This window comes from Lactuca virosa, chromosome 6 (assembly GCF_052849685.1).
Source record: "Lactuca virosa cultivar CGN04683 chromosome 6, Lactuca_virosa_CGN04683_v6, whole genome shotgun sequence".
Taxonomy (NCBI): Eukaryota; Viridiplantae; Streptophyta; class Magnoliopsida; order Asterales; family Asteraceae; genus Lactuca; species Lactuca virosa.
Genome location: NC_136431.1, coordinates 74156001 through 74228089, shown reverse-complemented (window position 1 = coordinate 74228089; position 72089 = coordinate 74156001). Strand labels below are relative to the sequence as shown.

General features: G+C 36.2%; 5 protein-coding genes across 6 annotated transcripts; 2 read left to right on the top strand and 3 right to left on the bottom strand.

The window, feature by feature from the left end:
• Nucleotides 1-8938: 8938 nt before the first annotated feature.
• On the top strand, nt 8939-11635 carry LOC145121231 (glucan endo-1,3-beta-glucosidase 14-like). Its single transcript, XM_079057016.1, has 4 exons — nt 8939-9090; nt 9639-10669; nt 10747-10871; nt 11438-11635. The coding sequence occupies exons 1-3, from the start codon at nt 9048-9050 to the stop codon at nt 10801-10803; spliced, it is 1131 nt and encodes a 376-aa protein (XP_078913142.1). The 5' UTR covers nt 8939-9047; the 3' UTR covers nt 10804-10871; nt 11438-11635.
• A 3179-nt stretch (nt 11636-14814) lies between these two features.
• LOC145121637 (uncharacterized) lies at nt 14815-16627 on the bottom strand. The gene is made up of 3 exons (XM_079057352.1): nt 16384-16627; nt 15390-15902; nt 14815-14990 (listed from the first exon to the last, which is right to left on the bottom strand). The coding sequence occupies exons 1-3, from the start codon at nt 16625-16627 to the stop codon at nt 14815-14817; spliced, it is 933 nt and encodes a 310-aa protein (XP_078913478.1).
• Nucleotides 16628-24559: 7932 nt separating this feature from the next.
• Nucleotides 24560-26300, bottom strand: LOC145120371 (Calcium-binding EF-hand family protein). The gene is made up of 5 exons (XM_079056198.1): nt 25703-26300; nt 25419-25465; nt 25158-25333; nt 25048-25066; nt 24560-24926 (listed from the first exon to the last, which is right to left on the bottom strand). The coding sequence occupies exons 1-5, from the start codon at nt 26097-26099 to the stop codon at nt 24819-24821; spliced, it is 747 nt and encodes a 248-aa protein (XP_078912324.1). The 5' UTR covers nt 26100-26300; the 3' UTR covers nt 24560-24818.
• A 4402-nt stretch (nt 26301-30702) lies between these two features.
• Nucleotides 30703-34564, bottom strand: LOC145120029 (sec23/sec24 transport family protein). The gene is made up of 13 exons (XM_079055816.1): nt 34114-34564; nt 33668-33733; nt 33492-33545; nt 33232-33404; nt 32950-33133; nt 32731-32876; nt 32442-32596; nt 32276-32357; nt 32085-32200; nt 31830-32025; nt 31468-31745; nt 31177-31391; nt 30703-31105 (listed from the first exon to the last, which is right to left on the bottom strand). The coding sequence occupies exons 1-13, from the start codon at nt 34439-34441 to the stop codon at nt 30894-30896; spliced, it is 2205 nt and encodes a 734-aa protein (XP_078911942.1). The 5' UTR covers nt 34442-34564; the 3' UTR covers nt 30703-30893.
• A 2679-nt stretch (nt 34565-37243) lies between these two features.
• LOC145118809 (uncharacterized protein At2g27730, mitochondrial-like) lies at nt 37244-39244 on the top strand. Of its 2 annotated transcripts, none has more exons than XM_079054471.1 (4): nt 37244-37374; nt 38235-38381; nt 38604-38642; nt 38873-39244. In XM_079054471.1, exons 2-4 carry the CDS (start codon nt 38280-38282, stop codon nt 39080-39082), a joined length of 351 nt encoding a protein of 116 aa, XP_078910597.1. In that variant the 5' UTR covers nt 37244-37374; nt 38235-38279; the 3' UTR covers nt 39083-39244. The 2 variants fall into 2 exon arrangements, with proteins under 2 accessions (XP_078910597.1, XP_078910598.1); XM_079054472.1 differs by having other exon boundaries at nt 37368-37522.
• The last annotated feature ends 32845 nt before the right edge of the window (nt 39245-72089 follow it).

Here is a 72089-nt window from a genome sequence, read left to right as displayed (position 1 = left end):
CCTGAGACCTCGGGATAGTTTGAAAGAGTTTGTAAGATAGTTGGCACCAAAAACAAGCTAGCAAACGACCATATATATATATATATATATATATATATATATATATATATATATATATATATATATATATATATATATATATATATATATATATATATATATAACAAAATTCAAAGGGCGCGCAACGTCCTACACATGTTTCATTATCTAGGCGGTTGTCATGAGAAGGAAGGGTTGAGTGTGATGGCGACACGTTTCACCCTCTGGTGGTGCCACGTGTCAACCTCCAATTGTCCAAGATTTCATTTTTTTTCTAAAATCCATAACTTTCACATACAGACTCCATTTTTGATGATTTTTATATCTACGTACAGCTATCGACGAGTACTACAATTTGCATTTTGTGACAACCCGCAAACTTCTGATCAAGTCAAAGACAAGTCAAGGTCAACGGGTCAACTAGTCAACTCAACTAGTGCTAATATGTTAGGGATTACTTTATGTTTACTAATGTATGACTCTAAATCTTAATGCAAAGTAACACTTGAAAGTTTCAAATTTTCAAATTCTAAACCCTAATCAGATTGAGGGAAGTAACAACTCTATAAAAACACTATTACGTGCCCTTCGGGGGTGTATAACACTCAAAATGGGATGTAACTAAGTCTATGGTCTTTGAACTACAAAGAAAAACATTAATAAAGGCCCCCGGCAAAGTCTCTCTCAATCTCTCCCATTGTATCTATCTCTCTCCCGAATCTCTCCAAGAATATCAAATCTCTCCCAAATCTCTCCAAGAATACGAAATCTCTCCCAAATCACTCCAAGTATGTGAAATCTCTCCAAAATCTCTCTATGTACCTTCCTCAGTCGAAAACATCCCAAAACCGAAGGAGAAAACCCAAAAGGACCCTCTTGGTCCGGAATCCTCTTGGTTCGGAACCCTCTTGGTCCTGAACCTCTTGGCCGGAACCCTCTGAGTCTGGAATGCCCTCTATGGAACCAAGAGGAGCCGCTCCTTCGGAACCCCCCCCCCCTTGCTTCAGATCTCACATGCTCCGGAAGGTTTAAGGCTTGCTTCGGAATTTCCTGGTCAATCTCGCACCTCCGGTCCGGACTGCTGGCTTCGCTCCGGACTTCGCATGGACTTCGGATCCGAGAAAAACACTCCGGACCTCGCCTGTTGACTCCGGATCTTTGAGAATGACTCCGGAATTTTGGAATTGACTTCGGACCCTCGCAGGCTCCGGACTCCACTCCGGATGTTTGTCCATTTCAGACTTTTTCTTCATTTTAAGGCATTTTGACGTCGGGAATTCCTCCAAACTCGTAATTTTCATATCTTAAACCCCTTAAACCCCTATTTTATGCCAAAATTGATTATTTTAAACATATTTATATAAAATAATACCCAAGATTTTTAAAGGGATTCTAAGTAGATAAGGGGGTTTGACTTTATGATGTGATGCAAATCCCTCATTTCCCATGCAAATCTCAGTAAAACATGTATTATCCAAAGAGAACTAAGCCTTGTACACCAGTCCTCCAAGCAAATGTCAAGTCACCCCTTATCCTTCCCATTTAGATACGTAAGTTACTCTCCCATTTCCCCACTTCTCATATTCACATTCAGAAGACTCCTAAGAATACTCTCAACTCCTTCAAGCTCCAAGTTTCATCCATTCAAAGAAAATTCCCGGATTTTTGTAAGTGTTCATCTTCTTTAACTAGTGATTCTCCACCTTATTCCTAAGACTTCATTATATTTACACATAAAATTTTCTTAGGATTTTCTAAAGTTAAAAGAACCTTCCAAGTGTTGGAACTTGGAAACTCCTTACACCTCTTCAAATCACCCAGCAAACTAAACCAAGGTGAGCTTCATACCCCACCTTTTTCTAAGTTTTTATTGTTTTTGGGGGAGAGTACAAGTCAACTCTTGTTCTAAATTCTTGAATATTGCATGTATACGTATGTTGATATGTGTGTGTAAAAAAATTATTATTTTATTTTAACTTTTTCATGAACGTGAGATTTCACAAATCTCATGAAGTTCAGAAAATATTCTCATCACCACATAAGGAATACTTTGTTTACAAAAGGAGCCTCCCAAATTTTTGAGTATGTCCAGCATACCCCCTTTATCCATGGCTTCTTGTCTAGAAGTAAAAGTTGTTGAAATATATCTTGATATGTTGACACTGTTTCTATAATTCTTTTGAAAATTGGAACTTTATGTCATATTAGTGACTTTTTGCAAACTATTAGTGATTATTTATGAATATTTGAGATAAATAATTTCACCAAGAAAATATACAAATAAAGCCTTTATGACAGAAAAATTTTCATGTCATAAAGTTGCTGTCATAACTTCACACAAGTCATAGTTTACACAAATCATAACTTGACACCTTCCGACAAATGGGGTCTCACTTAGTAAATATTAAAGGGAAGAGCCATTTTTCTGACTTTTCTAATATTGGGTCGATTAATAAATATGCAAAGCGGATTATTTTCAACAAACGAAACGCAACGAAACGAAGCGAAATGAAACGAAATATCTAGTCAACGAGTACAACTACTATTATTTAATTAGTAAATAATGGATTTCACGATTGTTCAAAAATCTGTTAGTATTCTAGTCAGACAAATCTTCACAGTACACATATTTATATATAATAGTGTACGCCTAAAGTCCTGTAAGAGTTATAACCAGAGTCTCCTGGAGGGGGAACGAGAATTTGTGTATAGATCTATACGGGGTTGACACCCCGCACCTTCGTTGTTCGCTACAGCTAGACCGGCTAGTGTAGGGTGACAAATGTCTTAAACGAAACTGACGCCTGAAGAACGTCATAACGGGCACTCCGTCATATTAGTATGGTTATAACGACTCACTAAAATATATCAGAAATGTATTTATACAGATTTCACTTTTGGTTTACAAACAACTATGTTTTTTTTTGTTCAAATGAAACTTTTCTACACAAGTGTTATGGTTTTCAAAGCTACTATTTTATACATCAGAAAATATAAGATTTTCTGGAGGAAACAATTATATACGATTTCAAAAACGACTAACTAAGACACACATGCAACTATACTCAAGTTGAAACAAGACATACAACTATTTTGATAAGAAAATATTGGATTTTCTGGATTTCTAAACTATCATCAAACTTTTATACAAAAATGCTTATGAACTCACCAACATATTTTATGTTGACGCTTTTCAAACGACTTGTATTCTCAGGAAACCAATAAGCAGGTTGTGGATCCCGGACTCAAGATTATTTTGCTTTATTTTGGATTTGCTTACTGATGTCTCTTTGGTGTAAAATTTGAGAATATAAACATGATGTAAAACAATGTAAGCTTGTTATATTGATGTATGATGTTTGGATTTGCTATGTTTCATTTATATGCAATTGTTATGATATTGCGCAATAAAGTCACCCGCCTCCAGACGTTTCCGCCGTTCTGGTTCGGGGGTGTGACACATTTAGACTTTGTCGAGTAATTCACACTTTATTTTTTATTTTACGGTTTAAGAAGACTTAGACTGTAAATAACGCTGCGAAATTCATAACTTCTTCATACGAGTTCCATTTTCGATGTTCCTTATATCGTCGGTTTCATATTGAAGAGTACTAAAACATTCATTTAGATTGTTTCGTTTAAAAATAAACCGATTTTCATTTCGATTTATGTGTCACATATTGTTGTACTGTGTCGCACTTGAAACTTTGAAAAATCATAACTTCGTCATACAAATATAGATTTTGGCGTTCTTTATATCTACGTTTTCCTATTGACGATTAATTCGAATTTCATTTATATTATTTTGGCTACAAAGTAAACTATCTCCGGATCACTTTTTATGACACACGTTGTCGTATCGGTTTGAACGCGAAACTTAGATAAATCATAAATTCTTTATACGAAGTCAGATTTGGGCATTCTTTATATCCACGAAATTCTCATTATGTCTACTAAAACTTTTGTTGAGATTATTTATCCTAAATAATCTTTTATTTTTAATATTTATTTTATCGCTTAAACGATAAATTTTATTTTAAGGTTTTCTACAAATATTATATAATCCTAATATTTTTTCCACTTACTGTGTATACGATATATAATTATTAGCTCGTAACACATATGAAGAATAATTATTCTAATCAATGATTTTAACTGTTCGGTGAAATGTATAATTATTATTATATCTAGCCCGAATTTGCGGGCGTTACATATTGACAGTGTGATGGTTCTAGATGTGCTTTTAGTCCTTTGACTACTATTCTTAAAGAATCCATAAATCTTTGTGCTAAAGGTGTTGATCTTCTTTCTTTGTGTACGAAAGGTTGGGGATGTGTCTTCTTTTTCCTTTTTGTAACATCTCAAAAATCATGACCAAAAATTTCATTTTTATATAACAGAAAACACTTAACAACCTTGTTCTGAACATTGAAAACGTTTCATTTAATATAATATCAGAGTGTAATCCCAAAGATCACATAGTGCGGAATAATATGGGTGATTGCAATACGATCGTCCCGAGCTCCTTTTCTGAAAACTGAAGGTACCTGAAACCAAAACTGTAAACCGTAAGCACGAAGCTTAGTGAGTTCCCCAAATACCACATACCATACATGTCAACTGGGCCATACATGCCATACATATTGCGAGCCATACATACCATTCATACTGTGAGCCCTACATACCAATTGTATATCAAATAAAGTGCTATGTGTCGCACATAGTCTTACTGTTATGCCACGGGCCGCCACGTGGACTTTCTTGTCAATCCTGGGGCCACTCCCGGGGTCTTACAGACAAGTGCCAAGGGACACCCCCTGGTCTTCCATGCAAGCATCACAAAGATAACTAGCAAACATACTACTCTACTAGGCTAATCAGCATACAGTGTGCCAGGAGCCACCTCCTGGTCTTTCATTCATAATAGCATACAGTGTGCCAGGATCCACCTCCTGGTCTTTCCTATTATACATAATATCATGCAGTGTGCCAGGAGCCGCCTCCTGGTCTTTCGTACATAATGCCTAGGGCTAACCCCCGGGTCTTCCTACTATACATAAACTAATTGGGCCGACATTGTGGCCGTAGACCCATACAACCAGTGAGGAGACTCACCTCGCACTGCTGAAGACTAACTGAACACTTCTGACTGTTAACCGGCAACTCCTGAACTGCTGACCCTTCGGCTTCCCGAACTATCAATACGCAAAATATCATTTAGACCACAATATTCCAAAAGTCAACCCAGGTCAAACTTGGTCAAAGTCAACGCTCCGAGTTGACTTCAACTCGCCGAGTTGGCCTACCAACTCGTCGAGTCCCACATTCCACACAAAATTCTGGACTTCGGTCCCACTCGTCGAGTTCTCCGTGAACTCGTCGAGTACACCTTCAACACATCAGTCGCTCCTTCATCTGACTCGCCGAGTTCTCCTTTGAGCTCGCCGAGTCCACCTCAACACATCGGGACCTTCCTTCATCTGACTCGCCGAGTTCTCCCTTGAACTTGTCGAGTCCACCTTCATAAATTAGGGAGATTGCCTTGGACTCACCGAGTTCCTCCTTGAACTCGTCGAGTACGATGATCTTCATGTCCACAATGGACCCAGACTGGTTGAGTCCCTTACCAACTCAACTCATACCATTAACAGATGGGTTTTGGGGCACTAAAACAGTCTGACTCGCCGAGTCCCACTAGTGACTCGCCGGGTCCCTTTATGTCCCAATCTATCCAGACGATTTCTAAGGGTCTCAAAGCATCCAGGACCCAGATATAACCTTCTAGGGTCGAAATAATACGTAAAGCCTCTGGCTTTACATCCATGCATGACCTTTTTGCTCAAAAGTCCATAACAACCTCTTAAACCTTGCATGGGGAGTTCTAATGGCATAAAGTTTGCACCTTTATGCCTTAACCACTCTTAGGGACCCCAGATCTGAAAGGATCTTTGCTTGGGACATCTTTGTCCCATAGATCAAGCTCCATGGACCAAAACTCTCATAAAGTGGACATAAATAGATCTAAGAAGCTATAAGTCAAGATGAAGACTTGATTACCAGAAAATGATGGAAATGAGATGGTGTTTCTGGATCTACAAGTTCCTCCCTGAACCTTCAATCTCCTTATTCTTCTTCTAGCCTCCAAGAACACCAAAATACTCAAGAATGGCTCATACACTCACCAAATGATCTAGGGTTTCGTGGGTTAAGTTCTGGACAATAGGGGTTGGGAATGGTACCAAGAGGAGGAGAATAAGATGCTTAAATAGGGTGCCAAGTCCTGAATTTAGGGTTTCCCAACCCAGGCCAGACTCGCCGAGTCAGTCCCGCGACTCGCCTAGTCGGCCACTTAATCCGCGACACGGAACTTGCTCCTACTCGTCGTGTTCCTCCCTGGACTCGACGAGTAGACCTCTTGACTTGGGGGTTTTCCCTTCCTTTCTTGACCTTCTAAATTCGGAGTGTTACACTTTTGGGGTGATGTGTGGTACGGGGACCGATCCTTAAAATCCCTTTTTCCTAGGGTGTATGCTTTAGATGATGACAAGAAATGCAAAGTTTTGTCTCGTCTAACCCAACTTCATTGGTTCTCGGCTTTTAGAAGACCTCCAGGAGGAAATGAGGAATTGTAGCGATACTTTAATTTGAGAAATCGTATTGATTAAGTCTTTCCTGTGTCAGAGCAATATAGTTGGCTTTGGTCTCCTAATGCATCTTATGGTTCCTTTGTTGCTTCGGCTCAGTTCATTATCGACTCTAAAATTTTGGAGGTTAGGACAGTCCCGACTAAAAGGAATCGTATGGTGCCTATTAAACTTAATGTTTTTTTTCTCAAGGTTGGCTTTGAATAAACTTTTCACCTAATCTGGACAGGAGAGGTATACATCTTGACTCCATTTTGTGCCCTATATGTGATTCGAATGTTGAGGTTATTAATCATCTTTTTTTTCTTGCGACATGGCAATAGATTTGTGGGGTCTTTTGTCTAGGTGGTGGGAGATTGATTTAAGTTTTCTCTTCTATTTATAAGTGGTTGTCTTGGCTTCATTCTGCTCGATTGATTGCTTCAGTTGTTTGAATGTTGTTGGTTTCGCGTTGTTTTGGACGATTTGGAGCTTTCGGAATAAAATAGGTATTTAGTCAGACTAAACTTGTTAAGGCGATCTCAGTCTTTCTTGTGAATAAATGCTAGAAATTTGAAGTATTGTGTTAAGTGGGTTAGTTGGATGAAAAATCGGAAAAATCCATGTCTTGACATTTTATTTATGTAATTTGTTTTTCTAGCCTTGTGCTAGTTTTTCTAATATAATATGTCCGTTCTAAAAAAATACCACTATGAATATAAAATTACATTTTATTCAGCTATAAATCACTATAAGAATCTTTAAACCATTTAGCGCATGATTGTTATTTTTTTAGTAAATATATTCTTTAAAATAAATTATATCAAAATTATAAAAGCAACATGAATTATGCGTGTTCGGTAAAACTAGCTGGTAGTATATGACGGGTAGCTGGTAGCTGACATCGTTTTGTTAAACGCTACGTGAAGTAGCTTTTGGATTTGAAGCGTTTTATTTAAATTATATGCTTGAAGTTTAACGAGGTTTTCTGTTCAAAATGGAACGTTTTGTAAAATGCTAAAAACTATAGGCTTCCAAACTTTTCGTGTCAAACACGTCTGTAAAGTTTAAATTTATATTACAAAAATCTTGAAAATTTTAGATATTGCAATAATTGAAAAAAAAATCATAATTTTGTCTTTTAATTTGTGTGTGCATAAATAAGCGACATATATGTTTGGTAACTTCCCAATGGTTTCGTTGGATATTAGAAACCACAAACGTGGTTTGAAAATTTTGTAAACTAAAAAACAAAATAACTAAAAGAAAATATCAAAAGTATCAACAAAGAGAAGTTGCACGACAAAAACAATAAAATTTCATACATCATACTAAAAGTTAAATTTGTAATTTTCTATATAATTTTCCCAAAATAAAAGTTACAACGGAAAGGAATATTCTTTTTCGATAATAACTAAATACTTAAAAAATATTATATTTTGAGGTGTATATCTAGATATAAAATAAATGTTTTCAAATGCAATTAACTAATTTACACAAAGAAAATAACCAAAAAACTATTTAATTTCTTTATTTTTATTTAATAAACTTATTTTTGTTTAATTTTAAAAGATAAACGTTTTTAAATTGTTTATTTCTAGCCTCAATTTATTTTTGTCTCAATTTTAACACTAAACTTTCCAAAATCGTCTACTTTTAGTCATTGAACTTATTACCTATAAGGCCGGAGGGAGTGGTGTCGCGTGAAACCGCAATGACACGTAGGCGTCACCTCACCCATTACCACAAAAGTGTGGTTTCATACCACACCCAAGGAGTGGTGTCACACTTGTGTATTTTTTTTATTTTTTTTAATAAATAAAATGGACCAATCAGAATGAGAGAATAAAAAGGAACCAATCACATTGCTGAAAAAAATATTGATATATTTTTAATATTTCATAAATTTTGTAAATTTCAATGTAAGTTCAAAATATATTTCAATGTAAGTTTAAAATACATTGCTGGAAAAAAATATTGATATGTTTTTAATATTTCAATGTAAGTTCAAAATATATTTTCAGAAAAAAAATATTTTTAATATTTCATAAATTTTGTCTAATTTAGCCCAAATAGTCAAATTTCCTAAAACAAAATAAATTTGATATGTTTATTAATTAAGATCGTTCATTAATAGTAGTTATTTTTGTTAATATTCTTTAATTTAATTGAAGTATTAAACGTAATTAAAATTTCACAGCAATCACATCACGAGCTCATTAAGGAATTTAGCTGTAATTTCAAAGCGTGACTGTGTATATCGCGTATATAAAACCGTCCCCATTGAATTCGAATCGCCTATTACACCTCCAATTTTCGCCGGAGACACTTCATCAGACGGAGGAGCACGGCTGAGAGCGGCGGAAGCTGCAAATCTCATTTCCAATGACCGCTATACTCTGTACACTTCTTCTCCTCATTTTCTCAAGTAATCCCTCTTCCTTTTTCTCCACAACATTTCTTTAAAACTTCTGAACTTTTTTTTTTTACATAAATCAGAAACTTATTGCATTATCTCTTGTAAAATTTGTAATTTTTTCAGTTGGGTGTTCATAAATCTTCAACTTATGTTTTTCAGAATCAGATTCAAACATCAAGATTCGTCTTTTCTTTGATTTTTCTGTCACCTTGATGCATATTCATAACATTTGAACAAAAAACCTTAAATTCGAATGCAAAAAGGTTTATAGTTTTTTTAGAAATCACTCAATCAACAATCTTTCCAAAAAGGGTTTTGAATCTGATTCCATTACAATCACTTCTGTCACTTTCAATGAATATTCATAGCATTGAAGCACAAGTTCATGTAAAAACCTTCGTTTTTCCTTAGATTCGATGAATTAAATGACATTTTTCTGGAAAATTATCAACTTTCCAAAAGGGTTTTTGAATCTAGCTTCATTATAATATAATCGAACTCCAAACTGTTTGAATTCATGAAAAATAATCGATCTTTCTTCAATTTTTTTCTCCCAGAATCATTCATCGGAACTTTCAGTCTCGGAGTCGGAATCAATTACGGACAAATCGCGAACAATCTCCCATCTCCTTCACGAGTCTCCATCCTCCTCGGATCTTTAAACATCAGCAGAGTAAAACTATACGATGCTGACCCAAATGTTCTAACAGCATTCGCGAACACAAACATCGAATTCATCATAGGTTTAGGCAACGAGTATCTTCAAAAAATGCAAGATCCACAACAAGCCCAAATCTGGATTCAACAAAAGGTACAACCCTACATTTCACAAACCAAAATCACATGTATCACAGTCGGAAACGAAGTCTTAGGAGGCTCAGATCCTCAATTACCATTCTATCTTCTCCCCGCCATGAAAGCCATGTATCAAGCTTTAGTCAACTTAGGTCTAAGCTCTCAAGTCTACGTCACCACAGCTCATTCTCTCCAAATCTTGAAAACATCATTCCCCCCTTCAAATGGCGCATTTCGCGATGAATATGTCCAATACATTCAACCGATTTTAAGCTTCCATGCACAGAGTAACTCGCCATTTTTGATCAATGCGTATCCTTACTTCGCTTACAAAAACGACCCGAAAAACGTTCCGATTGAATACTTGCTTTTTGAGCCGAATTCTGGAACTGTAGATCCGAATACGAATTTGAAATATGATAACATGTTGTATGCTCAAATCGATGCGGTTTATGCGGGGATGAAATCATTGGGTCATAGTGATGTTCAAGTAAGGATTTCTGAAACTGGGTGGCCTTCAAGAGGTGATGATGATGAACCAGGGGCAACAGTTGGAAATGCGGGAATTTATAATAGAAATTTGTTGCAAAGAATGCAAGAGGGACAAGGGACACCTGCCCACCCTTCACAAAAGATTGATATTTACGTTTTTGCCCTTTTCAATGAGAATATGAAACCCGGTCCAACTTCTGAGAGGAACTATGGATTGTATTATCCGGATGGTAGTCCGGTTTATAATCTTGGTGTTCAAGGGTATCTTCCGCGTATGGATTATTCGTCTTCGGGGGAAAATGTAAGGAAATGACGGTTTTGCCCTTGTGGTTTTCGGGTTTTTGGATTGGTTTTGATTGGATTTTGTGTTTTTTGCAGGGGTTTTGTGTCTTTAGGTTGGTTGTTTTGCACGTTGGATTGGTAGTATTTGGTTGAAAGATGGATGGTTTCACTAACTTTACATAGAAAGGTGAAAATTCCATCAAAAGGGTTGTCATATAAAGGTAATGTTTAAAACAAATATTTTTGATCTTGAGGGCATATTTGTCATTTCACTGGTTTCTTTTTAATAATTATTTAGTTCATAATTTACCATATAGTTAAAACTTTAAAATAGGTTAGTGGTTTTTTTCTTCGATTTAAACAGGTACCTTACAAATTCTCTGCAAGATACTCGTTTGAGTTGAACCAGTATCTTGCAAATTTTCTGTGAAATATTGGTTTGACATTGAGTCAAACGAGTACATTTTTTTATGACACCAACCCCAAGTGTTGATACATATTTTATTCTTAAAACCAACAAATATTGTATTCAAAGTTTTAGGCGATCTTAAATAGTTTTCAATCATATGAATTATGAACAAACACAATAAATTCTTAAAAACAAGTGAAATATCCCCAATTGCAATCATGCATTTTTAGAATCTAAATTCTTATTGTCTTCAACTATAAAAAAGTCCAATTTTGAAATAGGCTGCTTATTACGTTCTTTTTTATTTAATAGTAATAGAAATAAATTAATAATAAAAGCGTAATAATCATCTAACGATATTGGCATTGTATTTTGCAGGAGAAGCTATGATTGGATAAATTTATCACTTATGTCATCATCTAACACCGAAGACGACCAAGATCCACAATGCCAATGCTTTAGTGGTCGATGTTACAAAATAGTAATTTACCAAAATGTATTTAGCAATTTCTGTAAAATACATAGGAAATTTATCAAAAATATTTATTAACAATAAAATTTACATTTTTAAGGAAATAGGAATTCCTTCTCTCTTTTTCTTTTTCCAAATATTTGTGCTCATTAGTCATTAGGACCATATTTTGCACATTCCATTGTAATTATTTCATGAGAAATATGAATGAAAAGTTATTATAAACATTGTAATAATATATTTATATATTTAATTAAGGCCGGTATATAGAAAAACAATAATATTGTGGCTGTTTTTGCTATTCAAACACTGAGAATCATATGGTCTTATTAAAACCATCAAAGTTTGTAATTTTTTCTATGTTGACCGTTGTGACTGTTATAATAACAGGTTAAATTGCTTATAATGGAATAATTTGTTAAAATTAATCGAATTTAGTGGAGTAGAAAATGTTGTCAAATTGTTCGCTATAAATAAAAAATATTCTATATACTAAAACCATTCGACTTCAACAAAAATTTCTATTTTGATCAAAATGTTAAATCAGTTCACAGTGGCCGACATAAAAAAAAATTGTTAAATTCGGTTGGTTTTAGTTGAGCATTTTGATTCATAATTATTAAACCATAAAAATGCCAAAATATAATTATTTTTTGTAGTTTCTTTTTTATTTAATATACGAAAACATATAAATCAAATTAAATGTAAAATTATGAAATGTAATAATGTTTTGTACGACTTGTTTGATAAATTGTGACAGGGGAAGCGATATTATTTTCAATAAATGGACTCCACAAATACAATGGTGTTGCTTTCACTTCTCACCTTCATTACAATCAATTTTCATAATGGTTTTTCAAGTGCATTATGTAGTTGTATTGTATATTTACCCAATGCATGATCAATTATAATAAATCACCATTTTTAACAAATCTTTTGTTGCTTCAAGCTTCTTCAACAACTTTCATTTATTTACAATCATTTTTTCTTCTAAAAGTCAATTAAATAAAATAAGATATTTAATTACGATTTTTTACTACATAGCAATAAAAATTTACAATAAAATGACATATACTCTTAAGTGATTTATGCATAATATTTTTTTAGTTATACATAACAATAATATGTATTAAACAGTTGTACACTGTATAAATCATAAACTGTTATATATAACTAAAAAGTGTTATGTAAACACCCAAAAGTTATATCAATTATATTTCGTTTTTCAAAGGTTTTTTTTTCTAGTTATGGACTATAAAAACACGATGGTATTTTTAGGATCCATAAAATTATTTAATTTTATTATTGTTTGGAAGTATTCATATATTTGAAAGAACCCATATTTATATCTGTCAAAGCGTTGGTACTTTTTCTAGGATGTATAAAAAGGTATTTTATGCCGAATATACTAATAGTCTGTGGTTGCTTAACATCCATTTTTGTTTGCTATTTTCCCTTATTTTATTATGTGATTTAACATTTTGTTTTTATATAATAAATTAATAATCTATCATTGATACTTTTTACATTAGCATATATTGTTTGCTTATACTTTTACGTTAAAAGCTACAGAACTTTTGACAGAATTTATATATAAAAAAATTATCTTGCATAGTCATTGCTCGAAAAACTTAATAACGTGTTTGCCATGGAGCTTTTGAAAAGTTTTTGTGAGCTTTTTGTTTTCAACATTTAAGAAAAAAAAATCTATTATACAATGGTAGCTTTTATATTTTGTTTTTATATAATTTTATATCTTTAACTGCTAACAACTATTTTATGGAATACTTCTATACAAATAAAAGTTAAATTTTAAGTTTCTAGCTACCAATTATTTGTTGTCAACTAGTTTAGCAATAAACGACCAATGTATTTAGAAAGATTTATTGTTAAGATTACATTTTGTAATTTATAACCTTTTCTTCTTTGATTTAGAAAAGGAATTTTATAATTTAATTAAGGCAATAGTTAAATATTAAAAGGAATTAAATGCTTAAAACAAGTAAGTAATTATTTGGATCCCAGCATGCATGCGGGTCCCGTGGAGATCAGATCATGTCATGTGATTGTGAGGTTTGAAGTTTGAAAGAACGTGAATGGTAAGCATGTGTATGTGTCAATTACAGTTAATGAAGCTGACATACTCCTCAGTCCCCCACCCCCAACCCACACCTACAGGCCCCCACCCTCACCCCTTCCCAAATAATAGACAAAATATCAAAATTACATTATAGGTCCCTATGGTTTTTCCCAAATGAGATGCATTCAAGACAACTATTAAAGATTGAAGACATGAATTGCGAAAACACAACAAGCTCTTTGATTAATAGGAACATAACTCAAAACCTTTGTGTTTTCAATCTATTTTACCCTAACACGGCTAGATTGTTTATATAGATAAATTGAACCGACTTGTACAATTTAGATTAGGAAACTAGCAAGGACCAAACTTGCCAAATACCAGGTTGCTTACTCTCTAAGATTTTTGGAATCCACGACTTAGGATTCCAACAATCACCCCCGAATATTTAAGTTCTTCTAGAAATGTCTTTAATCCCGATCAAGTTCCGCATTTCCTTGAACTTGGTTCGGGCTAGTGGTTTAGTAAGAATATCCATCTTTTGTTCTTCACTGGGAATGTATTCCACGCCTACTTGTTCGTTTTCAACACAATTACCAATGAAGTAAAACCTCGTGTGAATGTGTTTACTCCTTCCATGAAAAAGCAGTATTCTTCGTTAGTTCGATAGCCGACTTGTTATCAACTCTTAGAACCACCTTCTCTTGCGCTTTGTTCATGATTTCTCCTAACAAATCTTGAAGCCATATTGTTTGACATGCGGTTGCGGTGGCCGCGATGAACTCCGCCTCGCAAGATGATAAAGCAACGGTATCTTACTTTTGCTAACACCATGTTATCGGAGATGACCCATAGTAGAAAATCTGACCAGTTGTACTTTTTATGTCATCCGGGTCAACATTGTGACTACTATTACTATAACCAATGAGTCGGTTTTGTCTCCTTCTCTCTTACTTGATTTTGTATCCCGTTGTTCCTCGTAAGTACCTTAGGATATGTTTGATTGCACCACCATGTGATTCTTTTGGACTTTGCATGTATCGGCTAACAACTCCAATTGTGTATGCCATATCGGGTCTTGTTTGCAAGAGATATCTAAGGCATCCTACCACTTTTCGATATTATGTCGGGTCGATTTCGGGTTCATCTTCGGCCTTCGACAATTTATTTTCCGGTTCCATTGGAATGTGGGTCGGATTGCAATCATGTAAACCGACTTCTTTTAGAATGCGTTGTGCATACGCTTCTTGGTTTATAGTAATCCCCATTTCTTCGTTTAACTTCAATGCCAAGGTAGTAAGTTAATCTTCCAAGATCCGACATCTCGAAATTCTTTGATATCCCTATCTTGAATCTTTTAATCATGCTCAAACTTGTACCTGTGACAAATAAGTCATCAACATAAATTGTTGAAATTAACAAGTTAGCTCCTTCATATTTCCGGTACACCGATGGTTCTTTCATGCACTTTTGAAATTTCATACTCTTCAAAATCCCGTCAAGCTTTGTGTTTTATGCTCGATGTGCTTGTCTTAGACCATATAGTGCTTTTGTAAGACGATACACTTTATGCTCATTTCCTTTCTTTATATAACGTTCCGGTTGTGACACGTAAACGGTTTCTTTTAGTTATCCATGTGAGAACGCCGTTTTAACATCTAAGTGATGTAGCTCTCACCCATTAGTAGCGGTTATGGCTATGAGAAAACGGATAGTTTTGATTTGAGCTACCGGTGCAAATACTTCTAGAAAATCAATATCGGGTTGTTACACGTAACCTTTAGCAACCAACCTTGCCTTGTATTTATTAATGGTGTCATCTAAGTTTTTCTTCAATTCGAACACCCATTTGAGTCTGATTGGCTTCACCCCTATAAGCTTGTTCACGAGAGTCCAAGTATTATTCTTGTTTATCGAATTGATTTCTGCATACATGGCTTTGACCCACTCCGGTTTTTTCTTCGCCTCTTCAACCGATATCGGCTCTTCATTGGTTGTTAGGAGAAGTTCTACGAGATTATCAAGATCAAGCTCATAATCTTCAAATCGTTTTGGAGGTACTCTTGTTCTCGAGGGCCTTTGGTTTGCAACTCCTTGTTGAACATTATTGTTGACCGTAATTGGTTGTTCATTATCTTGTACTTCCGTTCTGTCTTCAAACTCATGACCCGATTTAATCGGTTCAATTGGATCATTGTTTACATCGTTTCCTTGATTGTTGTTCGCCTCGTCTTCCGAGTAGTCCCATGGTACTATGAATGTGCTTGGTTCTTCATTGTCAGTTATTTCTTCTTTAACCCAATCCCACCATTTGGTTTCAGCAAAAATAACATCTCGACTCACGATTATTTTTAGTGTTTTCGGGTTAAATAGTTATAGGCTTTCGTACCCGGTTCGGAACCAAGATGTATTAGTGGTCTTGATCTTGCATCAAACTTCTTGAGATTTACCGGTTCAACTTTTGCATGTGCTAGACACCCAAAAATACGAACATTTTCTAAATTTGATTTTCTTTTATACAACTTTTCGTATGGAGTTGTATCGCCAAGGAATCGTATGTAAATGCGATTAATTAGATTTGTAGAGTGATTTACCGCTTCTCCTCATAAGTTGGAACATGCATTGCCTTCATTATGCTTCGTGTCATGTCCATAAGTGTTCGGTTTCTTCGTTCCATAAATCCGTTTTGTTGCGGTGAATATGGGGTGGTAAGGTGGCGTTTGACTCCGTTTTGATCACAAAAAGAATTAAACTTAAGAGAAGTAAACTCACTTCCTCGATCACTTCTAAATACTTTCAAAGGCTTTCCAATTTCATTCTCCGCCAAAGCTTTGAATTTTTTGAAGTGTGTAAACGCCTCACTCTTTTCTTTTATGAGATAAATCCACATAAATCGTGAAAAGTCATCAACTAGTGTGAAGACATATCGATTTTGACCCTTAGTTGCCGGTGTGATCGGACCGCATAAATCACCGTGAAGTAGTTCCAATGGTCGTTTTGCTTTGTATGTCGTCATAGTCGAGAATGACTTTCTTGTTTGCTTGCCCACCAAGCAAGATTCACATAGTTGATTCTCATGATCAAATTGGGGTAATCCTTTGACTAGACCATTTTTAGACATCTTTTTCATTGACTCGAAATTCATTTGTCCAAGTCTCGCATGCCATCGCCATGTATCTTCACTTAGTTTCGAATGAAGGAAAATAAGTACTCATGTTTGTAATTTTATTTTATAAAGTCGGTTTGGAGTTCTTTTCACCTTCATGAGTAAACAGTTGTCAACATTGTGCATGGTGAGGTAGTTTTCTTTCATCCGGATATCACACCCGACTTCTGTTTCCTGACCGAGACTAATAATGTTGTACTTGAGATTTGATATGTAGTAAATCTCCGTTATCAGCCTTTATTGAACCTTCTTCCCTTGGAAAAGTATAACACCTTTTCCTTTGATTTTTACACACAAATTATCTCTATATTTAACCCTCCCGGTTATACCTTCATCAAGTTCGGAGAAAAATGATTGGTTTGACGTCATATGATTACTTGCCTCGTTATCTAAATACCACACATCGCTATCTTGTGATTCGTATCGAGACGGTATCACTTTTTCTTCATTTAAAAACATGGTTTCGTGTAAAAATACGGTCTCATCATTGTCGTCGCTTTCGGTAAAATTACTTTCTTGCAATTTTTGGATTCGGTCCGGACATTGAGATGCGAAGTGGCCCGGTTGATCGCACCGATAACAAATAACTTTGGATTGATCCTTCTTTGTTTTATTCTTATTTGGGTTATAATTTGTCACACCCCCGAACCAGACGACGGAAACGTCCGGGGGTTGGGTGGCTTCATCTTGTAATATCATCACAGTGAATATAAATGAAACATGACAAACACCATCATCATACATACCAAATACAACCATCATTGTTTACATTAAGTATTGTATTAAATATTACATGCCCAAATAGTTAATGTATGATGATACAAAATATGACAATTTCCACATGTTCCTGTCGACCTTTCAGCTTAACGATTTCCTGAGAATACAAGTTAATTTGAAAACGTCAACACATATAATGTTGGTGAGTTCATAAGCATGTTTGAGTAAAATGTTTTGTATTACTTTGTAAACACCAGAAAATCCGATATTTTCTGAAAAACGATTTGAAATGCTTGTGTCCGATCTTGTATTAATGCATGTGTGTTAATATTTGAAAATGTATAAAGTGAATGGTCCCAGACAATCCGTTATTGTCTGTCTATAAAACGTTGTGATCTTAACACCCTAAGATTGAGTACCAATGTGTATATGTTACCGTGTTATCAACAGAAATTGTATTCCGTAAATTTTATAATGGAGTTAATTCCTCTAAGTGAGTTGTTATAACCATACTTGATAATGACTAATCCGCATGTCTTGACGCTTTTCAGACACCAACTTGTTAAGGTAAGGTTTGTCACCCTAGACTGGCCTAGTCTAACTGTAGCGAACAGCTCAGGTGTGGGGTGTCAACCCCGTATAGATCTATACACAAACTCCCGCTCTCCCTTTAGGAGACTCTGGTTATAACTACAGGTTACGGTTGTACACTCGATAGGTGTCAAACGAAGTGTCTCACAAGATCCTTAACTGAATTTACACGAATATGAAATTGCACAATATATATTGTTTCCATGAATGTATTTAGTTTTCAAGGCCCAACGAGTATGAAGATGGATATTTCAGGCCCAACAAGCATGTAAATGGACTACTAAGGCCCAATAAACATGTAATGAATATTCCAGGCCCAACAAGCATGTAAATGGACCACTAAGGCCCATAAACATGTAATGAATATTCCAGGTCCAACAAGCATGTACATGGACCACTGAGGCCCAATTAAACATGTAATGAATATTCCAGGCCTAACAAGCATGTAAATGGACCACTAAGGCCCAATAAACATGTAATATATATTCTAGGCCCAATTAAAGTGTAAATGACGTAATTAATCCGTTTGTTGTTACGTTGGTTGGTTAAGCTTAATTGTTCACCAAAATAACATAAAAGGCTCACTTTTTGTAAAAAGACATTTTTGGTCCTTAAAACCAAAAATTTACAATTTATGCACATTTTTGGTAAAAATGACACTTTAGGTCCTTTAAAACCAAAAGTTTACATTTAAGGGCTTGATTTGAGTAAAATAACATTTTTAACCCCACTTTTTGTCAAAAAATCATTTTCTGCCCAAAAGCATAGAAATAATTCCTTTTTGGCCTAAGTTTGATAAAATTATCATTTTCAGCCCTTATAACCGAAAGATAACATTTTTGGCTCAACTTTGTTTGAAATGACACTTAAGCCCACAAAAGTCCAAAAATTTACAAATTTAGCCCAAAAACCGTGAAAGCCCAATATGAGGCCCATTTGTGAGAATTTACACTTTTAGCCCTTTTAAAATCATAAATACCATAAAGATCCATATTTATTCAAATAAATCCTTTTTGGTCCCTTCAAAACCGTGAGTTATATAATAACTTCACTTTTTTTTGTCATTTTTGGCCCTCTTATGCGATTTTTCTTAGTTTAAACAACCTTGAAATGTTTGAAAACTTTTCTTTGCACAATAAGTTGTATCAAGTGTTATGTTCTACAAAAATCATCATATTTTAGTATATTTTAGAGTTTATGAAGCCTATAACACATAATCACAACATATAACATTTTGAACACACATAATCATGCATATACACATAGATCTACACAAAACAACTTGTATTCTCCCCCAAAACATAGTAAAAACCAAAAATAGGGGGTATGAACTCACATTGGTTTGATGGATTCGGTTTTTGGATGAAGGATGAGGGAGATTTCGGCCTTAGCAAGCTCCTTTGATGTGATTTTCGAACTTAAGGAGTTCTAAGAAGCATGATCATGAAATAGAGTGTTAAGGAGTGAAAGATTATCATAAAATGAAGTTAATCATCATACTTAGAGAGTAGCTTACCTAAGAGTGATGATCTTTGATGAAAACTTTGGTAAAACACACTCTAGTTCATGAATTTTAGAAGAAAAAAGGTAGAATATTTCTTGGTGTTATAGAGAGATATGAGAGGAATTGTTAGTGATTGTGAAGTGGAAAATGGGGGTGTTGTGGGTGCTCTCGGCCGAGACTAGAAGAAGAGGAAGGGAATGATTTTATGTGTGGTTATTACATGAAGGATTACTCCTAGAGATATGTGGGTTAATTGCTTGGAAATCCATTAAACAATAATTAGGTGGCAACACCCTAATTATCCTCTTATTTATCCTTTTTTTACAAAACCGAGAAGGAGAGAGGAGGGAAAGAAATAAAAAGTATGTTGGGCTAATGTTGTATATTCTTGAAATTACAAGGCCCAATGTAGAAGTTTTCGGCCCATTGGGCCCATATGAGGGATTACGGCCCAAAAATGATAAAGAAGTGGGTTTACGGCCCAAAAGGGTGAACATAATGGGTTTTCGGCCCATTTAAGTTCAAGAAGGTTGTTCATGGCCCATTAAGGCCCATGAAAATGAAGTGAGACATTTTAGGCCCAACATGGCCCAAAAGGTTATAGTTTAATGAAAGTGGGTCCATTTAGAGCCCAAATGGAGTTCCTTGGCCCAAAATAGCTAAATTGAAAGTTTACTGGCCCAATAGGCCCAATAAAAGGATCCTGGTCCATTCTGAGTTTGAACCGGGATATTAGGGTTTCAAACCCACAGTTGAGTATATGAGATGTATTGAATTAGGTTTTGAACTTCACGAGTGAGTTTTTGGTTCAAATAGTTGATTTTGAATGAGCATAATGCATAATATCAACGTAAAGTTACAAATTATACAAGAGTTGATTACAGGTAAACATAATTTCCTAGCCGAAAATGCTAGTTGTGACATAATTCGAATTGGATTGGTCAACTTTGGGCTTTTGCGAATTGGACTTACCACCATGTAAGGTCTGATTCGTTTGTTTGGACTCACTTGCCCCATTAAACCCTTTTATTGTCCCTTTTCCTTTCGTTCCACCCTGAGAACCAGACAACTTTTTCACCAACAACACCTTCGATTTATCATTCTCATCGGCGTCTTACTCCTTGATTCGCTCCTCATACGCCTTGTGCCTTCCAACCACATCCTCGAAGCCCACAGTTTTTAGGTCTAAAACATGTTCCAACGAAGCCACTATGTGAATAAACTTCGCTCTGGGTAATGATTTGAGAAACTTCTTCACAATCTTAGTATCATCAATTACTTCTCCTAGGGCTGGCGATTTTGAGGCTAATCCAGAAAATATTCCACAAAATTGTCAATTGATTCCGATTCAGACATCTTCAATCGGTCGAATTATGCCATCAGGGTTTGTAACCTAGCCTCCTCCATGCAGTCAGCACCCACGTGTCTGGCTATGATTGCGTCTCACGGCGCCTTTGAGGACTCCACATCTCCGATTTACATGATCAAAGTCTCCATAATCGCCTGATACAACAGCCCCATTTCCAGGTAATCCTTTTCTTCATTCTCCTCTGTTCCTGGATCAATCACAGCCCAGACTTTGTGGATTTAGAGAACCACTTTCATCCTCATAGCCTACACAGTGTAATTGGTGGGTGTAAGCATCGGACATTGCATGGAAGTCGTTCATACTTCCTTGATTCTCACCAGAGCAGCTCCTCCTCCTCTTTCTCCTTCCGACATGTTGACTGCCTTGTCAACAGGTTAGTAATTCAATCTCAAATCCCTATGTTCTTGGCTCTAATACCAATATATTTTACCCTAACAGGGCTAGATTGTTTATATAGATAAATTGAATCGAATTGTACAATTTAAATTAGGAAACTAGCAAGGATCAACTTGCCAAATACTAGGTTGCTTGTTCTCCAAGATTTTTGGTATCCACGACTTAGGATTCCAACAACTATTAAACCTTATATACCTTTGGTCTTTTTGGTTTCAATAACTTGTATGTCTAATTTTTTTTGCCAACGTCTTCCAAATGAAGTTAGAGTATCACACATGGCCTCCTTGGCTTACGTGGCTTTCCTCATCACATCAAACTAAACATGTGCCCAAATATTATGTATATGGTCTCTATGGTTCCCTAAAATTTGCCTACTGGTTCTGCGAATTTTTAAGTATTTTTTTAGTTTTTTTTTCTTGTAAGTATTTGCAATTGATTAATTTTTATGAATATTTGTACAAATTTATATGTATTAATTTTTCAAAAAAAAAATCACGACGTTTAATGCGAACTACAATTACAACGAAAGTACATTACCATTTCAAGTAAACTACAATTACAATGAAAATACATTACCATTTCATGCAAATTATCAACAACCATTTCATGCAAATTATCAACAACAACAAAAGTATATTACCATTTTATGCAAACTACAATTACAAAAACAACAATCATTTCATGCAAACTACAATTACAAACCATTTCATGCAAACTTCAACTACCATTATCAAACCAACAAAAAAACATTACAATTTCATTCAAACAACAAATACCAATTAATCCATAACATTTAGAGTAAAATTTAACAAAATACCAACACAACCAATATTAAACACAAACAAAAACAACACAACCCAGAGAATACATAACCTCAACAATATAGGACTCGCGATCTGTTTTTTTTCATACATTGAGAAGAGAAAATCAATAACCATTTTTATTTTTATTGTCACTCTTGTTTTCTTTGTGAAGATAACCCAATCCTCTTGTCATTTCTGTACTTGAAGGAATCCGTTGCAAATTCTGAATCATTTTGGTTTTTTTTTTTTTTCATATAAAGTACGACACAATTTTTCAACATGGGGGTTGACTTTCTTTCTTATCCTTTTTGAATCTCGTCCCCATGCAACGCAAGCTGTGTGTTGTACTCTTCGGCAATCATGTTTGGGTTACTGTTGTTGAAGGTCTCTAAAGGATTAATAAAAGTTGTATCTATTCTAAAAATTAATAAAAGTTATATGAAATATATATTGCCTCTAACCATGACTATTTGCCTCTAATCACGACCCTTTTCCCCTACCTTAGCTATGTCTAACTTATCTTTCTAACCAAGAAGGCACCAAAGAGTCTAATCACCACCAAATGTCATATCGTTATTAATGTAATAAATAACCAAGGTGGTATTAACTAATCTATATAATCAATCAAACAAGTTTAATTTCACTAGAAGTTCCAAAAATAATTAACCCATTGCTATCATCATCAACTACAACAAATGGAAAACATGTTGCTCTTCAGTGACGGTCTTATGTTAGCATTCAAACATGATATGTGGTGGAAGGTCAAATTGAAAAATAATAACATATTTGGATATGACGATAAAAATCTTAGTAGGGTGTCGAATAAGCATGCAATTAGCGAGGGATCAATTAATTGGCTTCTATCTCGTGGATCATAGCACAAGGGTATCTCAGTCAATTCATCGATAATGATCTATAGATCGTTGTTGAGTCGGTGAATCTGGTGGAGGTTATTGATGAACGATTGGAGAGAAGGAAGGAGATGCAACGTAGCTTAGAAGAATGATGAAATTTTGGGGTTCGTAATAGTTTTTCTAGTGGAGTTTTGTAGATAAATAGTTAATTGATATTCTTTTATTAATATGTTTCCCTTCTCAAGTATGCTTTGTCACACTATGTCTACATTGTAGAATTTGTACCCAAAATTTTGATGTTTGCGATGGTGCTAGGTTTGATTTCGATTAAAGATTTTGTCATCGTGATATTGTCACCGGTTGAGAGGAGTAGGGTCTTCAGAGGGAAGAGGAAGAAAGGGAAGTGTGGGTGGCGAGTGGTTGTTGTTTGAAATTCGAGATAATAATAGCCTTGGGAATTCTGAGAATTGTGTATACACTTTCAGATTAAAGTATTTGGGTGGTACTCCCAACCTTTAATCGGATAAGACTCAGAAATGAGAACAAGAACAGAAAATATGGTTGTTATGAATTTCGTGATTGTTGTTATACCAGGAAAAATGATGACCAAAAAGATTAAGTAGTTCATTTGTCTGAAAACTGTCAAGGCAGTTTTCTTTGTCCAAAAACTACTCTAACTGTCAAAACCAATAACAGTCACCAAAATCGGATTCTTAATAAAGGTCAAAATGAAGTCAAAAACCGGGTTCATTTACAGAAAATTCAGTTCAACCCCAGCCAGGGGATCTGCCCCTTGGACCCCGCCAGGGGCTGCCGCCCGTTGGACCCCGCTCCCAGGGGCGCTGCCCCCGGACCCCCGTTCGTTTAGGGGCATCGCCTCTAAATGACAGTCTACTTTGAATCTTGAATAAATTTAAACAAATGTGCACTCCGCACATTTCTTACTTGTTTAATATTCATCAAGATTGAATTTTGGTCAACAAATCAATCCATTACACTTAAATACACATTGATGATACAAAATCACCAACAGTTATGAGACCCATTTGATTATAACAATAACATAGATAACTACACAAATAATAACAAGGTCTCGTGTCAAAAATAGTCACTTATTTATTGAAAGTGTACTTATTTCATCGCTTAGCTCTTAAGGTTATACTTCATCTTGGTTATGTGGCAGCTGACATTGGATATATGTGATGACATCATTTGTTGTTGATTAAAAAAAAAAAACTGTTGGAACACTTTGTTTTTCTCAGAACCTTCAACGAGAAAAATGTGTGCTTTGTTAAACGAGCGTATATGAATAAAAATGGTATATTTCACTTGATGACGACGTTTGCCTCAATAAATAACCTAATTAAACACATGTAATAAAATATCGAGAACGTATTTGAAAATATAAATAACATTAAATAAGTAGATATAAAACCAAACAACTCCAACATGTTAGACAATCAAAACATAACTTCAAAAGATATAGATTGTGAAATATTAGGATTTCGCAATACAAAATATGAGTAAAAATGGTAATTAAAATAGTAATTTGGTTAAATAGATATACAATGATGTATTTGTATAAACAATTTTTCACATATAACACAAGAAATTTTTTTGTTAAATCTTGAGCTTTAAAGACATACACTTTTAACAACCCATGAATTGCTTCAAGATCTACAATCATCTCATTCCCATGTTTACATCTTAGATTTACTCAAACAAAAAGATTTACTCAAACAAATCCACAAAAAAGAAAACCAAAATGAACCTAAAAGTCACAAACTTTTACTTTTTACATATTTGCTTATTCAGCTGCAAGAAATGGAATCACCATAGTCATAAAAGTCTCATATGAAAGAGTGGCTGAACCCGTGTATCGTGTATCCTTCTCCTTAAACTTCTCTGTCAAACCCTGCAAAAAAGAAAAACATTTATTAAATATGACCATTTTGCCCTTTGTGATATTGGTCTAATTCCAAAAAGTAACTAATTCCTGATTATTATAATAAGGAAAACAAGAACAAGATGCTCACCTTCACAATCATTCCACACCTGAAAATTGATAAATGAGTAGATAATAAGTAAAAGTTGGGAGCTTTGAATGTTGAAAATGGAAAAGGTGAATTTACGGAAATAGCCTTACTCGACAAAACTGTCAAAGGAAAGATCGGGTCTCCTCCCACTTTGGTCATCATATTTTGCGATCAAGAGTTGAAGAACAGTCGGTGGAATTGCATATCCAAGACTGTAAAGGGCATCTCTTAATTCAGCTGCATCAATCTTTCCACTTCTGTCCCTATCAAATCTTTCAAAGATAGCCTAATGTGTACAAAAGAAACAAGAAATTAGGGAGAAGGAATGGAATTGGCAAATCTACAATGAGGGAATGGAATTGATGACTCACCCGCCATTGTCCAAGACAATTCCATAACTCAGAAAACTCTTTGGGACCTGAGAAACAAGAAACGGAACATGCATAATGAGAGAATGAACATAAAGGCAAACAATGATCGAATCCAAAACATGGACATTAGAATATATAAACAAATTGAGTTCGTGTTCATTGAATCATTGGTTAGGAATTGGGGAAAAAATTGACCTAATCAGCTCCCAACAGTTTCCTAAACGCTTGAATTTGAAATACGATCGATAGATTTAATCAAATCAAGAGCAAAACAGAAAACAAACCAATTCGGTGAGGATCAGCGGGATTCCCAAATTGGAATATGAGCAAGCGGATAGTCCGAAGGCTAAACTGCTGATATCCAGAAGATAAAGCCCGCTGCAATTCTTTGGCATCTATAAACCCGCTCCGATCTGAATCCACCATCTGAAAGTTCCGGATAATTTCCGGGTGAGTACCTGGTGGAAACGATGGCGTCGGTGGCGCGTATCCATATTGCGAACCATACCCACCAGCACTAGTCGGGTTCTGAGGCTGCCCGTAATTGTAATTGTAATTAGATTGTTGAGATTGTGGTGGACGTTGGTAGGGGTAACCGACGCCGGGTTGAGATTGGTTTTCCGGCACCGGCGGTGCAGAAGGGGAGGTGGTGTTGCCTGTAGAGTAATGGGAGTAGGACATGTTTCTGAATTTTTAGATTGGGGATTCTGGGGTTTGTAAATTGTATGTATATAAGATCGATTGAAGAAATTGATAGCGGTTTTTGAAGAAATTGGGAGGATGGTGGGGAAAAGTTACGCGTAACAGCACTCGCTATGGATCCTTCTGCGACACATCGCCTTGCTTAACGCTATACATTTACAGGTCCAGATAAATTCGAGCATCATCGGAGAACCGATATTTACCTTCAAAATTGCAAAGGTCAACTTGACCAATATTCAAAGTTCAAAAGTCAAAACATTCTTTTTTTTTTTTTTTTTTAAATCTTCTCATACAAAATAATTTTTTGATTATATAATAAAATTTAGATAAATTTATAAAAACAATTTCTTAATGACTTAGAAAACAATAGCCAAAAATTAGGGTTTATCCAAAAATCCAAAAATAGCTAATGGAACCATAGATAAGACAAACACGCATGTGGTTTCGCCTACAGAATGATTCTCAATCTAGATCTACACATCGACTGGACCCAAGATCCTATTTTATTTAGGGTGGAATATGTGAATAGAGAAGAAGGGTATGATGTTTTCGCTTACTTAGCATGTGTGTGTGTGTTTTCTGACGAGACTATATTGGAATGGATCCAGTAGCAATGGTTTGGAACATATTGATGGTGAGGGTTGAGTAGATCTGGAAAATGTGTTTTGTCATGTTGGATTCGTGTCGTGTCGAAACAGTAAACGGATTGAAAGAGTTTGACCCTAACCCGACCCATTTATTTTCATGTCAAGTTCATGTCGGGTTTCGAGTTAAGGGTATACCTTAAAATGTGTCATGTCAGGTGAGTTTGAAGAATGAAAAATTAGGAGTTTGGTAGGTGGAAAAGAAAAAATACTAGTTGGGAGGTGGAATGAATAAATGCATAGTAAGTTTAGAGGGCAAAATGAAAAGAATAAGAGTTTGTGAGGCAGAGGGCAAGATCATGAGGAGGATGGAATGGTTAAGGGGATTGTAGTTTGGGAGACCACAAAAAACTGAAAACAAAGTCCTTGACATAAACGGCTAAGTCATTTCCACATTACAAAGTGACTAAACCCAAATGTTTTATTTTACTTATGGGTCTTACTAATTTATTTTAAGAACTAAAAAAACTAGCATATAAATAAACGGATCATTTTCGAGTTGAAATTCCCAACTCTAACATTACTCGTTTAATTTTTGTAGCGTGTCATGCCAACTCGTTTAAATAACGGGTTGAAATATCTTACCAAAACTCGTTTATTTTATGTTGTATTTGTAACATCTCGTTTTTCCTGAATAGATCAATTAAGATTTAACGAAATCAAAGATGAGGTTTTTTAAAGAAAACCTAGGCCACGACGTGGTGCATGGATGCCCACGACGTGGTAAGGTTAATATGGAATGTGCATATATGGTGGGCTCCACAACATGGTAAGAGGATGGCCACGACGTGGCAGCCGTTGCAGCCCAAACCCGGGATTTTTAGGGTTTCTCCCATATATAAACACCTTAACTCCCATTCTAGGTCACCTTCTTCAGCCTCCATCTCCCCATCTCGAAGCTTTAGCCTTATTTCCTTAAGTTTGAGCTTGGTGGCTTGTTTTTGGGGTTGTTCCCTTGATTTGGCGAAGTTTGTGAAGGAATGAAGTCCATCTTGGTGCAAGGGATCGAGGAGGGAACTTGGATCTACTATCTTCTCCAGATTTCTGAGTGTTTAAATGTATAAAGCTCTCATCTTGACTTATGTTCTTCTTGATACAAATTTAGGTCCTTTTTGTATGATTTTGGTCATTTCCTTGGAAGCTCTTGGACTTTGAAGAACTCAATGGCTTGGGATGGAGTTTCTAGGTCATTAGACTTTTGTGGAATAAGAAAAAGGACAATGTTTGGTGTATCTTGTGTTCTAGCTCAAGTTATAGCCTTATTAAGGACTTAATGTACTTAGAATGTTAGATCTAGCCTTGGTATAGAGTCCTAATGGATAAATTTGGAAACTTTATCCATTAAGTCAGTGTTAGAGAGTAGATATGGGAATTTGGACCTTGATTTGTATGGATTAAGTTCTTTATGAGAGAAATGACATTCTGCTAGTAACCACGACGTGGTGAAGTTTGGAACCCCGACTGTTTTGTCTTTAGCTGGCCACATCGTGACCAATAGCATGTCACGTCGTGGGGAATCGTTGACATGGTGACCGTTGATCGTTGACTTTTTGACCAATTTGACTTTGGGTCAAACTTGGAAGAATTAGGTTATTGATTAAGGTTCTATCGTGTTTTAGTGCTAGTCGGTTCCAGGGAACAATCAGTGCAGAGAGTGAACGTGTCGCGGTGTTTCTTGGGTCTCCAATTCAGGTGAGTTTCCTCACTATACTACGTGTATGGGAGTAATGGTATGTTGGTTAGAGTACCAGTAGGTTGGTTATCGTCAAGTGGAGTGCCCTAAGGGTTGTATGTGGTCATGTAGGATAGCCTGAGAACTGTTGATCTAGGCTTTCTTACATGTTCCTTGTTTGGTTGTGGCTCTCGATTGGGATCACATGTTCGGATGTCTATCTCACCTCTGGTTACATATAGTTATGTATTCCTTATAGATTTTCCAGTAGTGGCGTAGTGTGCTGGGAGAGGCCTATTATGCGGTAGTGAGTTGTTAGACAGGTGGATTCGTGTAGATAGTTGCATGTACTTATATGTTTTCTTGATTGCTTGTTTGATTATATCTGTCGACATATGGGGATGAGTCAGGTTGAGGCGGACCTGCTTCGTGCGGTAGGCCAAGATACCATGTGCGGGTTGGCTCTAAGCCGTAGGCATGAGAGAGGAACCAATCATAGACTGGAGGCTCAAGTGGGCGGTTGGGTTGAGGCGGTAGGCCAACCTACCCAGTGGCAATCCAGTCTTTGTGGTTGTGGGCCCGAGGGCAATCCAGTCTTTGTGATTGTGGGTCTGGTGTTCATGCATTGTATGTATGTTGTGGTGTATGGTATTTTAGGGGAATTCACTAAGCTTTGGCTTATAGTTGTGGATTAAATGTTTTTCATGTACCAGTGATGATCGTGGGAAGGCGAAGACGTAACTGTAAACATTCATCAGCAGCAATGGAGATTCCAAGTTTACTATATTACTCTTATTTTTAAACATTGTACTTTGGAACAAATGATTTTCTTAACTCGAATTCTATAAATGTGAAGTTTTATTTTAATTAAAAATGAAAAATTTTGCTGTAAATATGAGATGTTACAGTGTTTGTATTGGATTGACGTACCCTATTAATATAATGACACGTAGATTGCACAAACCGGGGGACAAGGATAATCCTTATAATTAACTCTAAAATTAATTATTCGATATAATAAACTAACAACTTTATTTTATATTAAGCTTTTTATCAGTTTCTTTTATCTTTATGTGAAATAGTGGTATAATTTGTTATATTAGACTGTAAAAATATGTTATATGTATGGTTATAGATAATGCTACTTAAATTAATAACAATGCATTTGTTATTGTAGGAATTAAAATACTATTTTACGGTTGTTAACAAATCTATATTTTTAGACGCAATCATAATTATAAATTGTAAGGAATAATTAGTGTTGACAAAATATATATTTGTATTGCGACTCTTTATAATATAAAAAACAAATTATTATGTCTTTCAAACAAAATAAGGATCAAGATTTGACTATCAATTATTCAAAGATCATTTATATAATGATATTCTACATAACTTAAAGGCTTGAAGATGAATATTTATATATAAAAAAATTGGAACTTAAATCAATAAATAAACAATATTTTTTAAAAAAAGACCAAGATATAGAAAAATATTATGGATAGATTTTGGGATTTATGAAAGAAGAAGAGAATCATTGAACTCCTCCTTAATACCCCAAGTTAACATCTTTAGGGTTTGAGATAAAACAAAGGAATACGGATAAGAGTTTGATAGTTACAGTGCGATATTTCTTATCGGTCGGTTCATTACAACTAACTTATAAATTATCTCATTTTTCAAGTTTTTATTTTTTATGTTTTCATGTTTCCCAAACACAAGAAGTATATATATATATATATATATATATATATATATATATATATATATATATATATATATATACACCCAGACTGAAGTTTCAACAAGCTTATTGATTTTTTTTTCTTAAATTCTTTCAAATATATCATTTACTAATTATAAAAATAAAATTTAATCTTATACATATTATTTTATATATTTCACATAGTTTATCAATTTCGGTTGTCAACTAGTTTTATAACTAATCCATCATAGCTTAATAATGAATGGTTGTATCATAGCTTAATAATGAATGGTTGTGTCTAGTTATGATGTAGGGATAAAGATACATCATGGGACCTACATCGACATCATCCAAGTCAAAAGACATTTCTGACCTTATCCTCATGAGTCGTGACATTGTCAAAGTAGTACAAAAATAGAAAATCCCTACGCAACATTTCTCCACATAACTAAAATAAGCAGTAGTTCAGCCTCCATTCATTTCCCCACATTTTTAATAATAACAATATACTTCGAAAATCATCATAAACTTAGCATACGCAATTACTAATCTTCAATCAAATTCAAACAATAATCTAAAACCCTCTTTTTCCTAACTTTTTCCAAATTTGCAATATTAAAATAAACCAAATCCATGTGTATAATTCTGATTCTGATCAATGATCTCTAACCACTAAACAAAATACACCCTTATTACACAAAACAAACGTCCCTCCAAAAATGAATTTCAAATATCTACATTTCTTTTTGTATCTATTTGATATATTCAAGAACACTCTGACTAATCTCTTCAAGAAACGAAACAAATCCCATAACACTAGAAAACCCACTTCCATCAACATCCTGTTCTTCGATCAAATAATTCTCAAACACACTCGCATCCTCTTGTCCCCCTCTTATAAACACCAACCTAGGCGTCATACTTCTCTCTTGCTTCACTTTATTTATCTCCCTCCTCAACAAACCTAAAAAAAAAAAATGAATTTTTTATATTTATTTATTTTAAAAGAGAAAAAAAAAAAAAAAACAGACTTACAGTCGTGGGGTGGAGGATAAGGTAAGGTGGGGTCAGCTGTAGAGGAGTAAAAAACAATAAGAGTAGTGAAAGCATCAAGAAAGAAAATCGGGCTTTCACTTGTTAGCAAAGCGGCTCGGCTCAATGAGTGGCGTGGGTAAGCTAATTTATCGGGAGTCGCGTATGACGTCAGCAATGGATATATTGCTCGGTGTAAACTACTCGCTTCTAGCCCACTACATCAAATTTACATAAATATTAGGTTTGACTACTTGACTATTTGAATTTGACTTTGACTTTGACTTCACATACCTAAACAAGCATTGAAGATAAATGCGATAATCGGGATGAATCCCTTCTTCATGAAACCTCAAAAGAGGGTTTCTCAACAAAGCAAAAACCAATCGAGGCAAAGCTTGTAATTGTGGACATTGTGAAAAAGTAACATCGATGAGGGACCCACTTGAGCTTCCATATTCAGTAACACCAGTTTTAATCACTTCGTTATATTGAGCTGTAAGGATCACAAGCCAATCATGTAACAGCATTCGCCCTTCTCTAACTCCTTCACTTGATGACGCCAGTATGACCTGGCATGACACATGACACGCCACGTCAGCACGAATCAAAATGTGGTAATCGGTTTATTTTTATTTGATTAATTGATTAATTACCTTGTGAACAAGAATAGAAAGAACGACTTCCGGGTCAACGCTATCGTATAATTCATTGAAGTTATGAGCGACTCCAAATTGCATGGTTCGGATTCTGAGGCGTCTTTTGAGGGTATATTTGGAATTTGTTTCTGTAGGGGGGACGATTACTGTGTATTGAAAAGCTAATTGTAGCATAGGAAGCTCTGCAGTGTGTCTGCAAGATAATAAGATTAGGGAAATTGCGAAATTGGAATATGAATTTTTTTTTTTTACCTTGAAAACCCGTAGTTATTTGCAAAGTCAAAGTCGTATGCATATGTGGCATAAGAATCACAGCAAATAACATGTTGAACATTTTCATATTGTGGATCAGGGAAGAAATGTCCATACTGGAAGAAAATAACAACAATTCAATGGTTTTCTTGAAATTAATCCAAAGAATAATAATAATGATAATAACTCACAGAATTCCCATGTTTGAATTCAGTTGATGTTCTTAATCGCATGATACAATTGAATGCATATGGGCGAGTTAACATTCGATACCTTCAAAAAGAAAAAAGATTATTAAAAAATTTAATAACCTTAAACTTTTAAAAGATTATTTAAAGCTTATTTTTTGTTGCTTACATGTCTTGAGGAAGTGTTGAGTCATCAGTATTTGGGTATAAAAACAATGAGCCTCCACTATCAATGCTAAGAAATTTTAAAGATGCTAAATCTGTATACTCATTTGTGACAGCAAGTATGTCTATGCATACACCTGCTTGAACAGCAACAGCAGCCTGTAAAGTATAAAATTCATAAGGGTAAAATCGTAAACTGCAGGAAAAAGCAACATACTTTACTCTTATTTTACCAATATAGGTAATGTAAGTTTGTAATAAACTAATAAATAATAGTAAAATAAGATTAGTACCAAATCTTTGTAAAATGGTGTTTGTTCAGGGAGTAATGCCAGCTCAGCATCCTCTCCTTTACTAGCATATTGTTCACCATATCTTCTTGTGTCAAGTTGACCAGGTCCATAATCAGGAGGTCCAGATAAAAAAGCAAATATTCTAGCTGAAAATACAATTTTAGAATTAAGAAACTCAAAATCATTAAATGAAAAATAAGAAGGATTAAAGCAATAAACCTAATGCAAAAGTGTTGCCATGTTCAGATCCAAGGTATGAGATGAGTGTTTCCATTGCTAAACCAAAGCCTCTTCCTCCAAGCAAGATTCTATCCAATCCTTGTCCGCCACCTGTACTATCCCATGATGATGTTGGCCTTAAAGTTTCGAGTGCAGATGCAATTCTATCTTTACAAGTTTCCACCTGTAGAAAAGATGAAAGGGTATTCAAGATTTTTCATTTCTTGACATGATTTGATATGAGATTATGAGGGTGAGGGTTAAATTTGTCATTGAACTTACTGGAGCCAAGAATGAAAACAATGGCATGGCATCTTCAAGCTCAATTGGTAGGGTTCCATCAGAGTCTGCGGGTAAAAAGACATTTTTGACCACAGGGATAGGGCCTTGTACGTCGTATAAACCTAATTTGTGGCTGAATGTAGCAAGCCCAAAAAGTGAACCAGGGGCAAGAGCTGTAATTTGAAGTAGATTTTACGATCAATAACTTATTGGAGAAGGTATGGATTAAGAGTCTGGATGATTGTGATGGGAATACCAACCTTCTAAAGCTGCTAACAATGCACTTTTTGTAAGTTCTAAGAACTCATCTGATGCTGAAAAAAGTAAGTGAATGTTGATTAAGTTCATGTAAAAGTGTCATGTCGAAAAGAAAGATGATGCATATTGTTTCAGCAACCATAATCTGTAGAACAAGTAATAAACAGAACAATCTTACAAGCCAAATCAATAGCAGCAACATAAACAGGCCGTGCTTGCATATCCTCCTCCTCTGAAGCTTCCACTGCAGCATAGAAAGAGATGAGTATAAGCTTATGAATATCAAAATCTACAATTAGAAGAATTGAGAACTTCAAAACCTGTAAATCAAATCATTTCCAGTTTAAGAAATATCAAATTTTGTACTAGGCTACATTTGCATTGACAACGAAGAAAAACTGAATAAAACCTACAACAATGCCAATTCTCCATTTCTATAAGATTGGATTTTCGAGCATGCATTTTGAGGTCTGGAATCTTGACTGGAGCTCAATCAAGAAACTTTTAACAGGATTTCTCAATACCTAGTCCCCAACTCATAACTAAATTGAACAATGCATAAGGTAATTGGACATATATTAATATATTTAATGTTTGTAGAGAGAGAGAGAATGTGGAGATTACGAGGCATTTCGAGGTCGATGAAGGAAGACATGTTCTCGGGGGCAGATTCGGGGCGAGAGTAACGAGAAATTGTTTCAGATGAGAGGCCATTTAGGGTTCCACATAGGGAGCAAGTCCACGCCCACTGATCTTGGTCACAGTAGGTGTTGTAGTACGCCCAACAATTCTCGCATCTAGGGATCAAATCTCCGCCCGATCCATACACAGGCGAGTTACCGTTCTCGTCCTTGGAGGCGAACGGCGTCACCGTCACTCCCCACGGCACAGCCGACGAATCCTGCGCATCCGGGTCCGACGGAAACCGTATCACCGTCGCACGCACCGCCATTATTAGTAAAAATCTTTTTGGGAGTTTTTGTATTTTTCCGATCAGGGCGGAGAATATGGCGGGTGCGTATGATTGCGGATGGGTGTCTGTATCTCCGGCGCTTGTTAGCAGTTTCCTGTGTTTGACATTCCACGTACCATCAGCAAATCATTTTGTGCCACGTAAGATTTCCATTGACTACTCTGTGTAGCATGGGTCGGGTAGGCAGAAACGGTTTTCCCATTTTGACATATTTAAAAAATAGAGTAATTTACATGAATGGTCCCTGTGGTTTGTAATTTATGCATTTGGTCCCTAATTTATTTTATTAATTTGGACCCTCCCTACTATATATTTTTGTTGCATCTTTAGTCTCTTCCATACATAAAAATACCATTTTACCCTTATTTATTTATTTATTGGCTATATATTATTTTTCTTTTTTAGTTTATTGTTATTTATTTATAATTAATCTAGTTTAAAAACATCGATCCCCTTAATCCTTTAACAGTTTTGCACCCGTTATGTTCCACTATTTCTGGAGAGTATTGCCACCATAGTATATGTCATCGGAGTAAATCACCACCAGCTTTGTCAGCAGAGTAAATCACCACCAACTCAGCTACCGGGGTAAATCATCATTACCCTTGCCACCGGAAAAACACTCTACTTGAACCCATTTAAACCAGAAATGCATTCAAATGAAAAATGAAATCCAAAAATCCTAACCACTTATCAAACACAAAATCCGTATGAGAAGAAAAAGAGAGTGATTAAGTTCGTGGATGTGGATGCGACAACGACGAATGTGACAAAGATGGATGATGCGAAGGTAGAAATCCGGTGATGTTTTTTTTCCGCAGATCAGTCGATATAAAAGCGGTGATGTTGCAGATTGAAGACGATGGTACAGATCGATGACGATGCATATCAGAGACGCAACAAAAATATATAATAATAATAATAATAATAATAATTTGATTTAAAAAGAAAATATATGAGGGTAAAATGACCTTTTTATGTTTGGTAGGGATCAGAGACACAACAAAAATATATGGTAGAGACAGTCCGAGTTAAAAAAAAACAAATTATGGACAAAACGTGCAAATTACCCAAACCACATGGACCATTCATGCCATTTACTAAAAAAATCTTAAATACATAACCAAAATATATTTAACAGCTCTATTAGAAAGTTATATTACATTATCAAAAAAAAAAAAAAAAAACTCATATTTGCTTACGATAAAAAAAATAATCAGAAGACAGAAAGTTACCTTATAATTTTTCAACACTTCAAGAGAATCTAAAATTAGAAACTTCTAAATATCAAAAAGTTAGATTAGCAGTCAAGAGGTTGTTGCTTCAATGCTTATGAAACCGAGAAAATAAGAATAATGAAAAAAATGATTTACTTGGAAACATACTAGAAAAAAAAAAAAATAGAAAGAAATAAATAAGAAGAAAAATATACAATGTCTTCTGATTTTCGACACTTCAAGAGAATCTGAAATCATAAACTCCCTTCTAAACCTCATAAAATTGGATTGACATTTAAGATATTGTCGCTTCAATGCTTCTAAACTCAAAACATTTGGGTATGAACGTTGACGAAGACAAACACAGACTACAAATTCTAATAAAGTTTAAGTTGGCGTTTTGAGTTTTTTTTTAATGTCAATTTTAGATTTTTACTTATGTATCTTTTAAGAAGTCAAATTTAACATTACATATTGTTTCTACTTGAAGGTTGAAGAATTGACAAAAGATTTTGTTTTTAGGAGAAAAAAAAAAAGAAAATTATAGCTATTAGAACTTGAATTTATCTGTTTAGTTTGGATATGTTTGCATGAATGTTTTGAATTTTCTTTTGGATGTTTAAGTTTGCTGAAATTCAAATATGTTTGCACATTTTTTTTTTGAATTTATCCATGTTTAATTATCAACTTTATTTATGGAATTTGACCTACAAACCCACGAACTCGAATATAACCCGCGATCCACAACCAATCTGACATGCAACCCACTAACCGCATTATAAGTAAACAGGTTGGTGGGTCGTGCCGTGTTCAAGTTGATTTTCCCAACTCATCAACCCATCATCTACATAATTATATGACCCATGATCTACATAATTATATGGGCCGTGTTCGGGTTGATATATTATGACATGTCAACTCGTCAACTTGCGACCGCCAACCTGAATACAACACGATTATCACCCCTAAATATCATTAAATGAGTATATGTTATATTGATAAACTCACTAAACTTTATACTTACTCGTTTAACTTAAATATTTCAGTTTGTTTTGATAACAAAAAGAATAATTTTGACTCATTGTATCACATCCATGAATATGTTTTGTAGAGACTTCATTTGATTTTATTTTACTATCTATGTTACTACTTTGGTTTTGATCACAATTTAACATGTTTGAACAAATGGTTATTTTTATTATACTTATGGAAATAATATTTGAATGCTTATTTCTGTAAAAAATGAAAATTTAAGTTTGAAATTCGGAACGTTACACATAATTACATATTCCCTAACTTGTTACCTTATTTCTTTTGTTAAGTTTTAGTGTACTGTTTTTAGTAAATCCTAATATATCATTTAATCTTAATTACATATTTTTTTAACGGAAAAACTCAAAATCAAAACCTATAAACCAAAAAAATACTGAAACCAAACAAAAAAAAACTATAAAGTTATTTGAAAAATACACACAAATACCAAACTTTTCTAAGAGTCCAAAAAAATAGACGAAACTATTTTAGAACCGATCTTAAAAGATTAAAGGGTTTCGATAGTATCCTCAATAAAACAAATATTCGGGCCAAAAGCCCAATCCGTTGAGTTTTTGTCCGTTCTCTTTCAAGCAGGACTGCAGGAGTCGTCAAATCGAAATAAACCCAAAACCTCTCTTTCTCAGCTTGGATCTATCTCTGGTAAGCGTCTTATGATCCTCTTCTTCTCTGAGCAACAAATTTGTGCAGATTCTTGTTTATGATCTTTGTTTTTTGTGGCTACCTGGAAAGTTGCAGATTTGTTGCGTAGATTGACAAATTTGTTAGATGACATTTAGGTTTTCTACATGTAATTTCCACATTTCGATTACAAATCATAACACTATTATATTCATATTGAGCTGCGATTGACTTACCTATGTGTTCACTGTTCATGTCAATATACACACATAACTACACACATGTGATTATTCACGCCCTTGATTCTCTTTATGTGTTATTTCTCTTTGCTCGAATTTACACTAAGCTTCTAACATGAGCTCATTTCAGAATTAATTTTAATCGAATGCTGATTACAAGCCAGTTGATGTCTTGTATTAAGGTAGTCAGCGCATTAACAATTGTATATGTCCACTCTGAGAAACATAAATTTGATTTCATATGAATGAGGCAAAATGGCAGATAGGGTTCTAGTGCTTCTTCTTAGTCCACACATACTCATACTCAGTGTGGAGTTATCATGGAAATTGCTCGAGTTATCATGGCCTCTGTTACAGCTTATCGACCATTTTGTTGCCTTGACATGAAATTGTTCTCTTTTATTTAGCATTTGAGAACATATAGTTAAGATACAAACAATTGGAGTCACTTTTTCAAGGTTAATGTTACCATAATATATTGTGTCCAATTTTAGCATAAAGTTAGATTAATTCACTCTACAAACTTCAAGATTTCTTGAATAAGCATATGATTAATGAAATAACTCTACTTGTCATAATATTATCAATCCTGTTTGAGAAAAGATTTGTCATTCATATTCAAAACTTATGATGGATATGCAGATTCTTTCACAGTTTTGAAGTTATAACAATTAAAGACACCTCATCATGGCAACAAGACAGATGGTTAGATATGTATCTCGCAGGTTCTCAAGTGGTGGCAAAGTACTTGGTGAGGAGGAGAAGGCTGCAGAGAATGTCTACATCAAGGTAATTCAGTAATTGTTAATTCAGATTTGATTCATGAAATCATAAAGAGACATGTGCATTTTGTGAAAAATATGTGTTTATATTCATTGTTGTTTTACAAAAATACTACCTAAAAGTTTAACATCTTTTTGATATATTATATCCCTTAGCATCGAAAGTAAATGTTTTTCTCAGTTTATATATATTTTTGGTCCTTATCTAAATTCCATTTTTCTCCTCCAGAAAACCGAGCGAGAGAAATTGGAGAAGCTTGCACAAAAGGTCTCTCTCTCTCTCTCTCTCTCTCTCTCTCTCTCTCTCTCTCACACACACACACACACATGAAAAATTACAGAATATATTCTTTTGGGCAACTTTGAAAGTGTAAAAAGGAAAAAAGCCGTATTAGAAAGAATTGGGAGATGTTGAGTTGAACACACAAGATTCTTCTGTTTGTGGACTGTAAAGGGTATTTTAGTCATTTGGTTGATAGTGAAACGATTGTGTTTCAGGGACCTAAACCTGAAGAGACACCAGCATCAGCAAGTGGAGTAGCAGGTGATGCAAAAGCAAGTGAGTCCACATCAGCAAAAGTTGTAGGAGTATCAACAGATATGCACAAGAACTATGCAGTTGTAGCTGGTGTTGTAACTGGTCTTAGTGCTCTTGGATGGTATCTTTTGTCAAAAGACAAAAAGACCCCTGAAGACCTTCATGATTGAAGACTCACTCAATAAGGTGTTTCCTTTTTTAAGTCCCTTTTCATTCAAGACTTGAAAACAATAAAAATTTACATGATTTTATCACCAATCTTGGTGCTTTTGCTTTGTTTTGTAATCCATATATGATTGTTTTCATATTAAAACATACTCTTCAGACCCGAATTCATTCATGTTTTTTTTTTCTTTTCATTTCAAGGCTCCAACTAAAAAGAAAAAAGAAATCATCATTTTTGACCTAACTGTATGTTATATTGAATTTGACCGAGTTGGTCCGAGTCTGAGAATTTATGAACTAGTACTCGACCGAGTTGACTGACTTTTACAACACTGATTTCTTTAAACAACGTTTTGATATTAGCTACTATGAAGTCATGGTAGCTAAATTATCTTAAAATAGTAAAATTACTAATATCTACATTTATATAATTTAAATGTTACTAAAAAAAATTTAAAAATAAAAATAAAATAAGAATTATTTGGAAATTTGATGGATCCAACCATATACATTTTTTTAAGGACATGTTTACCCAAGGTCGAAGCTTGTGAATGGATACATTAGATAACCACTCGTCGGGACTAGCTTTGGAAAAGCTAAGTTTAATACAAATCAAATAACCAAGTTTCAACTATAAAATCAAGTAATTCCGACTTAATATGAATGGTTATTATGCACATTTTAAAAAACGGGAAAGATTCTAAAGAAAAAATGTTGAAATAGATTATATGCAACATTGATATGCTGTCTTTCTGGGCTTGTAACTGATTCAATATCTAATCAAAATAACATGTTGGAAAAAAATCAAGTAATTTGACTTCATATGAGTGACTTATGCATATTTTTAAAAACTGGATGAATTAAAAAAAATTAATAATAAATAAGTGCTGAAACAAAAAAATAAAAAAAAATAATACCTTTGATGACAAATTCTACAAACGCATCTCATAAATCATAACACACTTCAATTAGGAATAGATTAGGATAATGAGATAATATTTTCAAAAATATTTGCATGAATTTCCTGACTATTAAAATTTCAGTCAAGTTTCGATTTTTTAACTGGGTTTTGTAGAACCGAACTGAATCGATAATCAAGCCTTGTTACTAAATCCAGCCCGGTTCCGGTTTCAGTGGTTCTAAAGCTCTCCCCTAAGAACTAGTAAATATTTAATAAATAAAACGGATTTGGCTTTAGTTCTCAATTGAATCAGTTCGTTTGACTATACTCACTTGAACTGGATTAATCGGAAATATGTCATGTCCGATGTGATGGTGAATTGTTTCACTAAGTGTATTTAAGTGTAATGGATTGACTTGTTGACCAAAATTAATCTTGATAAATATTAAACAAGTAAGGAAAGTGTGGAGTACACACATGTTTAAGTTTATACAAGATTTAAAGTAAGGGCAAATTGATTTCAGAATTGAATTGAAATCAGAACGAAGGTGATTTCGTAATTGAACTGATATTGGAACCGAAATTGATCTTGAAATGTAACTGACATCAGACCGAAAATGACTTCGGAATTGAATTGATCTCGGAGTGAAATTGGTCTCGGTCCGAAATTGATCTCAAACATGATTGTGATGCGAATGCGATTTAGTAATTGGAACTGATTGCAATGCGAATGCACTTTCGTAACGAAAGTGGTTACTATTCAATTGCGATCGTTCACAGCTCGTTGGAACACACCATATCGGAAAATCGCAACAAACTTGCATCGGAATACATGCTGTTCGGTGTTATATCCAAAGGTTAAAAAGGCTGTTTTGTGTCAGGTTTGACTGTTGTTGGACATCCGTCGGTTAAACTAATTATCCAGTGGTTAAAAGTCCGTTTTGTGTCAGTTTTTTAACGTTGCAACTATCTTGTGACGGTTTTCAACTAAGTGACATATTTAAGCAAATTTTGGTCAAACATTTGATATAAGAATAAAAAAGAAAGGGAATATGACTTATCAAAGTAATTAACTTTTCGGTATGTTCACATCTGGGTAACTATCTTTTTTTTGTACACATCTAGGTAACAAACATGTTGGAAGTGTTCACATATGACCATTATGACCTGCTATAGCAGGTTAAATCCTAGATGTGAACGCTTTCAACAAGTTCGTTACCTAGATGTGTACAAAAAAATAGTTACCCAAATATGAACAAAACGAAAAGTAAAAATTAAATTACACGAATGGTCCCTGTGGTTTGGGGGAATTTGTGTTTTTGGTTCCTAACTTATTTTTTTAACTTGGATGGTCCATACTGTTTATTTTTGTTGCGCGTTTGGTCCCTGTTTTACCTAAAAAGACTATTGTGCCCTTATTAATTTATTTTTTAAGTAATTTTCTTATTTATGTATTTATTTTTTACATATTTAAAAAAATTAATTTTCCTCGGATGATCCGTACTATTTATTTTTTAATTAATTTATTTTTTTAACTCGGATAGTCCCTACTGTTTAATTTTGTTACGAGCTTGGTCTCTATCTTACCTAAAAAGACTATTGTGTCCTTATTAATTTATTTTTTTAATTAATTTTCTTGTTTATGTACTTATGCTTTATATATTTAAGAAAATTTAGTAGACCCCACATATCTGTATCTCCTCACCATCCCATCTCTCATCCTTCTCAACTTCTATTTATTTTCCATCTTTAGTGATATCGACGTCTTCATCATCCCTTCTTTTTTCGGTCCTTCAACTCCGTCGAATCAACACCACAACCCACTAAAGATGAAGAGAGTAGGTTATGGTGTTGGTTCGCCAGAGTTGAAGTACATAAACAGTAGGATCATCCGAGGAATTTTTTTTTTTTAAATATGTAAAAAATAAATACATAAATAAGAAAATTAATTAAAAAATAAATTAATAAGGGCACAATAGTTTTTTAGGAAAGACAGGGACCAAATGCGCAACAAAAATAAACAGTAGGGACCATCCAAGTTAAAAAAACTAAGTTAGGGATCAAAAACACAAATTCCCCCAAACCACAGGGACCATTCGTGTAATTTAATTTTTACTTTTCGTTTTGTTCATATTTGAGTAACTATTTTTTTTGTACACATCTAGGTAACGAACTTGTTGAAAGCGTTCACATCTAGGATTTAATCTGCTATAGCAGGTCATAATTGTCATATGTGAACACTTCCAACATGTTTGTTACCTAGATGTGTACAAAAAAAGATACTTACCCAGATGTAAACATACCAAAAAGTTAATTACCTTAATAAGTCATATTCCCAAAAAAGAAATATAGAATGGTACAACACGTTGAAGAACACAAATGACAAAAACATACTTCTCATTCTCTTTTCTTGTTCTCAAACTTCTGAATATTATCCAATTGAAGATTTGAAAGTACCACCAAAATACTTCGATTTAAAAGTGTTAAACACGATCTCAGAATTTCCAAATGTCTTTAATTTCAAATCACCAACAGAAATACAAACATATTTCTAACCGGACGGATAATTGGATCAGATCCCTTCCATTCAAAAACATTAGATGTGAACAAATGAAAATCTTTTTTTCCAACTTTAGGATCAGTGTTACATTAGTTTATTATTATATTGTGAATTGTGATTCGAGTTGTAATTTGTGTATTATTAAGAGTTTAACCTTACTTAGGAATAGACAATAAATCGTTTTCATAAATATAATTAATTACATGTCCTTTAAGCTAAAAGAAGTTGTTGATCTAGAAGCTCCCATTTATTTGGAAAGTAGTACAAGTTGGGGTCCTAATGACTTGTCATACACATGTGGCAATCAATCTTCATTTTAATATCACATGTCATGGATCACATTCCTATTCGTTGTCATAACGGATCAAACAAACATAGCAAGATGATGCTATTCGTAGTGCAAATTATGGTTGTACATTGTGCTGTATCAGTTATACCATCGTTTTTTATTGTTTAAACTTTAAAGGCATATCTCAAATATGCTCTGCTCATCACATGTTTTTTGGACTATTTGGTTTCTTAAATTTTACCATGTCATCTTATGTCAAAAAAATCTCTGTTGTAAGAACTTCCACATTGCCTCTTTCAAAGCCATTGCAATCAAAAGTTTGCAAGCCATATCATCTTTGGCTTTTCAATTCTTGAAAACTTTTCAACTTTAACAAAGTAATCTCACCATAGTATTCAATTGAATTTAATAAATAAGAATAAATTAACAATTATTAACATTATTAGTAGGTTAAATTTACCGTTAAAAAAATTATATTTGTTAGTGATTCATAATTGAGTAAACTTTAGATATGGTTATAGGAAAAAGTTAAGGTGGATATATTTTTTTGAAAAAAAAGAAACAAAAATAATGCTCAAACTTTTAATCAAAACATAAACAAAACTAATTGTATGATTATGCTAATAATTTTGAATATATTACTGACTACTTATTAATTACAAAATAATTATTATATTCGTTAAAATATAAAGTAGTTGATTTGCAAGTGGAACCATTTTTGAGAAATGTGTTGATATTGTATTGATGTAGTACAGTTGAAATATGAGGTGGAAGACCTAAAACTTTGAACTTATACAAACAATATACTTGTTACTTACAAAGATGACTGTATTTAAGGTATTGTATAAATTTTAAACGTCAGTTGCTAGATAAATTAGTTATTTAATGAGAACTAAGTACAGAAAAACATGGAAGACAAAAACGACATTACGAGTATTATGGCGACTAATTGTACAATGATTTTCATAATATTTTATTTTGAGTTATTCATAAAAATGAACATATATGGTGTCACCTATCACTACTAAGAAACTTTATTTATTTATTATTATTACTAGGTTTAAACCTGTGGAAACCACGGTTGAAAAAAAAACATTATTCATAATTTAAAATCATGATGACTAATCAAATATTTGTAAAAATTTTATTAATTTACAAACATAGAAGACACACATTGTTAAAAAAAAAAGGAGTAACATATAGTACAATTAAACTTAAAAAGCTTTTTTGAAAAAAAAAACAATTTCCTGGAAAAAATTAAAAAAAGTCCAAAATGCCCCTTAAAGTTTTTATTGCACCCGAACTTTCAAATCATCTCACTAACTTCTTTTCCCCTACCTTCCATAATCAAGAATGTTCATTATGGTTTAAAAAAATCTAGCACAAAAAAAAAACCATAATGCCCTTTGTTTGAGTAATCACACCAAAATTTCTAAGCATCACAACATACTCTTCTTTCTCTTCTGAGAACCGAAAAACTTAAAATTTTAAAAACAGGCTTTGAATCACCTGTTATATTTGTCAGTAACCATAAAAGGACCATATTGCCCTTTATTCTTATATACAAAAAAACATAATGCCATCTGGAATTACTATTTTGGCTGGTCTTTAAACCATCTTCATAAAAGGACCAAAACACCCTTTAAAAATTTTATTGCACAAATACTCTATCATTTCAAACACAGTCCTGAATTTATTACATTCTAAAAATGTAGAACTTGTACCGAGAAGTAGCTTTGTAAATGAAGATTCAACAATTATAATCCCTTCTCATATTCCATTGTCCATAACCACCTACATTGAAAGTAACATTGCATGTTTCATGGGTTTCATTAAGAACACTTGTAAATAGTATATAAAATAGCAATTTATGGAGATCCACAATTACATTATAGAGGTGGAGAAAGTTTTGAAATAGTAGCTTGGTGTTTGCACTCATGTCAATATAACGGTGTTTATTTATGTACATTCATCAAATGTTTATTCAAAATCTTAAAAAAAAACAAAAAAAAAAATCAAAAACTTGCATCAGACTTGGCTTAACATGACTGGATATATTGGTAATAAAAGACATCAAAAAGTAAACCAAAAAAAACTTCTTTTTTTCCAAAGTACACTGCTTTTAAACTGTTATTTCAGAAACGTTTATAAAAAAAATGTATAAAGGTTGGACTTTGACCTGGTAATAAAAAGTGTAAAAAAAAAGAACTCTTTTTCAAAAAATGTACATTTCTATTAAAACCTCCATTTCATAGTAAAAAAATAAAATAATACACATAAAAGATAAAAAAAAATAAAAAATATTTTTTTGAAAATACATTGATATCAAAACCACTATTTCAGAAGCATTTTTCTTGACGAACTTGCAGACTCAAGCATCATGGTTCCTTGAAGCCCAATCTTCCTCCGCTTCTTTTTCTCTATCAGTTATCCATTCCAAGATTTCAGCCTCTTCTTCTTCTGGTGCAAAAGCCATGAAAATGGTTAATTTTTGAAGTGACTCGCCATATTCTATGTTGTTCAAAAAAATTACTTGATAAAAGCCTCATGTTAAAATAAAACGTATACAAAGTATATAAAAAAAATAAAGGAGTATCTAAAGCTACATAAAACCTGAAATATTTCTGGATTTTCCAATGGCACAACAACCTTCATCTGCACAGATAGGTGCTACCACATACGATAAAGGGCAAAACAATATTATAGTTTTAAAGGTTTATAAAGAGAGTTAATTTGTAATTTCTCCTAATGTCTCCAATAATGAAAGCATCAAGCTCCACTGTTATTACACTGATTCGATTTTGAGTTTTATATCTCTCATAAATGGATTCCTTGTGAATAAATAATGATGCTTCTCATTATTCTATCAGCCATAGAGCTTAAACTTGTGTCCATTTTGTTAATTCACATTCTTTGAAACATAAAGTTGTCGTGAAAATATACATTGATCATGTTACAACATAAATCATTTACAATATTGTTCGGTTTCTATATGCTCTATCTAATCTTATCTTATTCCATTTTATATAACAAAATTACTATTTTGCCTTCATTCCTCAACCTCGACCATGAAAAAGAGACCAAAATATAAGATGATACATATTTCCCGCTTCCCATTTTCATGGCTATCACTTCCATGAACCACATTTTTGTTCAAAAAAATATCATTGATTCATTATACAATTTACTTCACATAAAAAGAAGCCAAATTCCTAAAATTTATAGAAATCAACAGAAAAAAAGACCAAAATTTAACCATCCGGTTTGAAGAGCAAGATCCCCTGTAATTGTATCCCGTTCAACGTGAAGTGGATTTGTTGCTCCAATTTACTTACCTATTGATGCAATTAACTACGTTCTTTTTTGCTTCCAAAACCGCACCAATGTAAGAAAAATTCGAGTCCAGTTGATGACAGAAACATGGGGAATAAGATCAGTACTACTCCTTTAGATACAAAAACAAAACATTATCATTTAAGTAATATCACTTTTTAATGGCTTCGTCGTATATTTTAAGGTATGCGGAATCAAGGGCTTGTCAATGGTCGCTTAGTGTGGATAAGGTGACGTGCGATTAAATACAATAAATGACAGAAAAATAACCTGGATTGTTAGTGTTATGGATCCAGTGAAGGAATAGCATTCCGTAAAGATGCAATTTTCCTAATTTTAACATTCTTTGAAACCAAATTACCAGAAAACTTCATGTACAAAATCCTTAGCAAAGTTTTTCCAATAAACCTCTAGCTGTTACGTGAAGCATTCAATAGGAAGAGAAAGGGTTGAAGAACATGTCACATAAAAACATAAAATAAACATCAATGGGAAAATAGAATGCAGATGATCAATAAAATCTCTGAAGATGATGAAAGCGATGACAAAGAAGCATATACCTTCTGCTGCGTGAGATGTAGCCGACGACCATTAGGATTCGAGAGAAGGAGAGACGGTATATGAATGAAAATCAATTTGGATTTCCTTCAAGATAAATGAATGTGTGAAAATTCAGAACCAGGTTCTGAGATGGTGAATCAAGAACCCGCTTCTAGGGTTTTATGAGTTTTTTAAAGATTGTGGAGAGAATAGGTTGGCGGTCATGATTCTCGGTGATGAGTAGCTGATTTATCGGCTTCAAATTGGAAACTCTTATCAAGGATTTCAAAATTGGGTTTATGTTAACAAAAATGTTGGCTAATTTTTAGGGATTTCAAAATGGATGACAAAACTTTGACCTGAAAAAATGCAATGTAAAAGGGAATAGAAAAAAGATGACAGGTGGCATATATATGATATTTATTAAGAGTTTGACACATGGCAGTAGGAGAATCAACCTATTTATTTATTAGAAAGGGAGATTTTTTGAAAATATGAGCTAATAACCATTAAGCTCGCGAAAAACAAATGCGAGCTAGCAAAGATTTACCTTTTTCAAACAGTACGCTCACGTAACACTTGTGGTATTTGCTAGTACTACTTGTGCAATTATCTTATCAACTATCGTATATGTATTCTCGTGAAAGACCTACAAAATGAATTTGTAATCGTGAAATATAGCCATATATCTTGATTCATACGCTAAACAAACTTCCTATCACTTTGCTATCTCTCTAATATGAAGAAAAATGTTTGTTAGGCCATTCAAGAAGTCCAAAAAATAGAAATTATTTGAAAGATCCTTGTATACCAACGAAGGTAATTTTTATTATGTAGATGAAGAGTGACATTGTTCCCTACTTAACCGATTTTCTGATGTTGGTCCAGATCACCCATACGCCCATACCATTATTGTGATGGACCACTTCCATGAATGATGTGCCCTAATACATTTGAAGCTATGTAGAATCGTAAAGAAGTCCAAGAAAGAGACTCGAAAAGGTATTTAGAAATTATGGCACATAGAGATGTTCTCGTAGTAGAGATTAAAAAAAAGGTTGTTGGTATCAAGAAATAAATAGAACTTGTGGAAAAGTCGATATCGGATGGACAGTTTTGAACTTCTCCAAAAGTTGAACAATATTAAAAAAAAAGATATTAAATATGCAAGGATTTATTGATGGAGAAAAAAAAACATTTTATCCATTACAACGTTCAGAATTATGTAAATAAAATTAGTTACAATGTAGTTATCTGTTAATTAATGCATCATATGTTGCAATATGTAACAAACTTTATGTTTTATACAAAATAAAGATGCAAAACGTCTATACATCAACACAAGTCACATGTGTCGATATAATCTGTCTCATACGCCTATGATACTCCAACACAAAGGTTTTGATATTGGCTTCTTTAATTTTCAACATTTCCACTACTCAAATTCTCTAACCAGATGCAAACAAAGATCCCATAATCTCTACCGTTTTCTTGCTAGGGGATACATGTGGCAAGTTGAATATTTAAGTTCACTTTGGTGAACTCTCTCCGAAAGCTTGTAAATCAAGTTGTCATGGACAACTAAAGTCAACGTCCTCGAATCCAAAGTTGCAGTCTCAACCAATGAGTATTTCTAATGTTAATGGTGAGAAATACATGTTCAAATATGTATGGTATGCCGTATCTTGGGAAACTCACTAAACTTTGTGCTTATGGTTTTTAGTTTATGTTTCAGGTACTTCCGGTTCGAAGGGGAAGAGCCCGAGATGATTGCATCGCACACACACCATGGTTTTCTGCTTTATTGACTCTGATGTATTTTGGATGATTATTGATACACTATGACTTTCTTATTGGTTTGATTATCGTGTTGGTTGATGTTTATTTAATATAAAAACAAAAAATTTTGGTTCTGAGTTTTTGGGACGTTACAAAATACCTGGATCAAGGTGTTATAATTACCCCTACTTGAAACAGACTTCGTCCTTGAAGTCCGATGCTGTTAATAAATCAGGTTAGTGCTCTCTTATCTCTGACTCGAGTTTCCAAGTTTATTCAGAAACCTTCCGATGCTGCCACTGGACCTTGGCCAATGGAACCACCTTGTTGCGCAAGGCCTTCGTCTTCCTATCCAAAATTACCACCGACCTCTCAACATAGTTCAGGCGATCATCAACCTGAATATCATCTAAAGGAATCACTGCTGAATCGTTAGCTACACACTTCCGTAGTTGACAGACGTGAAAGGTGTTGTGAATCTGATTGAGCTCCTCAGGTAGATCCAGTCGATAGGCTACCCAACTAACCCTGGAAATCACTCGAAACGATCCAATATACCAGGGCCCCAATTTTCCCCTCTTCCTGAATCATATTACACTCTTCTAGGGTGATACATTCAGTCAAACCATATCACCGACCTGGAACTCCAACTCAGATCGACGTCTGTCAGCATAACTCTTCTGCCGACTATGAGCTGTCTGCAACCTCTGTCTGATCTGTTGAATAAGCTATGTTGTCTGAAGGACTACCTCGGTACTTCCCATAACCCTGTGACTGACCTCTCCCCAACAGACCGGGGTATAACACATCCTCCCACAAAGTAGCTCAAAAGGTGGTGCATCGATACTGGAGTGATAGCTTTTGTTGTAAGAAAACTCAGCAAGGGGAAGGTAGGAGTCCCAACTCCCATCGAAATCTATGACACAAGCTCTCAATATATCCTCAAGTGTCTGAATGGTCCGCTCGTTCTGGCCGTTAGTCTGCGGATGATAAGCAGTGGTAAAGTGCAACCTCGTACCCAGTTCCTCATGGAACCTCTACAAAAATCGAGAAGTGAACCGAACATCTCGATCCAATACAATAGAAACAGGAACACCATGTCGGGCGACGATATCGCTCACATAAACATCGGCCAATTTCTCGGCCGAGGAGCTCTCCTGAATAGCTAAAAAATGGGCACTCTTGGTCAGAGATCCACTATAACCCAAATCGCATCAAACCCCTTAGCCGTCCAAGGTAACTTGGCGATTAAAAACCATGGTGATATGTTCCCATTTCCACATGGGAACCTCCAAAGGCTGAAGCTTGCCATGCGACCTATGGTGCTCAACCTTGACCATCCGACAGGTCAAGCACCTGTCAACATACCAGACTATCTCCCTATTCATACATGGCCACCAGTAACTAAGTTTCAAATCCCGATACATTTTGGTAGCTCCAGGGTGTATCGAAAATCTGGACTTATGTGCCTCCTCCAACAAGTCAGCCTGATCCTGCCAAATTTTAACACCCAAACCCGACCGTACCGGGTCAACAACCCACGACCATCGGTAGAAAATCTGTCAATCTCACCGCTGATTCGCTCCTGCTTCCAATTCTCGTTCTTGATACCCTCGGCCCGAGCCTTCCTAATCAAATCCAAAAGTGGTGAACTAGTCGAAATCCTCATACATAAGCTCCCAACTGAAGAACTAGTCGAATTGTGGCTCAAGGCATCAACGACCACATTCGCTTTTCCTGGATGACACAAAATCTCACAGTCATAATCCTTGAACACGTTAAGCCACCTACACTGTCTCATATCTAGATTTGACTAATCCATAAGATATCTCAAACTCTTATGATCTGTGCAGATGGTACACCGGACCCCATACAGATAATGCCGCCAAATATTGAGGGAAAACACCACCGCCCCAATTCCATATCATGCGTTTGATACTGAACCTCATGCGGCTTCAACTGCCTGGAAGCATAAGCAATCACCCTCCCTTTCTTCATGAGTACTACCCCCAACCCGGTGATGGATCCATCAAAATACATAACAAAATCCTCAAAATCCCCAAGGAGAGTCAACATTGGGGCCTCACATAACTTCTTTCTCAATGTCTCGAATGCAGCCTGCTGCTCAATCCCCCAAAAAAATGCACGCCCTTCCTCATCAGACGAGCGAGGGGTACAACAACCTTGGAGAAATCCTGAATAAATCTACGATAATACCCTGCTAATCCCAAAAAAACTCATGATCTCCGAAGGAGACTTCGGGATCTCCCACTACATAATGACCTCAATCTTGGCCGGGTCGAACAAAATCCCGTTCTAGTTAATGAGGTGTCCCAAGAACTAGACCTCCCGTAACCAGAACTCACACTTCGAGAACTTGGCATACAACCGTTCCCACCTCAAAACTCCCAACAACTCTCGAAGGTGCTCCTCATGATGCTCCCTGGTCTTGGATAAAACCAATATATCATCAATGAAAACAATAACTGATAGATCGAGCATCGGCCTACACACTCGATTCAATAAATCCATAAATGTTGGTGTGTTGGTGAGCCCAAACAACATCACCACGAACTCGTAATGACCACAACTTGTCTGAAACGCTGTCTTCTCCACGTCCTCCTATTTGAACCTCATATGGTGATACCATGATGAAAGAACCCCTTTCTAAACTTTCGTATTTCTGAAAGACCCAAACTTTCATACTTGACAATTGTTACTCCAAAACATACTACATGCATATTTATAAAACAATATCTTACATTGATAAAGTGATTGCAAAAGATTGGATACAAACCGACTATGTTTTAATATTTTACATAACTACCCAGGATATTGTAATTTTATACAAACATAAACCGAAATACAAAAGTAATAGAAAAAACTATTCTACATCTTCCGACAGTATATAACCACACTGGTTACTTATCTCCTGCAATTGTTAAACACTGAGAGGGGTAAGCGGTGACGCTTAGTGAGTTCAATAATAGATACAATATAACGTTATGCCATATATATACTTCAATATGGCAGAAGCAAAGAGGAACAAGGAACAACAAAGGCATATGTGAATCATGTGACAAACTTTCCATATCAATCAATGATTTGATTCAAAGATATACGATCAATGAGACATGACAATTTCTATACTTGATATACACCAATAAAGCTTTGGCCCAAATGGCACGGAAGACATACACTTTCTGATTTAAACATTTCGGTAGATTTCAGGCTTATAGTGTCACACCCCCAAACCAAGGATGGCGGAAACGTTCAGGGGTGGAGGACTTCATGTATAGTATCACAACAATGAGTATAATAGTGCGCATAGTAAATACAACCATCATAAATATAATTGAAAAAGTTACACAATAGTATGAGTTTACATGTTTCAAAACCAATTACATTATGATGACAAAAATGTTTAATTTGACGTCTGGCGTTCCATCCTCAAAAGCAGTTGATTACCTGTTTCACGGGTTTCCTGAGAATACAAGTAGTTTTGAAAGAGTGTCAACAATTAAGTTGGTGAGTTCATAAGCTTTTGGGTGAAGTGTTGGAAAAATCTTTATTTGTAAAATGGAATGTGTACACAAGAAAAATCCAATATTTTCCTTATCAAATATTATGTAGTCTTAAATCCCAAGACCGAATGCATGAGTGTGTGTTCGTAATTTAAACGAAGAATACAGTTTTAAATAGATAAAACTCCTTTCTGTTTTCCTTTTTAAAGTAGTATCTCCTGTAAACTTTAAGTGATGTTAACTCCCTATGTGAGTCGCTATAACCATACTACAACCGGATGACCTGTTACAACGTTTTTCAGACGTTAAAATTTGTTATGACTTTTGTCACCCGTAGACCTGCAGGTCCCGCTGTAGCTAGCAGCAAGGTGTGGGGTGTCAATCCCAATATAGATCTATACACAATTATCACGCTCTCCCTACAAGAGACTCTGGTTATAACTTGCAGGAATTTTAACCCGTACTCTAAGAGTACATTTAGAGAATTGTCTCACAACTTACGTTAACGAGTTTACGTGTATCATGCTTAGAATGCATAACTATGTTTCTTATGTTTTATCTTGTATGTTTGTAATGTGAAAGGACTCTTACAATTTAGGAAGTAAATTTCTGTTATTTAACCATAACTTAACAGAAAACATGTGTAAATTATAAAGTCATCAAAGACAAACACTTTGCTCAACATGTTACAAAGTGTTATGAAAATTGTAAGCTGTGAACTAGTTTTTAACCTTTCTGTACTGCTTTAGAAAAATCATAGAAAAATCATACGAAGTCGAAAACTGAATCTGTAAACTTTGAGAGTTTAGAAAATGTGTCTAGTTTATCCATAATTTTTAGTATGATTTTTAGAAGTGTCTAACTTATGTGAAAATGTTCATATTCACAGACTGGTCCGAATTCGTTTCGGAAATGATAGGCAGTTTTATAAAATTCACCATAAATTGTAGAAAAATCGTATGGAGGTGTGCAAGTAGTCATTAGAAAGGTATAAACCTGAAATACTTGCATATGAAACAGTTTTGAAATATATTAAGTTTAAGTTGGTCAAAACAGTCCGTGAATAGGACTCAACTTTTCTGTGAAAAGCTGAAGTATGAGTTTGAGTTATATTAAGGTGTTTTAACTTGTATTCCCCCCCCCTAAAACTTGAAGAAAACATGAAAATGTAGGGGTATGAACTCACTTTGAGTGATTTCCTTAGATGTATGCTGAAGAGAAAGGGTTTCTAAGTCAAGAACACTTGATAGAAGCTTGGAGAGTTGAAGATGTAAGAACAATTATGGTGACATTGGTTATGAGAGATTCATAAGTTGAGTGAAGGAGTGAAGAATGTTCAATGTAGGATGAGAATACTTACTGAATGAAGGTGAGAAGTTCAAAGGCAGCCTTGGAGTCTCGAGTTCTTAGAGAGGGAAATGAGAGAGAAGTGTTTGTTTCTTGGTGAGAGTGTGAGTAAAGTGGAAGGAGAGATGGGAGTTTCCAACTTTTGATCAAGTTACCAGCTGGAGGAGAGATGTGAGAGGACAAATAGCTGACTAGGTAGGGGTGAATAGTGACTGGGGGTTGTCCTAAATGGGTATGGGGGATAGCTTGTGTCACACTCTAAGGGAAATCAACACTCTAACACAATATCTAACCCAATAGATATTGTCATTGGTTTACGATCATTTCCCAAAATATGGTTTAAAATATGATAATATAGGGTCTTATATATAAAAATATAAGTTTGGAGTGTTTAAAGTTATAAAAATAAAAGTATGAGGAAATTTCCGGAGCAAAAATCACTTAAAAACACTAAAAAGTCCGAAATTGGTAAAAATCCGGAGTGAAGGGGTGAAATCCGGAGTCACAGCAGAATTTCCGGAGCTCCTTTAAGCATTCCGGAGCTAATACCAAATTTCCGGAGGAGAGGATTAGGCTGCGAGGGTCCGAAGCGGGTAAACAGGGAATTCCGGAGGCGCTGGGCGAGGTCCGAAGCTTTCTTCTCGGATCCGAGGTCAGGAGTGAATTTTGTCCGGTTCAGCTTGGAGGTCCGATCCGCCCCACATGTTCCGGAGTCAGTAGGAGGTTCCGAAGCAGGAGGATAGTCCGGACTAAGGGGGTTCCGGACTAAGAGGGTTCTGGACCAAGAGGGTTCCAGACCAAGAGGGTTCCGGACGAAGAGGGTTCCGGACCAAGAGGGTCCTTTTGGGCTATTTTCGACTGAGGAAGGTACATAGAGAGATTTGGGAGAGATTTCACATACTTGGAGAGATTTGGGAGAGATTTCACATACTTAGAGAGATTTGGGAGAGATTTCACATACTTGGAGAGATTTCTCACACTTAGAGAGATTTGGGAGAGATTTCACATACTTGGAGAGATTTGGGAGAGATTTCACATACTTGGAGAGATTTGAGAGAGATTTCACATACTTGGAGAGATTTCTCATACTTAGAGAGATTTGGGAGAGGTTTCACATACTTGGAGAGATTTGGGAGAGATTTCACATACTTGGAGAGATTTGAGAGAGATTTCACATACTTGGAGAGATTTCTCATACTTAGAGAGATTTGGGAGAGATTTCCATGGTGAGACCTTTAGTAGCACCCGATCTCCAACCTGGAATTCCAAGGGTTTGCGTCGCTTATCAGCGTAGCTCTTTTGTCGATCTCGAGATGCTTTCAGTCTTTCTCGAATTTGAACGATCTTTTCCGTAGTTTCCCTTATGATTTCAGGGCCCGTGAGGGTGCTGTTAGGGACTTGCCCTTTTGCTAACTGTGTGTCTGTAACATACACGTTTTGAAATCGTGTTATGTAATTTGAAAAGTTAATAATATTATGAAATATTATGTGAAATTGAGTGTTGAGTTCTAACAGATAGTTTTTACTAGAAATGAAGTAAAACTATGTTTAGAATCACTCATAAAATGTTGGAAGTCTTATGAAATTCCAATTAAAAGCCAAATTGTGAAATTTAGCGAAAATATAAAATTTGAAATAAGTAAAATTTTATTATTGAAAATTTTAGAAAATCTCGTTAGAAACACGTAGGCGAAAACCTCGTCGAAATCCGAGTTATAACGAAGAAGTTATGACCAATCGAAGATCCGCGATAAAACCGGCACGGTGCCGAATGACGTAAAAAGTGAGTTTTTGATAAACTACTTTTTAGCCTTAGTGATCTAAATGAAAGTCGTAGTATTCGTTAAACCGAGAATTTTGATAAAAAGAACGCCAAAATCTGACTTCGTATGAGGAAGTTATGCTTTTTACAAGTTTCAGGTTAGCAGTAGACAACTAAAAACTCGAATTTTAGATCGAGTGATTTTTAGCCAACACAACCTAAACGAGAATCGAAGGTCTCACCATTAGTAGTACAACGGTAAAAAGTCTGACGAAAACGGACGTCGGATGAAGAAGTTATGAATTTTTAACGGATTTACCAGTCCCGGTCTGTTAAAAATAATAATATAAAAATAAAATCAAAATTTTCCGACGAAGTCTAAACGAAAGTTGTAGAGCATAATTTTCTCTACGCGTGCATATAAAGAACGTGAAAAACGAAGCCCGTATGCAAAAGTTACGGATTTTAGAAGGTCGGGACACAATTTCCGAGAAATCTCGCAAGGATAAGGTTGATTTCGGTGAGTCATCGTGCCACGTGTCCGAGCCGAAGACCCAGCTGCTGACGCGTCGCCTTCTGATTCGTCCGAGCAGCGGCTCAATCCCCGTGTCCGATCCATGACTCATCCTCGCATGAACAGTACCCGCGTGTCGCTTCCGGATTCGACCAACTTCACGACCAGTAGCCTTCCGACGCGCCTCGCACACCCGTCCGAAGCGAGGCCTCGCAGCTTGCCACCTGCTTCGCTCTGCTGCTGCCGCGTGTCGCTGCTGCTGACTCCTCCCTTCTGATCGGCCGACCCTCTCCCTATAAATACAAGGCATGCGAGCCTTGCCGAGGAAAATGGAGAAATTGCCAATTTTTCACCCTTTCTCAATATTTTTGGTATTTTGGCTTTCCCCGAAGCCCCGGGATTAATTCCAAAGCCCGAAACGCGCCCCGAGATTCCCGAGAAGCCCAAAAAATTTATCTTTTCGGTTTCGAAGCTCTACCTTCGCAGGGCCCGGTTTTCAAGAAAACTCCCGGTTTTCAACGACGAAAGTCATATTTAGAGCCGAAGTGCTGCCCAAATTATTATTTTGACCCCCGGTTAATTCACGGTGAGTTTAATACATAGGAACAATTGTATGTTATGTGTTATATGTGGTATGTACTTTTCCATGTTATCATCTCGAGTTGTTGTATCCGGTATTTTTATAGCAAGGCTGTACCTCTGACTTGAAGTGTATGACATAGGCATCACTTGGGTATTGGTATGAACCGTTGACCATGAAGTGTATGACATAGGCATCACTTTGGCTTCGGTAGAATGATATTCCTGAGTATTTTCCCCGTGTTATTTTTATTTCTGCTATTTATGATAGCAAAGCTATACCTTTGACCATGTGATCAGTTTAAGAACTCAGATTCACAGTGGTACTGGTATGTAGCCTCTGGCCATGTAGAGCATGTCCCCCAGTAAGTGAATGACTCTATTCTATGACATTGGCAGATGGTTAGACAGGGCGTGAAAACCTGAAATCTACCAAAAGGTTAATCCGAAGTTATATGTCTTCTGTGCCATTTGGGCCAAAGCGTTATTGATGTATATCAAGTATGGAAATTGTTATGTCTCGATGATTGTATATCTTTGAATCAAATCACTGATTGTTAGGGAAAGCTTATCACATTATGCCTTTGTTGTTCCTTGCTCCTATTTGCTTATGCCATATTGGTATATATATGGCATAACGTTATATTGTATCTATTATTGAACTCACTAAGCTTTATCGCTTACCCCTCCCAATGTTTTAACATAATGCAGGCAATAAGCACCCGGTATAGTTGGAAGACTTAGAATAGTTTGTAATAGTACTTTGTACTTTAGTTTATGTTTGTATAAAATTACAATATCCTGGGTAGTTATGTAAAATCTTAAAACACAGTCGGTTTGTATCCAAACTTTTGTAATGACTTTAGCAATGTAAAAATATTGTTTTATGAATATGCATGTAGCATGTTTTGGAGTAACTATATTGTCAAGTATGAAAGTTTGGGTCTTTCAGAAATATGAAAGTATAGAAAGGGGTCCTTTCAGTGTCTCCCACTTCAGCCTAGCACAGTGGTGATCTGCACTTGCGGCCATAAAGAGCTTCAAATGGCGCGACCTTGATGCTAGTATGATAGTTGTTGCTGTATGAGAATTCAACAAGCGGTAAGTGGGTATCCCATGCTTTACCGAAGTCAATAACACAAGATCTTAACATATCTTCCAAGGTTTGAATAGTTCTTTCGCTCTGCCCGTCGGTTTGTGGATGGTAGGCCGTACTCATGTCTAGCCGGGTCCCTAGAGCTTTCTGTAAGGACTGCCAGAACCGTGAAGTGAATCTACTATCTCTGTCAGAGATAATGGATATCGGCACACCATGCAGTCGTACAATCTCTTTGATGTACGTCCTAGTCAACTTTTCCATCTTGTCGGTCTCTTTTATTGGCAGGAAGTGCGCGGATTTGGTCAATCTATCGACGATTACCCAAATGGTATCAAGACCACTTGTCGTCTTAGGCAGTTTGGTTATGAAATCCATGGTTATTCGTTCCCACTTCCATTCGGGTATTTCAGGTTGCTGTAGTAGACCCGAAGGCTTTTGGTACTCTACCTTAACTTTGGCGCAAGTTAGACACTTGCTCACGTAGGTAGCGATTTCGGCTTTCATGTTCGGCCACCAGTAGAGTTTCTTCAGGTCCAGGTACATCTTGTCCGAACCGGGATGTACGGAGTATCGAGTTTTGTGTGCTTCGTTCAGAACGACGTCCCTGAAGCTGCCGAATTTCGGTGTCCAAATTCGGTTTATGAGATAACGAGCTCCGTTGCCCTTGACTTCTAGATTCTTATCCATTCCTATTAAAGCCTCACCTGCCACATTCTCAGGCTTCAAAGCTTCCAGCTGAGCCTCTTTGATTTGCATGGACAGGTGCGAATGGATTGTCATGGTTAATGACTTTACTCGGCGACCCGAGTATTCTTTTCGACTTAAGGCGTCAACTACCACGTTGGCCTTACCTAGGTGATAACGAATCTCACACACGTAACCATTCAGTAATTCTACCCATCGTCTCTGCCTCATGTTGAGCTCTTTTTGATTGAGGATGTGCTGAAGGCTTTTGTGATCGGTAAAGATAGTGCACTTTGTTCCGTAAAGGTAGTGCCCCCAGATTTTTAGGGTGAATACTACTGCTCCCAATTCGAGGTCATGCGTGGCGTAATTGACCTCGTGCGTTTTTAATTGCCTTGATGCGTAGGCAATGACCTTTCCTCGTTGCATCAACACACATCCAAGGCCCTGGTTTGATACGACGCAGTAGACCACAAAGTCTTCGGTTCCCTCGGGCAGGGATAAAATCGGGGCGCTGCATAGGGCCTGTTTTAAGGTTTGGAAGACGGTTTCTTGTTTCTCTCCCCAGCTGAAAGTTACACTCTTTTGGGTTAGGGTGGTAAGTGGTTTGGCAATCTTGGAGAAGTTTTGGATGAACCTTCGGTAGTAGCCAGCGAGGCCTAAGAATTGGCGGATTTCTGTGGGCGTCCTTGGTGCTGACCAATTCTCGATTGCCTTGATTTTGGAGGGATCCACGTGTATCCCTTTCTCGCTAACCACATGACCGAGGAAGTCCACTTCTCGGATCTAAAATTCACACTTTGAAAATTTTGCATATAATTTCTCTGCCCTTAGTGTCTCCAATACTTGTCGTAGATGTTGTCGATGCTCTTCCTTACTCCTTGAATAGACTAGGATGTCATCTATAAAGACAATCACGAACTTGTCTAGGTAAGGCCGACACACCCGGTTCATTAGATCCATGAACACTGCGGGTGCGTTTGTCAACCCAAAGGGCATTACTACAAACTCGTAGTGACCGTACCGAGTTCTGAACGCCGTTTTGGGAACATCCTCCCCCTGAACCCGTAGTTGATGGTATCCCGATCTCAGATCGATATTTGAGAAGTAAGATGCTCCTTGGAGTTGATCAAATAGGTCGTCGATTCGAGGTAAAGGGTATCGGTTTTTGACGGTAAGCTTATTTAGCTCGCGGTAGTCGATGCACATGCGAAACGATCCATCCTTCTTTTTCACAAAGAGAACTGGTGCTCCCCAAGGCGAGAAGCTGGGTCTAATGAACCCCTTGCTCAGTAGTTCGTTTAGTTGGGTGGATAGTTCCTGCATCTCGGCTGGCGCTAGACGGTAGGGCGCTTTGGCTACTGGGGTAGCTCCGGGGATCAGGTCGATTCGGAATTCGACTTGTCGTGCGGGAGGGACTCCGGGAAGGTCTTCCGGGAATACGTCAGAGAAGTTATAGACCTCCGGAATGTCCTTGATGTTTTCCACCTCTTGTTTCCTATCCACAACGTGGGCTAAGAAGACGTGGTATTCCTTGCGGAGATACTTTTGGGCTTTGACGCAAGAGATGATTTGTAGATTTGCACTGGGTTTGTCGCCGTAGATGACAAGAGTTTCGCCACTCGGCAGATGAAGGCGTACGGCCCTTTCGTAACACAGAATGTCAGCACGATTTGAACTTAACCAATCCATGCCAATGATGACGTCAAAACTTTTTATTGAGACTGGCAATAGATCGATTTTGGATGAGTAGTTGTCTAGTGTGAGGGTACACCCTGAGTATATGTCATTAGTGCTTTCTGTTTTTCCATTAGCCATTTCTACCACGTATGTATCTTTTAGTGATTGAGGATTTTGTTTTAATAATTGTTTGAATTTGTGGCTAACGAAACTCCTCTCCGCTCCACTATCGAATAATATGTATGCATATGAGGTATTGAGGAGAAACGTATCGGTAACCACCGCGGGATCCTCCCTTGCTTCTCCTTGTCCTATGGCCAAAATCCTTCCGACACCGCCGGCGTTTGCATTTCCAGCCTTTGGGCAATCCCTCTTGTAGTGCCCAGTCTCCCCGCAACCGTAACAGGCTCGGCTTGCTCCGGCATTGGCGGCTGGTTTGGCTTGTTGGGCAGACGCCCTGCAGAAACGGGTGGTATGCCCCTTTTTGTTACAGCTTTTGCAGTGCATTTCTCGACAAGGACCGTTGTGGTGAAAGTTGCATTTGTTGCACTTGGGAAGGGTTCCAACATATTGTCTCAGTGGTGCTGGAGTGGAAGGAGTAGTGGCAGCATGGATGGCAACAGTTTGCTGCTTCTTTGTGGGGCCCTGCGCCGGTTGCTTCTTTTTATTATCCCAGAATTTCCTCTTGTTGTTTCCTCGTCGTGCTTGATCGGAGGTGGTTGTCACTGTGGTATGGCTGGACCGATGATCAATGAGTTGTTGTGCCAACTCCTTGGCACTCTCGAAAGCAGTTGGTCATGAGGCCAACACACTATCTTGAATCTCAGAAGATAATCCCCAGAGATATCGCTCCACCTTCTTGCTTTCCGGAATGACCATCGCCGGACAGAGGAGTGTTAGATCATTGAATCGGGCGGTGTAAGCTATGAGGTCAGAGCCCGTCATCTTGAGACTCCAAAGTTCCTGTTCTAATTTCTGCACTTCACCCCTTGGGCAATACTCCTTCAGCATCATGGTTTTCAAATCTTCCCAGCTTATTGAATTCGCCACAGCGAGAGTTAGGGATTTTACGTGGCCATTCCACCAAGTAAGGGCCCTGCCGGTGAAAGTGCGAGCTGCGAATTTGACTTTGTTTGCCTCGGGTCACGCACAGATTTCGAAGACAGATTCGGTCCTCTCGAACCATTGCATTAAATCGATGACTCCCCCGATTCCATTGAACGAATCGGGTTTGCCATTAGTAAAGTCCTTGAAGGAACACTCTCTCGAACGCACTTGGCTATCTCCTTGAGTGGAGTTATTAGTACTGCTCCCGGTCCTTCTGGCACCGTCGGTGCTGATTTGGGACATAGCAGCTGCCACCGCAGCTGTGACTGCGGCTTGGAACATTACAGGGTCATAGCGGGGAGGCGGCGGTGGTGGATTTGTTTGCGTCTCGCCGGTACGTCTAGCAAATCTACGAGGCGGCATTTTTATGTTATAGAATTTCAAAGACAAAATGAGTATAAGTCTTTTAGAAATGGTTATTAGTCGGGAGACGCAAAACTAGGTTATTAGTTTTCCCGATATTTCGAATGTTGCAAACAATTCATAGCAGAAGTCTATATAAATAAACTTATGAATTTAGTAGTAATGATTCAAATGAAATCTTGTAATATTTGTTCCATGCCTGGCCCACTCATAAGACCACCTAATGTATACTAGTTGTGTATAACTAAGATCCAACAGACCGTCGAACTTAATGAGTCTGCCCTGAGCCCACAACCAAACAAGGAACAGGATTCAAGGCGGACTCGCCATTTCTAAGTCAATCGCCTCTTGATTACACATAACCTCGGGGTATATATTAAATAATCTCAGAGTTACCAAGCAAATCGTTGGCTAATGCCATGTTATGCAATTTGAGATGAAATCCCAATAAAATAAAACGCATGCCAATTTTCATTGATATAATTTAGTACATGATTTTAGGAAAATTTGACCTTATAGAAGGTCTACATTATATCAACGTAACAGAGAATTTTGATAGCACATAGACCCTTTGACTAGTGTAATCACTTAGACGCAGGGTCAAACCTACTTACAGGAAAGAGTAGTCCCAACACCTACTCGTAAACCTAGTTTATAACAAAATGTGAGTAGTGCAAGCACTACTCGCGGCGGGTGGTATCAGCTGGTCCATCGTGGCCTTGAGACGAGGTCGAGGCTCCCTGAAGTTCCACAATCCGGCGTTCGGCCGCGATCACTCTCTCTTCGAGAGCCGCGTGCCTTATCTGGTACTCCCTTACTTCCGCCCGAGCGGTGGTAAGGTCCTCGATGAGTTGGTCCATGGGGTAGAAGTCTCTTTCCAAGTCCCGTGTACGAGCATCAGATGCATCCACCACAGCGTTGAGGTTCCGAACTTGATTCACCATCTCCCTATTCTGGTCCCCAAGGTTTGTGATCTGCTGGATCACGACTGGGAGGGCTCTGTCAGCCGGTCCCCCATGACTGAGGTCGTAGTAACCCCGTTGCGCGCCAAATGGTGATCGTTGTCGTTGTTGACGGCTCCATCTCTCGATCACTGTTGCCCAACGGGGCTTGGGCCCGTTGTAGCCAAAACGGTTCGCAGGCACCCTGGCGATGTAAGGAGGGTTGATGATTTCTTCCTCCGGCTCCTCTTCTTCTTCTTCGTCCTCCAATTCCTCTTCTTCTTTGTCCTCTTCGGGGTCTTCTTCGGGTTCCTCCTCGAATACTTCCTCGGGATCCTCTTCTGGTTCTGCTTCCAACCAACCACCATTCCCCTGGTTCGGAAAGTAGGGGTCTCCGGGCAAATGAAATCCTGCCATGTTGTCTGTACGAGAAAAAGGGGGGGGGGGGGGGAGGTGTAAGAGGCACATAATGGATCTAGAAATATTGTGCTTAGTTAACAAAAATACTCATATAGTATTTTAACGGTTGTGTTTGATTCTTAATGTGTTTCTTGTATGGGTGTTGGTAAGTTGATAGACTTGTTGTCCACTATGAGTATCCCCTGGCCTATACTAGTCACTTCTCGGACGAATACAGTTGATCAGGCAATATTCCTCCCAGACTTGATTGCATATTCCAAGGCATATTCACATTGCACAACCCCTCTATTTTTAACTTTTGCATTTTCCTTAGACGTGATTCTATATTGGTAAGCATGTATGCACTTATACTTTCTCATAAAAATAACGCTTTTATTATTTTAGAAGTATACTTGTAGGGGAAAACTTTTAAATCGGAGAGTCTTAGTCCCTTTGTGTTTATAGTTTGTATATCTTATATGGTTTGATATACTATGTTCACTACAAACAATGCTCTGATACCAATCTGTCACACCCCCAAACCAAGGATGGCGGAAACGTTCAGGGGTGGAGGACTTCATGTATAGTATCACAACAACGAGTATAATAGTGCGCATAGTAAATACAACCATCATAAATATAATTGAAAAAGTTACACCATAGTATGAGTTTACATGTTTCAAAATAAATTACATTATGATGACAAAAATGTTTAATTTGACATCTGGCGTCCCATCCTCAAAAGCAGTTGATTACCTGTTTCACGGGTTTCCTGGGAATACAAGTAGTTTTGAAAGAGTGTCAACAATTAAGTTGGTGAGTTCATAAGCTTTTGGGTGAAGTGTTGGAAAAACCTTTATTTGTAAAATGGAATGTGTACACAAGAAAAATCCAATATTTTCCTTATCAAATATTATGTAGTCTTAAATCCCAAGACCGAATGCATGAGTGTCTGTTCGTAATTTAAACGAAGAATACAGTTTTAAATAGATAAAACCCCTTTCTGTTTTCCTTTTTAAAGTAGTATCTCCTGTAAACTTTAAGTGATGTTAACTCCCTATGTGAGTCGCTATAACCATACTACAACCGGATGACCTGTTACAACGTTTTTCAGACGTTAAAATTTGTTATGACTTTTGTCACCCGTAGACCTGCAGGTCCTGCTGTAGCTAGCAGCAAGGTGTGGGGTGTCAATCCCAATATAGATCTATACACAATTATCACGCTCTCCCTACAAGAGACTCTGGTTATAACTTGCAGGAATTTTAACCCGTACTCTAAGAGTACATTTAGAGAATTGTCTCACAACTTACGTTAACGAGTTTACGTGTAGCATGCTTAGAATGCATAACTATGCTTCTTTTGTTTTATCTTGTATGTTTGTAATGTGAAAGGATTCTTACAATTTAGGAAGTAAATTTCTATTATTTAACCATAACTTAACAGAAAACATGTGTAAATTATAAAGTCATCAAAGACAAACACTTTGCTCAACATGTTACAAAGTGTTATGAAAATTGTAAGCTGTGAACTAGTTTTTAACCTTTATGTACTGCTTTAGAAAAATCATAGAAAAATCATAGAAAAATCATACGAAGTCGAAAACTGAATCCGTAAACTTTGAGAGTTTAGAAAATGTGTCTAGTTTATCCATAATTTTTAGTATGAGTTTTAGAAGTGTCTAACTTATGTGAAAATGTTCATATTCACAGACTGGTCCGAATTCGTTTCGGAAATGATAGGCAGTTTTATAAAATTCACCATAAATTGTAGAAAAATCGTATGGAGGTGTGCAAGTAGTCATTAGAAAGGTATAAACCTGAAATACTTTCATATGAAACGGTTTTGAAATATATTAAGTTTAAGTTGGTCAAAATAGTCAGTGAATAGGACTCAACGTTTCTGTGAAAAGCTGAAGTATGAGTTAGAGTTATATTAAGGTGTTTTAACTTGTATCCCCCCCCCCCCCTAAAACTTGAAGAAAACATGAAACTGTAGGGGTATGAACTCACTTTGAGTGATTTCCTTAGATGTATGCTGAAGAGAAAGGGTTTCTAAGTCAAGAACACTTGATAGAAGCTTGGAGAGTTGAAGATGTAAGAACAATTATGGTGACATTGGTTATGAGAGATTCATAAGTTGAGTGAAGGAGTGAAGAATGTTCAATGTAGGATGAGAATACTTACTGAATGAGGGTGAGAAGTTCAAAGGCAGCCTTGGAGTCTTGAGTTCTTAGAGAGGGATATGAGAGAGAAGTGTTTGTTTCTTGGTGAGAGTGTGAGTAAAGTGGTAGGAGAGATGGGAGTTTCCAAATTTTGATCAAGTTACCAGCTGGAGGAGAGATGTGAGAGGACAAATAGCTGACTAGGTAGGGGTGAATAGTGACTGGGGGTTGTCCTAAGTGGGTATGGGGGATAGCTTGTGTCACACTCTAAGGGAAATCATTCCGGAGCTAATACCAAATTTCCGGAGCTCCTTTAAGCATTCCGGAGCTAATACCAAATTTCCGGAGGAGAGGATAAGGCTGCGAGGGTCCGAAGCGGGTAAACAGGGAATTCCGGAGGCGCTGGGCGAGGTCCGAAGCTTTCTTCTCGGATCCGAGGTCAGGAGCGAAATTCGTCCGGTTCAGCTTGGAGGTCCGATCCGCCCCACATGTTCCGGAGTCAGTAGGAGGTTCCGAAGCAGGAGGATAGTCCAGACTAAGGGGGTTCCGGACTAAAAGGGTTCCGGACCAAGAGGGTTCCGGACCAAGAGGGTCCTTTTGGGCTATTTTCGACTGAGGAAGGTACATAGAGAGATTTGGGAGAGATTTCACATACTTGGAGAGATTTGGGAGAGATTTCACATACTTAGAGAGATTTGGGAGAGATTTCACATACTTGGAGAGATTTCTCATACTTAGAGAGATTTGGGAGAGATTTCACATACTTGGAGAGATTTGGGAGAGATTTCACATACTTGGAGAGATTTGAGAGAGATTTCACATACTTGGAGAGATTTCTCATACTTAGAGAGATTTCGGAGAGATTTCACATACTTGGAGAGATTTGGGAGAGATTTCACATACTTGGAGAGATTTGGGAGAGATTTCACATACTTGGAGAGATTTCTCATACTTAGAGAGATTTGGGAGAGATTTCACATACTTGGAGAGATTTGGGAGAGATTTCACATACTTGGAGAGATTTGAGAGAGATTTCACATACTTGGAGAGATTTGGGAGAGATTTGGATATAATGGGTTAGATTTAGAGAGACTTTGTCGGGGGCCTTTATTAATGTTTTTCTTCGCCGAACAAAGGTCGTAGGCTTAGTTACAACCCATTTTGAGTGTTATACGCCCCCGAAGGGTACGTAATAGTGTTTTATAGAGTTGTTACTTCCCTCAAACTGATTAGGGTTTAGGATTTTGAACATTTGAAACTTTCAAGTGTTACTTTGCATTAAAATTTGGAGTTACACATTAGTAAACATAAGGTAATCCCTAACATATTGGCACTAGTTGAGTTGACCAGTTTGACTTGTTGACTTTCTTGACTTTGACTTGACTAGAAAGTGACGGTTGTCACATATAGCCCTGTCTAACCATCTGCCAATGCCATAGAATAGAAGTTATTCTCTTACGGAGACATGCTCTACATGGCCAGAGGCTACGTACCAGTACCACCGTGAATCTAAGTCCTTTCACTGATCACATGGTCAAAGGTATAGTGTTAGGCGTGTCAAACCCAACAAATAATAGGGGTATGATATACTCTAAAATAACACTATTATATTGCACCAAAAGGTAGTACAAGGCAAATAGGGGTATGATATACTCCAACAAATAATAGGGGTATGATATACTCCAAAATAACACTCCAAAATAACACGGGACAATCGGTCTAATACCTCTTTGCGCAAGGTACTTGTTCACAAAAGATTAAAGAGGGGGGTTTTGAATACAATGATTAAACAAACAAATTAAAAACACAAGTAATCAGCTAAATGAGTGAAGTAAATTCAAATTGTGCAAAGACTCCAACTTCATGTATGACAGCTTAGCAATGTGATTCAAAGATGACACAATATTTGTTCAATTCTATCTAAGCTGGTACTTGAAAGTGTTAACAAGCTCTAACACTTCCCATTCACCACATTAATTAACCAAAACAAGCTCTTTGATTAACCCTAACCTTACTAACCTAATCAAAACAAGCTCTTAGAATTAGATTAAAAGATTGCATGAAGCTTTATGTGAATGTTCCCAACAACACCCAATGCTCCTCACAAGCTCGGGAGTGTAAGAGTGTATGAATAAGATTTACACTAGATTTATTCAAAAGAATTCAATTTAGTGCTTGTTACTTGTTCAATTTCACAAAACAATTACGGATTTTGCAAAATGGATAACTTGAATGACCTAACCCTAATTCAAATGGCCAATAAGAATCACAATTAGAATCAAACATTCGATTGAAGCAAAATCAAATTCATTAGATAGAAATTGAAAACAAGCATCATGTCATATGATTGAAATCACTACCAAGAAGTCAAAACATGAAATTGGAGAAACTAGGGTTCTAGCCACTCATGGCTAGAACAAGATCACAAGTTTGAAAGATGGAAATAATGTGCAATTACAACTTACAAATACTAGAAATAATGTTTCCAAATGATTAATAATCAAACCCTTGCAAAAACCTTTAAAATCCCCTCTCCAAATGTGCTCTGATATGTTGTGTATCCCCCAAAATGACCCAATTCCCGTAATATGAAAAATAGGAAAAACTGCCAAAAGTTAGTTTTTTGGGTCGAACACGGCCCGTGTTCAGCATAAGGCAATAACGACACGGCCTGTGTTCAGCTTGGTCAACAGCTTTCCTTTTGGTCAACACGGCCCGTGTTGATTTTGCACTGTAAATCCAATACGACCCGTGTACCCTTCTGACTCCGACTCCAAACTTGATTTTTCCAGCTTTTTCGTTCTTCGCCCGATCATCCCGATCTTCACCAATGCTTCCCGACACCTCCCAAAGCGCGTCCCAACCTCCAGTTTACCTGAAAAAGACATGAAAGTGTGCAAATAAGGTTGTTCTAGAGACTAAAATGAATATGATGATATGCAATAAAAATGAAGAATAACTATGCTAAATAGATGCATAAAAGGGGACTAAAAGGTGTGCAAAAAGGTGCACAAATTGCACCTAACATATAGCTTTGCTATCATAAATAGCGGAAATAAAAATAACACGGGAAAATAACCTGGAATAATAACACTGAAAAGCACATAGCACATATAACACATAACATACAATTGTTCCTATATATTAAACTCACCGTGAAATAACCGAGGGTTAAAATAGTAATTTGGGCAGCACTTCGTTACTATAATTGACTTTCTTCAATGAAAACCGAGAGTTTTCTTGAAAACCGGGCCCTGCGAGGGTTGGGCTTCAAAACCGAAAAGATAAAATTTCCGGGCTTCTCGGGAACTTCGGGGCGTGTTTCGGGCGTTGGAAATAATCTTGGGGCTTCGGGGGAAGTTGAAATAGCTTAAAAATGGGTTTAGGAGTGAAAAAGTGTGAATTTTATAACATTAGTCGGGAGGGTTCGCACCCTCCTATTTATAGGCTGAACTTCGGACCGAGGAGGGGGGAGAAGACATGCGTCGCATGCGAGGTGGAGCCAGGCGTCGGAGCTCGGACGCAACACGCGTCGGTGCGAAGGCTAGTCATCAGCGAGGGTCTCCGGACGCGCCACGACTTCGGACACGCAACAGGCTTCAATTGGACCTCCCTTCGGTCGTATCACAATTCGACACGCGGCATGCATGCGAGGTTCGTACGTGCCCAATTCCGAGCCATGCATTCGAAATTCCTCGGATTTTGTGCTTTTCTCGATTTTTGAGTCAAAAACTTCTAAAATCCATAACTTTCGCATACGGGCTTCGTTTTTGACGTTCTTTATATGCACATGTAGGTAAAATTATGCTCTACAACTTTAGTTTAGACTTCGTCGGCTAAATTTGACTTTATTTTTAATATTATTATTTTTAACAGACCGGGACAGAAAAATCCGTTAAAAATTCATAAGTTCTTCATCCGATGTCCGTTTTTTTTACCGTTGTACTACTATTGACGAGACCTTCGATTCTCGTTTAGGTTGTGTCGGCTAAAAATCACTCGATTTAAAATTGGAGTTTTTAGCTGTCTACTGCTAAGCTGAAACTTAGAAAAATCATAACTTCCTCATACGAAGTCAGATTTGGGGGTTCTTTTTATCAAAATTCTCGGTTTAACAAATACTACGACTTTCGTTTAGATTACTAAAGCTAAAAAGTAGTTTATCGAAAAGTCACTTTTTACGTCATTCGGCGCCATGCCGGTTTTGTTGCGGATCTGCGATTGGTCATAAATTCTTCGTTATAACTCGGATTTCGATGAGGTTTTCGCCTAAATGTTTCTAACGATATTCTTTACAACTGTCCATAATAAAATTTTACTTATTTCAAATTTTATATTTTCGTTAAATTTCGATATTTGCCTAATGTTCGGAATCTCATAAGACTTCCAAAACATTCTGGATGATTCTAAACATATTTTTACTTCATTTCTAGTAAAAACTATCTGTTAGAACTCAATACTCATAATTATATAATATTTCATAATATTATTCACTTTTAAAATTACATAACACGATAACTGAACGTGTATGTTACAAATACCTCCTCTTTTTGAGGATTTCGTCCCCAAAATCATAACGATAAAAATGACTGGTAATATTTTGCTCTTATCTCATTCTTATTTTCCTAATTATAATTTGGGCCTCGATGGTGTTTCCACTTGACGTGCACCAACTCCAAGACATATGCACAAAGCATATCTTCTACCGTTTGAATTGTTCTCTCCGTCTGACCATCTCCTTCTTCAATTCTCTGACTGAAATTTCGTCATTACACGAGACATGGTTCTCTGAACCAATCACCTCACTTCGTAGATCTATTTTAGTCGGACTCGATTCTTTACGACCATTAAGGTCTGAACGAAAATCATCTTATTAGTCATCACCGAAACGAAGGTAATGACATACTCGAACAAAAACGGAATCGATTACTAGCTTCTTGGTAACCTTGTGACTTTCCCTGATCCAAGTGTGAGTCATGTGCTTCCAGTAGTATAGGCCTCTACTACTATTCACACCTACTCATACTCGTCCCAAGTATTGTCTCGCAGTTTCCAAGTCACCATTCAAAATCACAAAGCAACTTATCACACATGAATGTGTTCAAACAAGTACTTATGACAATTTCTCCTAGACACAATTAGGGATTTCACATTTCTATCAAACATATCTTAGATTTCCTATACTCGCCTTCTAAGATTCTTTTCATGTATATGCTCGATTTAGTATATCCTAATACTTTTTCATAGGTCGATAGAAATTTTACTTCCAATTCTTCATATAAATTCTTTCTCGGGTAGTGTCTACTTTGCAAGACACACTATGCCAGAATTTACTCTAGTATCGTGGACATAAACGGTCTTTAACTATCTGCATCATCTTCTAATTCATGCAAGTCACCATGCATATTTGTTCATTTCTGTATATGAGTAAGTCTTCTTCTCATGAGTGTATCTTTTAAGTCTACTTCATAGGAATCTATCCTAGGAAATCCGCATTATAGCTGCATCTCAGCATGTTCTACTAGCTTCAACTTGATTCTCTGTCATTCCTAACTACAACATCTCTTCTCATATAATAATATGAGTGTATATCTTCTTCAACTAAGTACTCTACCTTACTCTAACAAGTAAGCCACTCAGCCTTTTCACAACCAAATAACCTATTTCACCATCCTAATCATGTATGTTAAAGTCGGCTTAACACATAATGGAATTTCCATAAGGATGTGATAGAAGTCGCTCAGTATTATTAAATACTAAGTCTAAACATCCTGTATAGGATTACTACTTGAACTACACACTATATCAAAATGTTTAGGCAAAGCCTTGGCCTATTGAGTATGAAAACTTCATTAGCCTTTCCTTTGATCTTTAAATCTTCTAAATCTTGTACAACATCAATTGCGATACTGCCGAAGTATTGATCACCATCTTCGGTTCTTCTTACTCTATAAGCAATCATTGCTTCATTCTGGACATCGGTGGAACAACTTCATCGGTTATGCTAAAACATTTATCTCGTCCGAATGTGTTTCAAACGCACGTCTTTCTTCCAAAGATGTTATTATATTATCAAACATACTTTAAATGTATAATACCACTTTATAGGTATTAATACACTATTTACGATAACACTTCATAAATATTATTTTACGATATCCCTCGATCGTTTATCTATAAACATTATCGATGTCGACTATCATAAGTGTTTTTATCACTTCGAAAAGTTTCTTATCAGTTATAACACATAAATTTTAGAATCTGGAATACTTAAAATTTCTTCTTCCAGACCAAGGTCGGCAACAGACCTTAAAATCTCTCAAGTAATAGCAATATAAGCAAGCAACCTAAGGCATGCTATATTCATTTATCATTTAGCACATATTAGAATATAAGGCATATCTCCTCTTAATACTCTAGTGCTTGTGTCCATTTAGGTGTTTAACCTAAAATATACCAGATACACATCGTATCATCATTACTTAGCAATTCATGTTTAAGTCTAGAATTTCTCAAAATTCCTAGTTCACTTAAACTAATTCTCTAAAAATTTTGAAGCAACTTAATATTTTAAAATACTAGGGTTTATCACTACCCAATACTCCACTTAAATCTTTCCTATGGTTTGTATCCATATATTCCTAATGAATCCGTTCATATATTGAACTTCCAACGGTTTAAGTCTAAATACCAATCCGTGGAATTTAGTTCACTTAAACCACCGCTCTGATACCATGATTGGAAGAACCCATTTCTAAACTTTCGTATTTCTAAAAGATCCAAACTTTCATACTTGACAATTGTTACTCCAAAACATGCTACATGCATATTTATAAAACAATATCTTACATTGATAAAGTGATTGCAAAAGATTGGATACAAACCGACTATGTTTTAATATTTTACATAACTACCAAGGATATTGTAATTTTATACAAACATAAACCGAAATACAAAAGTAATAGTAAAAACTATTCTACATCTTCCGACAGTATATAACCATACTGGTTACTTATCTCTTGCAATTGTTAAACACTGAAAGGGGTAAGCGGTGACGCTTAGTGAGTTCAATAATAGATACAATATAACGTTATGCCATATATATACTTCAATATGGCAGAAGCAAAGAGGAACAAGGAACAACAAAGGCATATGTGAATCATGTGACAAACTTTCCATATCAATCAATGATTTGATTCAAAGATATACGATCAATGAGACATGACAAATTCTATACTTGATATACACCAATAAAGCTTCGGCCCAAATGGCACAGAAGACATACACTTTCTGATTTAAACATTTTGGTAGATTTCAGGCTTATAGCCCTGTCTAACCATCTGCCAATGCCATAGAATAGAATTCATTCTCTTACGGAGACATGCTCTACATGGCCAGAGGCTACGTACCAGTACCACCGTGAATCTAAGTCCTTTCACCAAACACA

What these genes read in the sequence shown, in the direction of transcription:
- LOC145121637 (XM_079057352.1), bottom strand. Translation starts at nt 16,627, where the DNA reads ATGACGACATACAAAGCAAAACGACCATTGGAACTACTTCACGGTGAT. An exon ending in ATTTAGAAGTGATCGAGGAA is followed by an intron (nt 15,903 to 16,383) that starts GTGAGTTTACTT and finishes ATTGGGTTAAAG; the next exon opens with AAGAAATAACTGACAATGAA. An exon ending in GGCAAGGTTGGTTGCTAAAG is followed by an intron (nt 14,991 to 15,389) that starts GTTACGTGTAAC and finishes TATTTGTCACAG; the next exon opens with GTACAAGTTTGAGCATGATT.
- LOC145120029 (XM_079055816.1), bottom strand. Translation starts at nt 34,441, where the DNA reads ATGGCGGTGCGTGCGACGGTGATACGGTTTCCGTCGGACCCGGATGCG. An exon ending in ATTGTTAGCAGCTTTAGAAG is followed by an intron (nt 33,405 to 33,491) that starts GTTGGTATTCCC and finishes TTCAAATTACAG; the next exon opens with CTCTTGCCCCTGGTTCACTT. An exon ending in AATAACTACGGGTTTTCAAG is followed by an intron (nt 32,026 to 32,084) that starts GTAAAAAAAAAA and finishes ATTATCTTGCAG; the next exon opens with ACACACTGCAGAGCTTCCTA.
- LOC145120371 (XM_079056198.1), bottom strand. Translation starts at nt 26,099, where the DNA reads ATGTCCTACTCCCATTACTCTACAGGCAACACCACCTCCCCTTCTGCA. An exon ending in CGCTGATCCTCACCGAATTG is followed by an intron (nt 25,466 to 25,702) that starts GTTTGTTTTCTG and finishes CTTGTTTCTCAG; the next exon opens with GTCCCAAAGAGTTTTCTGAG. An exon ending in ATTGTCTTGGACAATGGCGG is followed by an intron (nt 25,334 to 25,418) that starts GTGAGTCATCAA and finishes TGTACACATTAG; the next exon opens with GCTATCTTTGAAAGATTTGA.
- LOC145118809 (XM_079054471.1), top strand. Translation starts at nt 38,280, where the DNA reads ATGGCAACAAGACAGATGGTTAGATATGTATCTCGCAGGTTCTCAAGT. An exon ending in CAGAGAATGTCTACATCAAG is followed by an intron (nt 38,382 to 38,603) that starts GTAATTCAGTAA and finishes TTTCTCCTCCAG; the next exon opens with AAAACCGAGCGAGAGAAATT. An exon ending in TGGAGAAGCTTGCACAAAAG is followed by an intron (nt 38,643 to 38,872) that starts GTCTCTCTCTCT and finishes ATTGTGTTTCAG; the next exon opens with GGACCTAAACCTGAAGAGAC.
- LOC145121231 (XM_079057016.1), top strand. Translation starts at nt 9,048, where the DNA reads ATGACCGCTATACTCTGTACACTTCTTCTCCTCATTTTCTCAA. An exon ending in TCTTCTCCTCATTTTCTCAA is followed by an intron (nt 9,091 to 9,638) that starts GTAATCCCTCTT and finishes TTTTTCTCCCAG; the next exon opens with AATCATTCATCGGAACTTTC. An exon ending in ATTCGTCTTCGGGGGAAAAT is followed by an intron (nt 10,670 to 10,746) that starts GTAAGGAAATGA and finishes TGTTTTTTGCAG; the next exon opens with GGGTTTTGTGTCTTTAGGTT.